This window comes from Theropithecus gelada, chromosome 5 (genome assembly GCF_003255815.1).
Source record: "Theropithecus gelada isolate Dixy chromosome 5, Tgel_1.0, whole genome shotgun sequence".
Lineage (NCBI taxonomy): Eukaryota > Metazoa > Chordata > Mammalia > Primates > Cercopithecidae > Theropithecus > Theropithecus gelada.
The window spans coordinates 58,566,268-58,638,356 of record NC_037672.1 but is presented as its reverse complement, the minus strand read 5'-3'; the positions used below and the strand labels follow the sequence as shown (position 1 = coordinate 58,638,356).

Below are 72,089 nucleotides of genomic sequence, written 5' to 3'. Positions count from 1 at the left end.
AGAATAATATCCCCTAATTAAGTAAATAGTAGGTTTAAAGAGAAGATTTATCCCACCTAGTATGGTGCGTGGCACTATCAATAACAGTAGATGCTGGGATCTGAACTTAGATCTATCTGACTCAAAAACCCATGTTCTTTCTGTTACCACTCTGCCTCCCCTACCAGCTACAGAAACAAGAATATACATAGGAACACTGATTTATTCCACAAGGGCATCGTCTCTGAGGACTGTAAACAAACACCTACAGGTTGACAGCTCTCAAATCTCCACCTGCAAGCCTGATCACTCTCCTAAGCTCCAGACTGCATACTGAACCGTCTGCTGGACTTCTCTGCCTGCAAGTTGCTCATGTACCTTAAACTCAATGTGTCTCAGATACCTTTTCTCAGAAACCCCTTTTCTCCTCCTATATTACCTATTTCCACTTATGTCCCCTCCTTAACTGATTAAGTGCCTCTCCTTTGTGGTCCCGTAGCGCTCCTGCCTGCCACGTTGTACTGCAATGACCTGTTGATCTGTCATCTCCATCTCCAGCTCCTTAAAGATGGTCAGTGTGTTTTAGTCATTTTTATTTTCCCAGTACCTGCTGCAATTCCTGGCACAAAGTAAATGTAGGGGTTCAATAAATGTTTGGAGTAAATATACCAGCTTCTTAATATTATCTTACAGATAGGAAATGCTTATATTGAGAATATAATTTCAAATTTAATAAAGAGAACATTCAATGAGAGGATCTTAGAAAAAGATAAATATTCTACCACAACTTCCCCGCAAATCAGGCTCACATCAGTTTCCTGAGTTGCTTTTAGTTCTTTCATTTACTGAAAAAAATGACTCAAAGAACTAGAGTCATTCTAGGAATATTCTAGGAATAGAAAAGTCTGGGAATAGACGTTTTTGCAACAGATTCTGATACTGGCTTACCTAACTATCTTCCTTTTTTTTCCACCAACAAGTATGTATTCAGTACCTTCACTGTGCCAAGTGCTATGCTAAATGCTGGGCCACAGTTTATTAACTGGAGACCACAGGAGGCTCTCAACATATTCTTGGTTGAATTAATGCTGTTGAAATGAGTAAGTGCCGGATTAGAATCCTACGGTAGCCCAGAAGAGACTGTCTAACTTCTTCCTGAGAGGCTTCACAGAACAGGAGCTGTCTAAGCTATCACATACACTTTAACCCTTGTTTTCCTGCCACAGAGTGCTTCCTACCCCATTCCCCAAATTCTTCAGGGCATCTAGATTAAACATTTTTTCATGACATACCGAGATTTTTAAAACAGCATTTCAGAAAGCAATGATGGCCAGGCGCGATGGTACACACCTGTAATCCCAGCACTTTGGGAAGCCAAGGCAGGCAGATCGCTTGAGTTCAGGCGTTTGAGACCAGCCTGGACAACATGGCGAAACCCTGTCTCAACAAAAAAAATACAAAAACTAGCCAGGCAGGGTTGTGAATGCCTGTAATCCTAGCTACTCAGGAGGCTGAGGTGGGAGGATCACTTGAGCTTGGGAGGTCAAGGTTGCAGTAGGCTGAGATCGTGCCACTGCACTCCAGCCTGGGCAACAGATCAAGACCCTGTCTCAGAGAAGAAGAGGGGAGAGGAGAGGAGAGGGGAGGGGAGGAGAGGGGAGGGGAGGGGAGGAGAGGGGGAGAGAGGAGAGGAAAAAATAATGATGATGATGATGATAACCCTAATAAACATGCAATATTTCTTAGCTAATAAAAATAGCCAACTGCTCTCCTTTAAAATGTGAAAATCTACTATTGGTTAGGAAAATCACATGACTGATTTGTCATTTCATCTTTACCTATCTATCTACCTATCTCTCCATAAAAATGTAGTTTGCAGGTATCAAAGGAAATACTTAGAGTTATTTTAAGCTCACCCAAGGCTAGTTGAGGCCAGTATGTAATTCTTTTCATTAGTGGGTAGGTGATGACGAGAAGTAAGGATCCTGCTCCCAGAGCTATACTAAAAAAGAGAAAAAACAATTAAAGTGATTATTACCACTACCTCTTAGAAACCACGAAATACTTTAAGACAACGACATAAGTAATACTAATTGGAAAATATATTTTATCTTAAATTATATTTTATGTAAGTTATCTTCCTAGACTTTGACTTTCCCTATTATAAAGGATGAGTAGAAAACTACTTTAAATGTTATAAAACAACCAAACAAAATAATAGCTAACACATACAGTACTTTCATGTATTAGGGACTATTCTAAGTGAATCACATTTGTTAATTCATTATAATCTTCACAATGACTCCAAAAGGCAGGTATTATAATATGAATGTTTATGCTCTTCCTTTTTGGCAGATGGGAAAACTGAAGCACAAAGAAACTAAGTAGTTTGCTAATTGTTAGATAGCTAGTCATGGCAGAGCCCAGATTCAAACCTAAGGTAGTCTGGCTCCAGAGTCCAACCTATCCACCACCAAATGTTAACTACCAAATGTTACTGCCTCTCTGAACTGTTTGCAAATATTAAGGCATCTAATAAACTGAGATGTCCTAACTAATAATTAGAGTCAAGATATCCCTCCTTATATGCATGATGCGGTGTTACTTTTCTAGAAAAAAGGAAACACCTGTGAAAATGTGATGAAATAAGATGTTCTTAGGACCTCAAAGTTTATCTAACACTACCCCTTCCAGAAATAACCTTCCAAAGGTATTTTCATGTAATTGATGCTATCAGGGCAAGGCATGCAAAACTAAGTCTAGTCTCTATATAAAGTAACTCTTTTTGTCTTTCTTCTCTGGCATTGAAGTACTTTGTAAATAGCAATCTGATATACAAAAGTTTCGTTTTGTCTCATTTAAGAGATATAGGAATGAGTCCTCCCACTTCTTTCTTCAGTCATTGATTAGTAACACCACCCTGGGAAAGACATAGTTCCTCTTTTTGCAAAATGAGTACAATCACTTCTGCTTTAAGTCTACTTTACAGATACTGTCAGCATAAATAAAATTATACACATATGTGTGGCTGTACACACACACATCCACGCACGCACTTAGAAAACCTATGAAATTGCTTTGTGTCACTTAGGGAAAGTAGTACAAATACTGAAGGTGGTTCAAAACAAATTAAATGTTCATTTCTTAACTCCTTTGGCTGAAAGCATTCTTGAAGCAGATTTAAAAATGTGTGGTGAGTTACTTACACTTGCTAACTTACAGTTGCTTGATAAGTAGCAAATGAACAACTTTGTGATAAAGATATTTCATTTTATTCCTACTTTCTCCATTTCAAAGGAGAGGTTTTATACATGATGTGGGAAACATGTTTAATATACCTGTAGTAATTCAGACACAGAAGAACACCCAGTGCCAAGGTTAGCTGTCCCCCAAGAAAAACAAAGGACTGAAAAGTTGAAATGTCTCCGGCGGCTATTGGACGACTGGCTGTTCTTGTAACCTTAAAACATAAAAACAGATACCTGAACTTCATGTAATGACTCAATCATTTACTTAACCATTTAGTGAAGAGACTGGCCCATGGTGGGCACAAATATGAATGAAGAGAGAAATCAACATTTTAAGTACTGGCAGGAATCAAAACTTCATATTTAAAACAGCTTCGAAAACAACTAAAAATTCCCACCACTAATTCTCTTTTCTCCCATCCCCATCTCTAAACAAACAAAGGAAATTCCTGGCTGGGTGCAGTGTGGCTCAAGCCTGTAATCCCAGCACTTTGGGAGGCTGAGGTGGGAGGATTGTTTGAGGCCATGAGTGCAAGACCAGCCTAGGCAACATAGGGAGGTGCTGTCTCTATAAAATAAAATAAAATAAAATAAAATAAAATAAAATAAAATAAAATAAAATAAAATAAAATAAAATAAAATAAATAAAATTAGCCAGGTATGGTGATGTATGCCTGTAGCCCCAGCTATTGGGGAGGCTGAGGCAGGAGGATTGCTTGAGCCTAGGAGGTTGAAACTGCAGTGAGTCATGATCGCACCAAGCTCTCCAGCATGGGTGACACAGCAAGACCCTGTGTCAAATAAATAAATAAATAAAAGACAAAGCAACTTCCTTATCAGCTATTTAGCTATAACATGTTCAATTTCCACAGAGAAAGCCTAAAATATTTACGAACTGGCACAATCTCAGCTCACTGCAACCTCTGCCTCCCAGGTTCAAGCGATTCTCCTGTCTCAGCCTCCCAAGTAGCTGGGATTACAGGCATCCACCACCATGCCCGGCTAATTTTTTGTATTTTTAGTAAAGACAAGGTTTCATCATATTGGCCAAGCTGGTTTCGAACTCCTGACCTCAAGTGATCCGCCTGCCTCGGCCTCCCAAAGTGGTAGGATTGTAAGCATGAGCCATGGCGTCCAGCCCTTTTAATCTTCTTAACAGGGTCCTTAACAGATAAAAATTTGTTGATGAAGTACAAATTCAATTTTTCCTCTTATGGTTGTGCTTTTCATATTTCTCACAGCTTTCAAGATTTTAAAATTTTCTCTAGTTTTCAGAAGTTTGATTATAATGTATTGAGGGGAGGATTCTGTGTGTTTATCGTGTCTGGAGGTTGCTCACCTTCTTAAATATGTAGGCTTAAGTCTTTTGCTAAATTTGGGGCTTTTACAGCTAATATTTCTTCAATCATTTTTCAGCCCCAACCCCTTTCTCCTGCTTTTCCAAGACTCATGAAATGAATATTAGATCATTTGTTATAGTCCAAAGGTCTTCAATTTTTCAGTCTATTTTCTGTTTTCCAGATGGTGTCATTTCTATTATTCTATCTCCAGTTCACTGATTCCTTCCTCTGTCCCCTCCATTCTGCTGTCGGGCCCATCCACTGAATTATTATTACAATTATTATTATCTTTCAGTTATAAAATTTCCATTTGGTTCTCCTTTATATTTTCTATTTCTTTGCTGAGAGGTGGTATTTTTCATTTGTTTCAAGCATGTTTGTAATTGCTCACTGAAGCATATTTATGACTGCTGCTTCAAAAATCTTTCTAAGAAATCCTAACATCTCTGCCATCTCAGTGTTGTTGATCTGCTGATTGTCTTTTTTTCACTCAAGTTGAGATTTTCCTAGTTCTTGGTATGACAAATGATTCTTAACTGAAATCTGGACATTTAAGTATTATGTCATGAGACTATGAATCTTATTTAAACCTTTCATTTCAGTTGACTTTTTTTGACACTGCTCTGGCAAAAGAAGGGGGTGGGAGATGCTGCCTAATTGCTACCAGCTGGGGTTACAAGTTCAAGTTCCCAACCTGGTTTCCACTGGTCCCTGCCCAGTAGGCTTTTTATTTTTATTTTTTTCCTGTCTGTGCCCAATGACATTTCCAGATTTCTGGCTTCTTCAGTTCCAAGTCTGGGATATATGAAGAAACACAAAATCTAGGAAATTCTTTGGGTACTGAGGTCCCTGGCCAGTCTGCCACCTTTTCTCCACAGTCCTCTTATGTTTTTTTTATGTATAATGTCCAGGGGTTTTAGTCATACTTAGTGGAAACAATAGGGAAAATACATCTATTCCATCTAGTCCATCTTCCTGGAAGCAGAAGTCAAAATCTATGTAATTAGTTTTAACTCTAGTCAAAAGTGTGGGATGTAAACGTTTAGGGGAGAGTCTGTCTACTAAATAAGATAAAGCAATTTAGAATTTTGCAGTTTGGCTTCAAATACTTAATCTCAAATGTTCACTTATCTAAACAGACCCATGCTTCATAAACTGTTAGTAATTTATGGCACTATTTTTCATTTTCTGGAAGGCTTATACTAAGCTAGAAATTTTTTTAAGTGATGAACTACTATTAACATGTTCAAGAGTTATCTTGAAGTGATATATGCCAGAAGCCTCATTCATAGAGTGTACAGAATAAAAACTGACCGGGATGTGTGGACCTCCAAATCAAGAAAGTGTGTATCTCATATGTTTGTTGGTTTCTTGTATGTCTTCTTTTGAAAAATGTCTGTTCATGTGCATTGTCTACTTTTTAATGGGGTTATTTTTTTCTTGTTGTTTGAGCTCCTTGTAGATTCTAGACATTAGCCCTTTGTTGGATGCATTGTTTGTAAATATTTTCTCCCATTCTGTAGGTGGTCTGTTTACTCTGCTGATTATTTCTTTTGCTATGCAGAAGCTTTTTAGTTTAATTAAGTCTCATTTGTCTATTTTTGTTTCTGTTGTGTTTCCTTTTGGGGACTTAGTCAGATATCACTAATCATCAGAGAAATACAAATTAAAACCACAATGAGATACCATCTTCTATGCCAGTCAGAATGGCTATTATTAGAAAGTCAAAAAACAGACGTTGGTGAGGATGTGGAGAAAGGGGAACACTTATAAATGGTTGGTGGGGCTGTAAATTAGTAAAATCTCTATGGAAAAAAGCATGAAGATTTCTCAAGAACTAAAAACAGAACAACTAATTCAACAATCCCACTAGTGGGCATCGACCCAAAGGAAAAGAAATCATTTTGCCAAAAAGACACCTGCACACGTACATTTATGAGAGCATTATTCACAATAGCAAAGTCGTGGAATCAACCGAAGTGTCCATCAATGGATAACTAGATTAAAAAATGTGGTATATATACACCGTGGAATACAAGGCCATAAAAAAGAATAAAATCATGTCATTTGTAAAAGCAACATGGATGGAACTGGAGGCTATTATTATTAGTGAAATGACTCAGAAACAAAGTCAAAACCACATGTTCTCACTTATAAGTGGGAGTTAAACAAGGGGTAGACAGAAACATACAGAGTGGAATAATAGACACTGGAGACTCCAAAAGGTGGGAGGGTGGGAGGGAAGCAGAGGATGAAATACTACCCATTAGGTCATACTACATATGGGTACACTAAAAGCCCAGACTTCACCACTACACACTATATCCATGTAACCCAACTGTAACTGTACCCCTAAATCCATCAAAACAAAAACATTTTTAAAGAAAAAGAAAAAAGGACAGTGTGCACTCCTAGCAAATTAAGGCATCCCAATTGTGTCAGAGAAATGCTTTACCATACAGCTCTTGCCACTCTTCTACTATACCCCATATCCTCCAGCCACACGCAGACCATGTAGTTGCTGTTATCAAACAAATACTCATCTCACAGCCATGCCTCTGGACCTGCTGTTCCCTCTGTCTAGAGAAACCTTCACCCTCTAGCCCACTCTTTTTTGCCATCCTATTCTTTTAGAGTTCAAAGGTCACCCCTGCCTAGAAAGTTATCTCTAATCCTCTCCCTTAGGTTGAGGTAAGTGGTCTCAAGCGAGTTCCCTGGTGAATACTATTCTCAAAAGACTTTTGCTGTATTATAATTACTAAACCCTGAATGTCAAGAATGTTGTATTTCATCAATGCAATCCTAGAACCTGCCACTGGGTCTTCCACATAGCAAGTACCCAATAAATGCTTTTGAATTAAAAAATATATTAATGGCCAGGCGCGGTGGCTCATACCTGTAATCTCAGCACTTTGGGAGGCCGAGGCAGATGGATCACTTGAGGTCGGGAGTTCAAGACCAGCCTGACCAACATGGAGAAACACCATCTCTACTAAAAATACAAAATTAGCCGGGCATGGTGGTGCATGCCTGAAATCCCAGCGAGTCAGGAGGCTGAGGCAGGAGAATCGCTTAAACCTGGGAGGCGGAGGTTGTGGTGAGCCGAGATCACATCACTGCACTCCAGGCCTGGGCAACAAGAGTGAAACTCCGTCTCAAATACACACACACACACACACACACACACATACATAACACTATTCTATTAACGAAAAATTATTATAGGTATGCCTTGCTTAAGGAAAAATCAGACTACATAAAAGGCAAACTAGGAGTGATTATTAACTTTATATAAGTTTATGTAAGATTATTCACTTTTTATAATTCAATGTGGGTTTCTTTTAAAATCAAATTTCAATTGATTATTTACTCAAGCATTTAATGATCTTGTACTAATTATGGCATACTTGCTAAGATAAAAAGGCAAATAAGATGGCCCCTTTCCTTGAGAAAATAACTATTGAAGAACAAGGAAATAATTATACACATGCATTAGAATAGGTACAAAAAAAATCCAGAGAAAAATAATGCACCAAACTCTTAACAGAAGTTTTCTCTAGGGGATAAGAGGAGGAGATAAGGACAACTTGCACTTTTCCTTGGTTGCAATTCTATATTGTCTACATTTTTCAGAACAAGCATGTATTATTTTTCTAAGGAGAAAAAATGGGTAAAGTTATGTTTTTAAAAGAAACAATTATAGGAAACGCTAACAAGGGCTGCCTTGATTCACTTGATTTATGTAAGAATAGTTAGGGCTCTAAAATACATCTCAAAGGAAGGGATGACAGATCTTTGGACACTTGAAGGTTCAGGATGGATTTTTCACTTTCACTCCTAACCTTTAACTCCCTCATCCTCAGTCTTCCAAATTCTCAATTCACTTTATAATAATAAAGTGCACACCTTGCCCCTGGGGCTACTCTTGTGTTGAGAAAGGAAGTATTGTACTCTGCACTTTGCAATACCAGCTATTCAACTGATCCTGGCACTTTCTATGCTGGATTTCTGTAGTCACTGAATGATCTTGTTGCTTTATATGGCATTCAAAAGCGATACCACTATGTTATTCTGCAGAATTGAGAAGAGCCTCTCTATTCCTTTTCAGGATGAAATTACCTTTTTATCATAGTCCTGGTCCCACATATCATTAATAGTACAGCCTGCTCCACGCATCAGAATAGCTCCAGTGCCAAAGAGGGAGAGCATGTACCAATCTGGAAAACAACCTGGTTCAGCTGCCAAACCAATGCTCCAGGTACATGGTAAATACAGCAGCCAGGTTCCTAAGCAAAAATAAAAAGACAAAAAAGGTATACATTTAAGTCAGTTAACTGTCTTCATTTGTTTAAACACCACATACCAAAGAAATAAAGACACTATAAGTAAAAAAAAAAAAGACAAAACTGAGAGAATAAATTTGCAACTCAAATCACAAAGGACTCCTTACTATGCAGAATGCGGAGAAGAAAGAGATCAACAGTTCAATTAAAAACTAGACAAAACACATAATAAAAATTCACATAAAAAATACAAATGGCTCTTATATGTATGAAAAGATACTCAACTTTGAGAACCACATGAAAACTACATTGAGATAAAAATGTTCACCTATCACTGGCAAAACCCAATGTCTGACAACGCACTCTAGGGAGTTGAACACTCTTATGTATTTCTAATGAGGTTACAAAATGGCCCTACCTTTGTGAAGGACAACTTAAAAATTGTTTATTGTGTGTTTATACATGTATATAAATATATATATGTACCTACATATAAAACATTCATACACGAATGTTAATATGCTCACAAACCATGTCAGGAAGAACACACCAGAAACAGATAATACTGGTTGCTTCTAGGGAGGGGAACTGTGTGGACAGGAGACAGGGGTAAGAGACTTGCCTTTCACTCTACACCCTAGCACCTTCTGAATATTGTATCATATACACACATGACCTACTCAAAAAAGGTAGCAAAAATTTCCTTTACTATTGTTAGTACAATACACTAAGATGGTCTAGTTTAATTTTTATCTTTTTTTTGAGACAGCATCTCACTCTGTCACCCAAGCCAGAGTGCAATGGCATAATTGTAGCTCACTGTGGCTTCAAACTCCTGGGCTCAAGTGATCCTCCTGCCTCTGCCTCCCAAGTAGCTAGAACTACAGGTGCAAGCCACCACGCCCAGGTAATTATGTTGCTCAGGCTAGTCCCAAACTCTTGGCCTCAAGTAATCTTCCCACCTTAGCCTCCCAAAGTGCTGGGATTATAAGTGTTAGATTTTTTGTTATTTTGAACTGAGTACTTTGCAGCTACAAGTACAAATGGGGTTAGTTCTTAGTACTTAACCAATAAACTAGATGAAATTAAGACAAAAACAAATAGATTATATAAAAGACTTCAAATATGAACTTTAATATTCTAATTCTAAAAGAAAGTCTTTCAACTGATGTTTGGATATGCTGCCTATTAGATACATTCTGAGCTTTCCTTCCCTATGGAGGGATACAAGAGAAAAGGGATTTGGGGCTAAAGAAAGTTCAGATCCCGAAGAAAAAATGGTCAAATGACCAAAGTCCCTGGAATCATGTTTAAGCTTCACTAGGTTTAAGCTTTATTCATTTATACATATTGATGAGGCATATACTCTGTGCCAGAACTGTGCTAAGAACTGGGAATACAATGGTGGCTAAGACAGAGGTGGCTTCTGCCTTCATGCAGCTCATAAATCAAAAGGAAGAAATGCAGTTAAATAAGCAATAACAATAAAAGATCAATCCAACAACAGGACAAGAACAGGGTCCTTCAAAGGCATAAAACAAAGCTGTCCAAGTTAGTTAGCTAGTTTTGGGAGGCGGTAGAGAGGAATCAGAGTGTCTTTTCCAAAGGGGACTTACATTTCCACAACAGAAAAAAAAGTTAAGGAGAAGCCTCAAGCTAACACCTTGAGAAATGGCCAGTCCAGACCTAAATTCAGGTTGTCCTGGACAGACTCATACTTGGTACACCCCACAGTAACAATGGTTAACATTTACGGAGTGTTAATGAAGCGTCAGGCAGTGTTCTAAATGCTTTATATGTCTAAACGTATTTAATCTTCAATGACATCTTTATATTAAACTTAATTATTTATATATTTATATTAGAGATAGGGTCTGGCTCTGGTGCTGAGGCTGGAGTGCAGTAACAAGATCATAGTTCACTACAGCTTCTGACTCCTAGGCTCAAGCAATACTTCCGCCTCAGCCTCTCAAGTAACAACCTTACATAGTAGGTATTGTTAATAACCCTATCTTACAGATGAGGAAACAGATAAACAGAGTGGTTTAAGTAAAACATAGTAGATGTAACTACTTTCTTTACCCTGGAGCTCTGAGTATAGTTCACAAGGGACAGAGGAATAGCTGATCCTATCCTCCTAGGCTAGAGAAGAAAGAATACCACTTCACAGCTATTATTTCCTGTACAATTAGAACTAAAGGTTCCACTAAAAAGAAAAAAATTCTAGACAGAAAGACGTGTAACCACCTATAGTGTTTTCTATCAGGAACAAAACTCGCTTGGCCAAAAATCTGTATTAAAAGTACCATATTCACTTACTGATAGGAATCTGCAGAGCTCCCCTACAGATGACATGGGTTCCTACAGTGAAGGGGAAAATAAGACTTCTCAGTTCTATGTCTGCCACTTGTAAGTTGAGTGACACTAGACAGTAAAGTATCTTAAGGCTTAAGTCTTCATTTCATCTGTAAATGAGGGAAGAGAACAGCTACCTCAAAGAGTCGTTATGAGATGACAATATTAATGATGATGTTATAACAATAATAACAGATACATGGCCCTTATTGTACCAGGTGGTTTCAAAGAACACTTTTGACTCTCACAACAAGCCTATGAGATAGGCACTATTTTTATTACAACCATTTTACAAATACAGAAACTGATGCGGAGAGGGAGTAATTGTGCCCAGGACCACACAGGTAAAAAGTGGCCAAGGTGGTATTCCAACCCAGATGGTCTGGCTGCAGTCTGTGTCCTAAGTCCAATGCTGTCACTCTGTACACCCTAAATCTCTCCATACACTTCAGTTTCACCTGTTCTTTTGTCCCTACTGATTCTTCGCAACATTTTTTTGTCTTCCATATGACACTTTCATTCCCCACACTTTTCTGTGAAGAAAGATGCAGAGGTAGCACAGACAAGAGACAAGTAGATTGCAAAAAGAAATGTTTCTTGTAGAAAAAGAAAAAACTCTATGGGAGATGAAATAAAATGAGCAAGTTCTGAGGGGTGATGAGCAGATCAAAGACAGATGATCTTTAAGACATCATCACCCATAAATGTGGTAAAACAAAAAATTACACTTCCAATTTGGTGGAAAGAGTGCCACCTGCTGAAACTTTCCGGAATAAGGTAGTTTGGCCCATTTGAAAGAAACCATTGCCTTCTCAAAAACTATGAAACCTGCTATTGATCAACGAAGGTAACAAGCTATAACTTCAATAAAGTAAAACAATGAACATACAATTACCCCACAAAATAAGAATTTAAATAAAGAATTATCAAACCTGGAATTCTACTCCTGTCAATTATTGTTCCTGGCATGTGTTAGGGGTTCAAATGAATTCTAACATTGTACTATGTAGTTTTCTGAAAAATCCTGTAATGATCACCTTATTTAGAACCAAACCATGCAGGCTAGTATCTTCCTAACATATACAATCTGTAAGTATAATATTCTCCATCCCCACTTCTAAGATAATAATGGCTGTTTCTTCAGCACATATTATGACAGGCACTGTTCTAAGCACTTAACATATATTAATGAATTTTCATGACCTCACAAAGTCCACATTATCATTAATAGTATCTTCATTTTACAGATGATAAATGGATGCCCAGAGAGGTGAAGTAATTTAACCAAGGTCCCTAGATAAGCAGGGTGGAGGTTCACATCCAAGAGGTCTGGCGCCAGAGTTTTGTTCATAACCCCTTTGTTGCCTCCTGTTACACGGCGGAAGGTCCAGCCACTAAGATAGAAGCCAGAGGTTTAACTGGGGAAATGGGAATAATGGCAGATGTTCATCTATAAGCCTACACTGCCACTCCATGCCACAGACTCCAAGAACAGAATTATAGTCAGGCTTCAGATTGGAACTGGGCTTGGAAATGTATGCCTCTCAACATGAATCTCCCCAAAATGCATGGGGGTCATACACAGCCTCCCAATGATGTCAGGGCTGTCCCTATCATTCAATGGGCTTTTATGTTTTAATGGCTGACTGTTATAACTTAGTGCTCTAATCCCAAATAGGTCGTGCATAAATCTAGAATACCAAAAGCAAGGCCTAATTTGGGTCTTGTATGGGCAAAAGTGGAGTGAATGTACCTAGGCCTTTGAATACATCCCCATACACTGCAATGGCAAATGTCATCATCTAGATTGGCTGGAGTTCATCCTCCACTTCTCCCTCCACGTTATCCAGCTTCTTCAGACCCGTTCTTGTCTAGTCTCGTTTCCCATTTTCCACACCCACTTGGTGTTCCAGGTCAGGCTTATAATCGTAGTGTTCTAACACCCCATCCTTGGTTCTTTGCAAAAATACTTCTCGCACTAAGATCTCTTCTCTCCTTTGCAAAATCAAAATCAACTTGTCCCTTGGAGTATAATTTCTTCTTGAAACTTTCCAGCAAGGGACCCACAGCAATTTCTCTTTTTCCCTGTAGCACTTGCTATCTGTACCACTCATATTTGATCTATATTTTTCTAGCTCACCAAATAGTCTTTTTCAACTAGACCAGAGTTCCTTGAAAGCAAGGAGTTTCCATAGCTCTTTCTATCTCTATGGCCGGACAATGTAGTAGGAACTTATTAATTCACTTAACACTACTTGAGAAGCCAATCAACCAATAAGAGCATAAGGTTAGTGGTGCTATTAAGAAAAATTGTGGATAAAGCGATAGAAAGTGAGGTTGGTAGGTGTTAATTAAAATAGGAAAGTCAGGGAAATCTTCCTGTCGGGGGCGATTGTGAGCTGACAGGCAGTCCGTAAGCGCTGTCTCTGCTGCGTTCAAATGAATTAAATCTTTGCCTTACGGGTGACACAGGCAAAAGAGCTCCGACTCAGTATCAAAATACAGAGTTCTTCTAGTCTGGCTCTGACGAGGAGCCTTAGTTTCCTCAGCGTCTTAACTGTCTTAATTATTGTCTTTGTGGGCCTTACAAGATTGCGGGGAGGATCAAACATTCTAATAAATGAATGAGGGCCACGAGAACGGAACCTTCCGCTTGAGTCACCATTTAAACAAGTATTTGTGGAAAGAGAATTTCTTGCCCGCTTCAGGTGCTCAGGATGCAGACAGACGTGAAACTGTCGAGTCCTTTAGGAGACTGTCCAGACTGCGTGTCCCGAAGCGACTCGCCCCTGCGCACGGCAGTCGGCAGCCAAGCCCAAGCTTTCATGCTCTCATTTCCATCACTTCCGGGCCGGCCGCCGCGGACAGCTCCGCGGAGCCGAGTTGGAGGCTGCTACTTGCAAATTCCCGGGCTGCCCGCCCGCCCGCACTCACCAATGGGTTTGTCCAACCGCATGAGGCGCAAGTACGGCTGCAGGGGGCGGGGCGCGGAGTTCACCACCGCAGCCGCGGACAGGCTGAGCTGGCGCCCGCGCGGCTCGGGACAGGCGGAGGGCTGCAAGTCACCACCGTGGGGCGCGCCGGTCGCACGCGCCAGGGCGAAGGAGCGGCCCCGCCAGCCCGGCAGCGACGCCAGTGCCACAGACCGCAGGCCCCGCGCGAACCCCGCGACTCGCGAGCCCAGCATGGCGCTGGGGAGGCCGGGAGAGCTCGGATTGACGTCATTCCCCAGCGGGCATGCGCAGTGGCATCCGCAGGATGCAATCCAAGTCGCCAGGCTGGGAAGCGGCGTGGACACAAGCTTTCCTCATCCTTACTTGAGAAAAAGGGGTCATCGTGGTCGCTTACTGTAAGGGAGGAATACTTAATGTTTTAAAAGGAATTCCTGTTGGCAAAAGGCAAAAAAATTACGACAAATGTAGTTGTAATTTTTTACAACTCGATCTCGATTGACTTTGTGATTCTGTTATCGGGCAACACTCAGAACAGGGGTCTCTGAGGAAACAAACAAAAAATAGAATCGGGCAACACCTTATTCCATAAAATAGAATAAGTGTTCCAAAGAGTCGAGCGGAGGAAGTTGGCTTTATAGACGGAAAAAGGGCTGAAGAAAGCAGAAGCGGAGAACAAAAAGCGTATTGGTCACTTCAAATTACTTTCACTGCGAGGAGGGGACAGGGAAACAACAGTAGAGAAACATCAGGTTACTCCAGGTTAAGGACTAAAACAGGAAACTTAATTGTCATGACGATTGCATTTTGAAACGGCCTGGTTGGAAAATTGGCTGTTGTCTCTCTTTCCTGACTTCTCAGAATGTCAGATACAACTTAGTTTTAGTTTAGTGACTTGGAACTTTAGCATGGGTGACTCTTGATTCTTAGTCTGATCTGTTGAGACCTAGTGCAGGAACTTAGTTCAAAACAATGGCCCCCTATAATTTAACAGTATTACCAGCTTTCTCCATAAAATGAAAAGGATAGTGTTTATACATGTGGAACAGTTGTACTAGGAAAAAACAAAAAAGCTTTGAAAAACGTACTGAATCCAAAAGAATTTGCATACACGTTTAGCCATTTTAAAACAAAAAGGGCACCAAGTGGCCACATACAAGACTGTTAATTAAAACCGCATTCAGGATTAAGGGATGCTCATTACACAAGTGAAAATTTTAAATTTGACAGCCCTTCAAAGGAGTTCGTGTAATCAGCAGACAACCAGTGTGTGTGATGCTAAGAACCTGGAGCTGAAAAGTCAGCACTCTTTTTTTTGAGACAGAGTCTTGCTCTGTCATCCAGGCTGGAGACCAGTGGAGGGATCATGGCTCACTGCAGCCTCCACCTCTTGGGCTTAATCAATCCTCCCATCTCAGCATTCTAAATAGTTGGAAACTACAGACACGAGCTACCATGGCTGGCTAATTTTTTACTTTTTCGTAGAGAGGAGGTCTCACTGTGTTGCCCAGGCTGGTCTGGAACACCTGGGCTAAAGCGATCCTCCTGCCTAAGATGATCAGCACTCTTTTTCATAAGCAACTCTGTATACCGCTGTGTGCCAGGCACTTTACATGTATCATCTCATTTAACCTCTCACTGAGTAACCCTAGGCAAGTCACTCGTCTGGATTTTAATGTCCCAGGAAGTTGACTTAGTCTTTAGGCTCCTTTCCATAAAACCTGTACAATGATTCTGTGACTTCTTGCACATCTTAAGTACAGCAAGTTGGATGCCTGGCCACTTTAGTGTAATGAGGCAGGGAGTACCTAGCCTTTCTCCTGCCTGCAAAGAATAAAGGCCAACAGGAAATTGAGTAACACTCCTAGTTATTTAGATGGGAGACGATTTAGATCTGACTCAAACCTGAAAAGGGTGTAATATTAGTCATGTATTGCATCCGTGACTTTCCAATTTAGGTCCAAACTCTTTGTTTAAAGAAATATATTAAGAATTTCAAGATGGCAACAGCAGGACATTAAACCAAGTACAAGGTCCTTCTTAGCGTAGGCCCTGGGTGACTGCACAGGTACCCATGATGCTGACCCTTCCCAGAAGTGATACAATCCTAAGATATTTGGTCCAGTTAAAGTGCACAGGAAACTGAGATGTCACTCTGCTAATTTGTAGAACAAGAGAACAGTCACATAGAGTAGAGCCCTAACTTTCAGGAGTCTCCTCTGGACTAATGTCAAGGCACAGTATGCCCTTGGGAAAGCCATTTAACTGCTGCAAACTCTTCAGAAAAGGCAGAGACTAGGCTTTCTCTAAAAGGGCCTGTAAGGCTCCAATTCCTCATTTTGGATTGGGCAGGAACTCATTTTGTTTTAAACCTATTACACACAGGAACTGAAATGGTTAATTTTACATGTTAATTTGGCTAGGCCATAGTGCCAAAATGTTTGGTCAAAAATTATTCTGGCCAGGTACTGTGGCTCACACCTATGATCCCAGCACTTTGAGAGGCCCAGGTGAGAGAATTGCTTGAGCCCAGGAACTCAGGACCAGCCTGGGCAACATAGTGAGACCTCATCTCTACTGAAAATTCAAAAATTAGCTGGGAATAGTGGCATATGCCTATGGTCCCAGCTACTTGGGAGACTGAAGTGGGAGGATTGCTTGAGCCCAGGAGGTTGAGGCTTCAGTGAGCCATGATCATGCCACTGCACTCCAGCCTGGGTGACAGAGTGAGACCCTGTCTCAAAAAAACAAACACAAAACCTCTTTCATCTTTTATATAGTGGCCAGAAGAATGAATTACAATGACTGACAAGGCTTTGGAAACAAGACAACCCCTCCACACATCACAAGGACTGGGAAAGGTAATCAAGTAGATTTTGCAGTATGTTCAGAAGTGGTAAGTGGTATGGAGAAAAGAAGAGTAAGGAGGAAGAGTAGAGACAGGTTGTATGTATACTTAAATACGGTAATTGGGGTGGTAGGGCAGTCCTGATGTCACTTTATCAAAGACTTGAAGGAGGTAAGGGAGTAACTATGAGAGATCTGAGGGAAGAATATCACTAGATACTCTTAGAGGGATGGCTAGTGCAAAGGCCCTAAGAGGGGAGCAAGCTTGAAATGTTTTCTTAATAAGAGCAAGGAGGCCAGTGTGGATAGAGTAGAGTAAGCAAAAGGGAGGGAGATCAGGGATGAGGGCAGAGAGGACTAGGGACCAGGTTGTGTGGGGCCTTACATACCAAGGTAAGGACTTAGGCTTTTCTCTAAGTGAAATGAGGGGAAGCCATTGGAGGATTGTGAACAGAACAGTGACATGACCTGACTTCTATTTTATTTTATTTTTCTCTCATAGTTCTTGTCTCATGCTGACTTATATTTTAAATTACTCTCACTACTGGGTTGAGAGTAAACTGTAGGCAAGTAGTGATAGAAGTAGGGATATTCGTTAAGAGGCTGATGAAGCTCAGGTTGGTGGCTCACACCTGTCATCCCAACACTTTGGGAAGCTGAGGCAGGGGGATCGCTTGAGCCCAGGAGTTCAAGACCAACCTAGGCAACATAGTGAGACCTCATCTCTACAAAAAATCTTTAAAAAAATTAACTGGGCATGGTAGTGCACTCCTTTAGTCCCACCTGCTTAGGAGGCTGAGGTAGGAGGATCACTTGAGCCCGAGAGGTCAAGGTTGCGGTGAACTATGATCATACCACTACACTCCAGCTTAGGTGACAGATCAAGACCCTGTCTCAAAAAAACTAGACAAGTAAACCATTATTCTGGTTGTTTCTATGAGGGTGTGATATGGTTGGGTTGTTGTTATGGGAAGTCAGGGACCCCGAACAGAGGGACCAGCTGGAACCGTGGCAGAGGAACATAAATTTTGAGGATTTCATCTTAATATGGACATTTATCAGTTCTCAAATAATACTTTTATAATTTCTTATGCCTGTCTTTAATCTCTTAATCCTGTTATCTTCATAAGCTGAGGATGTATGTCACCTCAGAACACTGTGATAATTGTGTTAACTGTACAAATTGATTGTAAAACGTGTATTTGAACAACATGAAATCAGTGCACCTTGAAAAACAACAGAATAATAGCGATTTTTATGGAACAAGGGAAGACAACCATAAGGTCTGACTGCCTGCGGGGTCAGGCAAAAAGAGCCATATTTTTCTTCTTGCAGAGAGCCTATAAACGGACATGCAAGTAGGAAACATATCGCTAAATTCTTTTCCTAGCAAGGAATATTAATAATAATACCCTGGGAAAAGAATGCATTCCTGGGGAGAGGTCTATAAACGACCACTCTGGGAATGTCTTCTTGTACAGTTGAGATAAGGACTGAGACAAGCCCTGGTCTCCTGCAGAACCCTCAGGCTTACTAGGGTTGGTAAAACTCAGCCCTGGTAAATTTGTGGTCAGACTGGTTCTCTCCTCTCGAACCCTGTTTTCTGTTGTTTAAGATGTTTACCAAGACAATACATCCACTGAACATAGACCCTTATCAGTGGTTCTGCTTTTGCCCTTGCCCTGTGATCTTTGTTGGACCCTTATCTGTGGTTCTGCTTTTGCCCTTTGCCCTGTTCCCCTCAGAAGCATGTGATCTTTGTTAGACCCTTATCAGTGGTTCTGTTTTTTGCTCTTTGAAACATATGGTCTTTGTGCCTACTCTCTGTTCTTATACCCCCTCCCCTTTTGAAACCCTTATTAAAAACTTGCTAGTCTGAGACTCAGGCAGGCATCATGATCCTACCGATATGTGATGTTACCCCTGGCAGCCCAGCTGTAAAATTTCTCTCTTTGTACTGTCTCTCTTTATTTCTCAGCCGGCTGACACTTACGAAAAACAGAAAGAACCTATGTGGAAATATTGGGGGCAGGTTCCCCCAATAAATTGTGTCCTCACCCAAATTTCGTCTTGACTTGTAGCTCCCATAATTCCCTCTTGTCATGGGAGGGATCCAGTGGGAGGTAATTGAATCATGGGGGCAGGTCTTTCCCATGCTGTTCTTAAGATAGTGAATAAGTCTCACAAGATCTGATGCTTTTATAAAGGGGAATTCCCCTACACAAGCTCTCTTGCCTGCCGCCATGTAAGATGTGCCTTTGCTCCTCCTTCAACTTCCCCCATGATTGTGAGGCCTTCCCAGCTATGTGGAACTGTGAGTCACTTAAATCTCTTTCCTTTATAAATTATTCAGTCTCAGGTATGTCTTTATTAGCAGCACCAGAACAGACTAATACAGTAAATTGGTGCTGATAGAGTGGGGCGCTGATGTAAAGATACCCGAAAATGTGAAAGGGACTTTGGAACTGGGTAACAGGCAGTTTGGAGGGCTCAGAAGGCAGAAAGATGGGAAAATTTGGAACTTCTTAGAGATTTGTTGAATGGCTTTGACCAAAATGCTGATAGTGATATGGACAGTAAAGTCCAGGCTGAGGTGGCCTCAGATGGAGATGAGGAACTTGGGAACTGGAGCAAAGAGGACTCTTGCTATATTTTAGCCAAAAGACTGGTGGCATTTTGCCCCTGCCCTAGAGATTTGTGAAACTTTCAACTTGAGAGAGATGATTTAGGGCATCTGGCAAAAGAAATTTCTAAGCAACAAGGCATTCCAGAGGTAAATTGGGTACTGTTAAAAGCATTTAGTTTTATGTATTTGCACAGATAGGGTTTGGAATTGGAACTTATGTTCAGAAGGGAAGCACATTAAAGTTCAGAAAATTTGCAGCCTGATGCAATAGAAAAGAAAACCCCATTTTCTGAGGAGAAATTCAAGGGGGCTGCAGAAATTTGCATAAGTAATGAGGAGCCAAATGTGAATCACCAAGACAATGGGGAAAATGTCTCAGGTCATGTCAGAGGTCTTTACAGCAGCCCCTCCCATCACAAGCCAGGAAGCCTAGGAAGAAAAAATGGTTTTGTGGGCTGGGCCCAGGGCCTTGTTGCTTTGTGCGGTCTTGGGACTTGGTGTCTTACATCCCAGCTGTGGCAAAAAGAGCCCAATGTATAGCTTAACTGTTGCATCAGAAGGAGCAAGCCCCAAGCCTTGGTGGCTTACATGTAGTGTTGTGTCTGAGGGTGCACAGAAGTCAAGACTTGATGTTTGTGTACCTCTGCCTAGATTTCAGAGGATGTATGGAAATACCTGGATGTCCAGGCAGAGGTCTGCTACAGGGGCAGAGCCCTCATAAGCGAACTTCTGCTAGGGCAGTGCAGAAGGGAAATGTGGGGTGTTAACACCCACAGAGAGTCCCCACTGGGCCACTGCCTAGTGGAGCTGAGAGAAGACAGCCACCATCCTCCAGACCCCAGAATGTTAGATCCACTGACAGCTTGTACTGCACACCTGGAAAAGCTGCAGTCACTTAATGGCAGCTCATGAACGCAGCCAGGAGGGGGTTGCACCCTGCAAAGCCACAGGCTGGAGCTGCCTGAGACCATGGGAACCCACCTTTTACATCAGTGTGACCTGGATGTGAGACATGGAGTCAAAGATCATTTTGGAGCTTTAAGATTTGACTGCCCTGCTGGATTTCAGACTTGCACAGGACCTGTAGCCCCTTCGTTTTGGCCAATTTCTTTCATTTGGAACAGGTGTGTTTATCCAATGCCTGTACCTCCATTATATCTAGGAAGTAACTAATTTGCTTTTGATTTTACAGGCTTATAGGGGGGAAGGGACTTACCTTGTCTCAGATGAGACTTTGGACTGTGGACTTTTGAGTTAATGCTGAAATGAGTTAATACTTTGGGGGACTGTGGGAAGGTATGATTGATTTTGAAATGTGAGGACATGAGATTTGGGAGGGGCCAGGGGTGGAATGATATGGTTTGGCTGTGTCGCCACCCAAATCTCATCTTGAACTGTAGCTCCCATAATTCCCATGTGTTGTGGGAGGGACCCAGTGGGAGGTAATTGAATAATGGGGGTGGGTCTTTCCTGTGTTGTTCTCATGATAGTGAATATGTCTTATGAGAACTGACAGTTTTATAAAGGGGGGTTCCCCAGCACAAGCTCTCTTGCCTGCCACCATGTAAGATGTGCCTTTGCTCCTCCTTCAACTTCCAGCATGATTGTGAGGCCTCCCAAACCATGTGGAATTGTGAGTTAATTAAACCTCCTTCCTTTATAAATTACCCAGTTTGCAGTATGTCCTTATTAGCAGCATGAGAACAGACTAATACAGGATGTTTTAGGATGAAATTAACATTTAAATAGGTGGATTTCAAGTAAATCAGATTGCCCTCCATAATATGGTGGATTTCATCCAATCTGTTGAAGGCCTGAATAGAACAAAAGACTGACCTACCTCAGGCAAGAAGGATTCTCCTAGCAAATGGCCTTTGGACTTGGACTTCAACTGCAACATTGGCTCTTTCCTGGGTCTCCAGCCTGCCAGCTAGCCCACCCTGCAGATTTTGGATTCTGCAGCCTCCATAATTGCTTGAACTAATTCCTTAAAATAAATTGGCCAGGCACGGTGACTCACGCCTGTAATCCCAGCAGTCTGGGAGGTGGAGGTGAGTGGATCACGAGGTCAGGAGATCGAGACTAACCTGGCTAACACGGTGAAACCCCGTCTCTATTAAAAATACAAAAAATTAGCCGGGCATGGGGGTGGGTGCCTGTAGCTCCAGCTACTCAGGAGGCTGAGGCAGGAGAATGGCATGAACCTGGGAGGCGGAGCTTGCAGTGAGCCGAGATCTCGCCACTGCACTCCAGCCTGGGTGACAGAGTGAGACTCTCAAAAAAAAAAAAAAAAAATCTCTCTTTATATCTATATCTATATCTATATCTATATCTATATATTTATCCTATTGGTACTGTTTCTCTTCTCTAGAGAACCCTAATGCAGAAACGTTGCACCAAGTGGATGGAGAATAAATTCATTCATCCCACAAATATTTGTTTAAATGGTGCATCAACCAGAATATTCCACTTTACATATACCCTTCATTTTAAGAGATTTACATGTTTGAAGCACTTCTACATTCATATTTTTCATCTCTACTGTATTTCATCTGATTTTTGTGGTGGGCCCTAGAGAAGGTGTTTTAGGTTTAAAAAATATTTTATTGGCCAGGTGTGGTGGCTTATGCCTGTAATCCCACTACTATGGGAGGCTGAGTCAGGCAGATTGCTTGAGCCTCGGAGTTCAAGACCAGCCTGGGCAACATGGCAAAACATTGTCTTTACAAAAAATACAAAAATACATGGTGGCACACACTTGTAGTCCCAGCTACTAGGGAGGCTGAGGTGGGTTGAGCCCAGGAGGCCTAGGCTGCAGTGAGCCATGAGCATGCCATGCCACTGCACTCCAGACTGGGTGACAGAGTGAGACCCTGTCTCAAAAAAAGAGAAAAAAGAAAAGAAAAAAAAATTATCGTTTGACTCCCAAATGAGATGTAAAAGTGACTTTCAAGTTTAACAGATACAATCATTAACTATAATTGCTTCAGGCCTTAAAACAATTTTATGTGGAACTGGTGTTCTTTATAGAAATTGTAATTGACAATAATGTGACTATAAAATGATAGCTGATGAGAAATAAGAGAATAGTAAAAGACATTTTGGGAGGCATCCCCTGCGCTTCTCAGTAGTGCTGGTGGAACTGAACGCTCATTGCCTACGGCAACAAACTCAACAGCAAAAATTAATACTGGCTCTTTGTTCTCCTCCATCTCATGCTCCCTGATCTCTCATTCCTTATTCCCAAATAACCCACCTGACCCCAAGTCCTTGTCTCAGACTGTGCATCGGAAAACCCTCACTTCTGATACCTAATAGTATAACAAGGGGTGAAACCCAACACACTAGTGGTTCTATATCCTGTTTTCAGGTATAAACAAAGCAGTGAAGGAAAACAAGGCTTCCAAATGTAGGAATCTGTAGGCTTTAGCTTTACTAAAAGAATACTCATACAATATCAAAGTTATAAAAATTACTTTATTTCAAATGTGAAAATATAAAAACCACTTACATATAAACTTTAAGAGTATTGAAAGATCTAACATTTAATTTTCAGCTTTAGCTCCTTACAAATGTACTTAAATTGAATGGAATTAACCTAAGTGTCCATCAACTGATGAGTGGATAAAGAAAATGTGGTATATATATATATACCATGGACTATTACTCAGCCATAAAGAAGAATAAAATAATGTATTTTGCAGCAAGTTGGATGGAACTGGGGGCTGTTATCCTAAGGAAAGTAACTCAGGAATGGAAAACCAAATACTGCATGTTCTCACTTATAAGTGGAAGCTCAGCTATAGGTACACAAGGACATACACAGTGGTATAATGGACATTGGAGACTCAGAAGGGAGGAGGATGGAGGGGGCTAATGGATGAAAAATTACCTATTGAGTACAATGTACATCACTCAGGTGACAGGTACACTAAAAGCCAAGTCTTCACCACTATACAATTCAACCCTGTAACCAAAAAGTGTGTACCCCTAAAGCTATTAAAATAAAAAATTTAAAAGATACTATATTCATAACAGGCATAAATATAAAGAATATTAATCCTTAAGAGGGGAAAATATTACATTTTGTCACTGCTAAAAAGTGCAGAACTGCAGTGTTCAGTTTGTAGACTGACCAACACCCTCTCCATTCCAAAGGATTACTCAGAGACAATTATAGGAACCTCATTGTTGTTGGCAGTGACTGGTGAAATGGCCACATTACCCATTTCTAAACAATAAGACATGAGGAGACATGAGGAGAGGTTTGCTGTGAGAAACTTTGAAAAAGAGTTATTCAAGTCTATGAAGGAGACTAAAAAAATGACTCATTTTCTTCCTCTGGTTGCTATGAGGTCTGAAGGGGCCCTTGGAACAGGTACAGCCATCATGCTACCAGAGTCTGAGAATGAAGCCAACACTAAAGATGGCAGAGCAGAGAGCTGGGAAGAACTAGATCCCTGGTGACATACTGAAGTGCTGGAGCCTGGCCTGTTTGAACATCTAGTTATGTGGGAATGTACATTTCCTTATTGTTTAAGCCATTTGCATCAGGAGTTTCTGTTACTTGCAGCCAAAAGCTTCCCAACTGAAACAAGGATTAAAGGTAGAGAAAAAGTAAATATTAACAGATGGTTATAAGGTATTGGGTGTTTTCTAAAATTTATCCTCTTGATGAATCAATTTCATTTATAGTAATTTTAAGTTTATAGAATGTCTTCCCCTCTGAATTGTCATTAATCATTTTTTATACTATCACATCTAACAATCTGTCCTCTCACATATTATTGCTGACAAAGACAAACCAAAAGAAGAAAATCAGCAAAATCTAGCTCTCTTTTAAGGTGCAAATAGTTTCTCTTTTACAACCAGTTTCACGGTAATGGCAGTACACTTTTTCTGATGGGAGCCTGTAGAGATGGCACATGAAGGAAAGAATTCTAGAATCTTCTAATTCATTTTGAAAGATAAATATACAGCTAAGCACCTTCTTAAAACTCATAATATATCCTTCACTTCCTTGCTTCCTGGCCATATTAGGAGCATTCACATACATTTTTAATAACTTTCGTTTTTTTGAGATGGAGTCTTGCTCTGTCACCCAGGCTGGAGTGCAGTGGCACAATCTCGGCTCACTGCAACCTCTGCCTCCTGGGTTCAAGCGATTCTACTGCCCCAGCCTCCCAAGTAGCTGGGACTACAGGTGTGCACCACCACACCCGGCTAATTTTTGTATTTTTTAGTAGAGATGGGGTTTCACCATGTTGGCCAGGTGGTCTCAAATTCCTGACATCAGGTGATTCGTCTGCCTCCGCCTCCCAAAGTGCTAGGATTACAGGTGTGAGCCACTGTGCCCAGCCATTTTTAATAACTTTAAATAAAGACTGGGTGCGGTGGCTAATCGCTGTCCCCACAGGTATTAAAGTCTTTCACTGACTAGCAACACTGCATAGAGGTAACATCAAATGATCTCCTGCTGTACCATGTTGTACTCCCAAAGAAATCCCAGCACCTGGAAGGCCAAGGTGGGAGGATCAGTTGAGTCCAGGAGTTCAGGACCAGCTTGGGTAACATAGCAAGACCCCATCTCTACAAAAAAATTTTAAAAAATAGCTAAGTGTGACGGCATGTGTCTGTGGTCCTAGCCACTTGCGAGGCTAAGCAGGCGCATGACTTGTGCCCAGGAGTTAAAAGGCTGCAGTGAACTAAGATTGCACCACTGCACTCCAGCCTGGGCAACAGAGTGAGGGCCTGTCTCAAAAATAAAACACTGCTGGGTGTGGTGGCTCATACCTGCAATCCCAGCACTTTGAGAGGCTGAGGTGGGTGGATCACTTAAGAACAGGAGTTGGAGACCAGCTTGGCCAATATGGCAAAACTCCATCTCTACAAAAAATACAGAAAGTAACTGGGTGTGATGGCACATTCCTATTATCCCGGCTACTCAGGAGGCTGAAGCAGGAGAATTGCTTGAAGTTGCAGTGAGCCAAGATTGCACCACAGCACTCTAGCCTGGGTGACAGAGAGAGACTCTGTCTCAAAATAAATAAATAAATAAAAAATAAAACAAAACTTTACATAAAAGTAAAACATGCAAAATGCTAAGCAGTATTTGGAACAAGGTATTATTAGCTATTATTATTAGCAGTGTTCTACCTAGAGAGATCAAAATACTGTGCTAAATCTAGCACTGAGAGTGTCCCAGTGTCTCTCAAGCACCCACTAGTTGCTTTGTAAGGTATCTGCTTCCTTTCCTGTAACTTGAGTTGCTTTACTCTTAGTACACTTGAAAAATTCAGTGTCAGGACTAGTATATTTTATTTTCAGATGCAAGCAGCAACTTTGGCATTTCTTATCACAAAAAAACTATATGAGAAAGCTGGCAAGCCCAGTGAACTTCCTGGCCGGAGAGGTTTTTCCATTAAAGGTGGTAAGGTTTGATCATCCACCATCTTTAGAGTTTGACCATTGAGTTGGACAGCTCTGCAAAGGGGAAAGATACACCGAGTTAACCAAGTGGTGCAAGCCCCACCTATCCCCTACAAAAGTCATGAAATCTTTATTAGACCAAATAAACTTTTGTGTGTGTGTGTGGCAGCCTATATTATATAACTTGTATTTCAACACTGTATCAGTTAGGCATTTGACTAGATAATCTTTTGAGTAGTTATGATAGAGACCATATGGACCCCAAAGCCAGAAATACTTACTGTCTGGCCCATTACAGAAAATGGAACGCACACAATCTATACTAGGCAATATGATGGCAGTATTAAAAGGATAAACATGACACACCTTCTGGAATATTTTATTTAATGGCCAATAATTGAAACTATTTCCATATAAAGCAAATAGATATGTAGAATAGAATGCAGTTTCCATGAATTTAGCATAAATGGTAGCCAATGAAATTTCTCACTTGTAACTACGCCCATAAACTGTCTAACTCCCCTCTCCCCGCCAGAGGAAATGCATTCATTTTCTTACTATTATTAAGAAATTTTGGTAGAATGCTGTGGTGAACCAAAAACAATTTGGCTAAACTACGGAACATTTTATATTTCCTATGTATTTCACTATTGGAATTCAAATTAAAAACTGTTGAATGTTTTTAAAAATTAAGGAAAAATGTTATTTCTTATACACACTTATTATTATTTAAATCAAATTAATGCATATTCACAGAAGCAAAAAAATATGGACAAGAGCTTATGAAGAAAAGTTTTAGTCAGCTGTAGATCTATTGATATTTTCATAATTCTAAATAAGATGCTTATATCCCTTTTCCTCAAATATGTTTTATATTGTGAACCAAGTTAGCACTCTTTAAATATTGAAAACTTGTAAGATTAGGCTGAGCACGGTGGCTCGCACCTGTAATCCCAGCACTTTGGGAGGCTGAGGCAGGCAGATCGCTTGAGGCCAGGAATTCAAGATCAGCCAGGCCAACATGGCAAAACTCCATCTCTACCCAAAACTACAAAAATTAGCTGGGCATGGTGGTGGGTGGTGTGCACCTGTAGTCCCAGCTACTCAGGAGGCTGAGACATGAGAATCGTTTGAACCCGGGAGGCGGAGGTTGCAGTGAGCTGAGATTGCACCACTGCGCTCCAGCCTGGGCGGTAGAGTGAGATTCTGCCTCAAAAAAAAAAAAAAGAACCAAAAAAACAATGGAGAATGTATAAGATTAGTTACTGTCAGAGTTATATTTATATCATTTATGTAATACATGTAATGTATGTAGAACACTGACAACAGTGTCCTTTATATAGTAAACACTATAAAAGTATTATCTATCATCATTATTATTACTCAGATAAATATACAAAAAGTAACCTAAGTCACCATAACCATTTTAAACATTTTGATGTATATCCATTCTTTCATCTATTTTTTAATGTACATGTATACAGTCATATGCCACATAAGGATGTTTTGGTCCACTACGGACCGCATATATGAGCGTGCTCCCATCAAATTATAAAATTATAATTCCTATTGCCTAGCAATATCATAGCCATTGTAATATTGTAGCACAACACATTAGTTTTCTATGTTTAGATATGTTTAGATACACAACTACTTAACCCAATGGTAACTTGTATATTCACTACAGTAGCATGCTTTACAGGTTTGTAGCCTAGGAGCCACAGGCTAGTCATATAGCCTGGATGCATAGTAGGCTAGACCGTCTAGGTTTGTGTAAGTTCACTCTATGATGTTCACACAAGGATGAAATCACCTATCGACACATTTCTCAGAAGGTATCCCCATCATTAAGCAACACATCACTGTACACACCTTTTTTTTTTTTTAACTTAAGTATGGGTATACTGTATTTTCTTAAAACTTGATTCTTCCCCCTGCCCCAGCACATCCTTTTTCTCACACTATTAAACATTCATCCACTACCTAATTTTAATGTCTGCACAGGATTCCATGGTGTGAGTATATGATTTACTTAATTCTCTAATGTTAGATATTTTTCCATGTAGCATTATTATATATATTTTTTCACTTAAAAAAATCTCTCACACCCTGTCCTCATTAAGCATCAGTGAGCAGAAAAACTGGTTTCCATTTTGACCTAAAGAGATGCTCAGTCCTGGGTTCTGTAACTTAAGACATACCAGTAGCATGTGCATGATTGTGGCAGAGGCTAACATGCCTGCATTGCAGTTGTACTCAGTCTACATAAGTTGGTTTTGTTGGCCGGGCGCGGTGGCTCACGCCTGTAATCCCTGCACTTTGGGAGGCCGAGGTGGGCGGATCACGAGGTCAGGAGATCGAGACCATCCTGGCTAACAAGGTGAAACCCCGTCTCTACTAAAATACAAAAAATTAGCCGGGCGTGGTGGCGGCGCCTGTAGTCCCAGCTACTCGGGAGGCTGAGGCAGGAGAATGGCGCGAACCCGGGAGGCGGAGCTTGCAGTGAGCCGAGATGGTGCCACTGCACTCCAGCCTGGGGGACAGAGTGAAGACTCCGCCTCAAAAAAAAAAAAAAAAGTTGGTTTTGTTTAAAAGCCTGTATCACCTCAATTTTTAGATGGGGAGAAGGAGGAAATGCCATGACCATCATCAGGAAACCACAAACAAAAACAGGTCTTGAAAATATCTCCAACTGACAGTGTTAAGAGCCTGTTCTGCATGAAATTAAGAACTTTGCAAGAGTACACACAAAAGTTTTAGATACGCTCTTGGAGAGGATATTTTGCTACAAAGTTTAAAGGTAAATCTGGTCATTGCGAATTAATCCTGCTGTGGATAAGACGAGGTAGATGGGCAAGATATTATACCATTAGGCTATATTGTTTAATCAGCTGTACATTTATCTAAAAGATGTTACACATCTATCAAGGGTAAGCTTAATGTATGCTGATTATTTTCACATCAGGCTGGGCAATGAGGATGGGGTTTAATTTGGGTATAGTGTCTTATTTTATATTCTGAAGTCAATAACATGATGACAAAGAAATAGAAGATGTTTGTCAAATTTCAGATGAAATGAAGCTAGAAGTGATTAGCAAGCAACAGATTCAGCAGAAGTGGGGATGCTGGGCAAAATTTATGAGATAAATATAAAATACTGCCTTTATGTTAAAAGTATGTTCATTCAGTCCAGATAAGGTGGGTCATGCCTGTAATCCCAGCACTTTGGGAGGCAAGGCAGCAGGATTGCATGAGTCCAGGAGTTCAAGACTAGCTTGGGCAATATAGTGAGACCTCGTTTCTATTTTTTTTAAAAAAAGTTCATTTAAATATTTATTAAATACTTACTATGCAGGACTCTAATAATTTTTAGGGCTGGGTGCAGTTATTCATGCCTGTAATCCCAGCACTTTGGGAGGCCGAGAAAGATCACTTAAGCTTAGGAGTTTGAGACCAGCCTGGGCAACATCATGAGACCTTGTCTCTACAAAAAATTAAAAAATTAGCCAGGTATGGTAGCATAAGCCTGTGGTCTCAGATACTCGGAAGGCTGAGGAGGAAGGACCACTTGAGCCCAGGCAGTGGTGGCTGCAGTGAGCTGTGATGGCACCATTACACTCCAGCCTGGGAGACAGAATGATACCCCTGCCTCAAAAATAATAATAATGATAGTAATGATTTTTAAAGGTGACTGCTGTTTAACTCTCTGAGGTTGTTAATACGAGCATGCATACAGACTGTGCACTCATAAACTTATCTAGGATACTTTTTTGCAAAATTTTAAAGACAAGAAGAGTATAAGTAATATATACTCATCAAAGAGAATTTAGGAGAATAAAACATTGTCTATAATTTCACCAGTTTTCCAATTATAAAACATGAAATGTGTGATCAGAATGTAATAGGGGCAGGGCACGGTGGCTCACGGAGGTAATCCCCGCACTTTGGGAGGCCGAGGTGGGTGGATCACTTGAGTTCAGGAGTTCGAGACCAGCCTGGCCAACATAGTGAAACCCCATCTCTTTGAAAAATACAAAAATTAGCCAGGTGTGGTGGTGGGTGCCTGTAATCCCAGCTACTCGGCAGGCTGAGGCAGGAGAATCTCTTGAACTAGGAGGCAGATGTTGCAGTGAGCCATGATCTCTCCACTGCACTCCAGCCTGGGCAACAGAGCGAGACTCCACCTCAAAAAAAAAAAAAAAAAAAAAGTAATAGGGTCTACTAAATACAGCAAAAAGAAGAGTCATTGGAGAAATTGGTCATAGTTAGCCTAAAGTGAAGACAATCCAATTTTCCTTCAAACACTTGGGAATTATTCCAGAGAAAATGAGGTATTCAGCATTGCTCCAAATTAGGGGTGGCAAACTCAAATGACACAAAGGCCAAGAAAGTGATAGGTGCAAGAACAGTAGGACAGATGTAAGATAATAGGGTCAGGAAGAGACTGCAGAGAGCTGCAAAGCTGAATGACCTGTCTAAAGTATACAATCCCCATTCAACTCCAGCTAGTTGGGAAAGCAAGCCCAGAGTTGCCATAGTATCCATTTTTAAAGAAAAGCTGGAGATTCAGATATTTTAATAGCTGTCAATTTTTCGATGCTGACAATTAACTAAAAGCAAAACACAAAGTGCATGCCAACCTCCCCTACCAGAAAAAGGGGAGGGGGAATCCTCCAAACTAACTTGTCCACAAAAATGAGGTATAGTTTCCAACCTCTCCTCTAGAGAACAGAACTAAGAGCAGCAAGCGAAGGCACCAAGAGGCTCATTTTATCCTTGCCAGACAGAATAGTCACCCTGAAGGGCTTTCCATGGGTAGTTGGACTAAAATGATCTCTTATGATGCTTCCAACTCTACAACTGTTATTCAATTACTTCAGAAAATTATTTATCAGCAGCAAACACAAATATGCTAAAAAAACAAAACAAAACAAAACAAAAAAAAACATTTCAAAAAGGGTCAGAACCTAAATTGAAAAAAGTATCTGTTACCCAAAAATGCATTATTTACAACAAGGGGAAGAAAATATTTAAACAGTAGGAAAATGGTTAACTAAACCATGGTAGTATTTTATAAAACATACGGCCCATTAAAAATGTCTACAAAGGGGCCAGGAAATGGTGGCTCATGCCTGTAATCCCAGCACTTTGGGAGGCCAAGGCAGGTGGATCACCTGAGGTCAGGAGTTCAAGACCAGCCTGGCCCATATGGTGAAACCTCATCTCTACTAAAAATACAAAAATTAGCCAGGCGTGGTGATGCGCGCCTGTAATCCCAAGTACTAAGGATCCTGGCTGAGGTGAGAGAATCGCTTGAACCTGGGAGGCAGAGGTTGCAGTGAGCCTAGATCACACCATTGCATTCTAGCCTGGGCGACAGTGAGACTCTGTCTCAAAAAAAAGAAAAAAAGGAAAAAGTATCTACAGAGGCTATGTTGGAAAGGCTCTTGGGAAGACTTCCGGATCTCTCCCCCAACCCTGCCTTTTTCCTATTACATGTTATATATAGTAAATATAAAGCATATAGTTTTACTATATATATAGTATATATATATAGTATATAACTATATACTATATAGTTATAGTAAAATAAAGCATAGAAGAGAAAAAAATAAAAGAGCAGTACCCAGTGTTAATAATGTTTGTCTGTGGGGGATAGGACTTTGAAGAAAGCATGCTTACTGTACTGCCTCAAGTTCTGAGGCTAATAGTCCTGGAAAACATCACTTATGTGGCATTTGCAAAGATGGGAGGAGATGGTGAGAATTTTGTAAACTCTTAATATTTATTTATTTATTTTTGAGACAGGGTCTCACTCTGTCACCCAGCCTGGGTGACAGAGGCACCATCATAGCTCACTGCAGCCATGACCCCCTGGACTCAAGCAATCCTCCCACCTCAGCTTCCCAAGTAGCTGGGACTACAGGCACGCACCACCATGCCTGGCTAATTTTGGTATTTTTTTGTAGAGAGAGTTTCACCATATTGCCCAGGCTGGTCTCGAACTCCTGGGCTGAAGTGATCCGCCCGCCTCAGCTTCCCAAAGTGTTGGGATTACAGGCGTGAGCCACTGCTCCAAGCCTGTAAACTCTTTTTATGTTCCAATATGAGAGTAGTCATGAGAAAGGAACTCCTTCCAACATACATTGAACAGAAACCTCAAAATATTTATATGTCTAAATCTTCAAGACTCATTGTCATTTTTGGCACTCCATTGAATACAGGCTTTTATAAGATGTAGTCAATAATTGGTTTTTGAAACCAAAATATATGAGAATCTACTTAAGAAGTACATTGTAGCTATTCTTTTTCTTACTCTAACCAATAAAAATTAATGCTATAAAAGAATCACACTGATCTCACATGGTATGATGTTTTATACCAACCCATATACCTTTAACAGCAATTATATACAGGTATATTTTGCTTTAGTGAATGTGTTACCGAGAATTATGTCTTTTTAGAGTAAATAATTTAAATGCGTTGAGTGGATCTTGATATGTCAAGTTATTTTGAAATGCACTTATTCTCTAAGATAACTGCTAGTTTGTGTTCACATCCTTTTGCTTTAGACTCTTAGGGTGAGTTATACTCATATTAGTAAGTATTCATACATAAATTTCCTGAATAAGAAGAATTATTAGAACTTGAAATAGCTAACTTTGTCTTTTGCTCCCTGTCCAAACTCTCTGTTCTGATAAACACCAATAAATTTATTGAAAGTTTGGAATGAACAAGGAAAATTACTTACTTGGAAAGTAATCCATGAGGTCCCAAAGGTCTTAGAAGGTATTTATCCACTTGCTTGTCAAAAAAAGGATAGGGTAACCGCAAGTACTTGGTGACATTATAGAGGTTTATGGCATACAGAGTTAAATCTCCTTCTTTATACATTGGACTAAAAGCAAAGAGGTTAACTTAATAAAAATATTTATTAATTTAAGCAATTAAAACTCAATTACAAATGGAATCCTAAGTATTAGTATCCATAATGACAATCCATAATGCATCCTAAGTATTAGGATCCATGACGACAGTGGGCGCTCTTAGTATCCTTCTTTTATGATCATATTAGACCACTAGTGTGGTCCTATTTTGAAAACATGATTAAAAACATTGCCCTTCATGCTTCCAATGTCTGGGCTAGAGCACGCTGAGATCCTCACAGCTCTGCCAGCTGGGTTGCTAGGAAGCCAGCCAGACTATCCATTTACAGACATAGGAAGGTAAAAGGCAAATTGTATGGGTTCATATGAATTCACATTATAAACAATAAAACAGGGGCTTTTCCTAACCTTATAAAAAGACTGAAACAAATAACATTAAATCTACTGACGTTTCTTATGAATTTATCCATTCAAACCATTCCCCTTGCTACTTCCCACTGGGGTCCTCACTATCCACAGAGTTCCCAGTCACCAATAATCGGAAATAGTAGATGGTCTTTTTTGGTTAGAATTAGTATTTCAGTATCGTCTTATCAGGAACGATAGATTGAAACCTATCTAGAGAATATTCCTGAGATTTAGGAACATTTTTTGCTACCTAAAGCAAGAGTATGAGGCTACAAAAATCTCTATGTCTTCTCAACTCCAGAAACTGCGGTCACAACTTTTGAAAATAATATTGTTGTTATTATTGTTCTCCTCTTCAAGAATCACTTGAACCTGGGAGGCAGAAGTTGCAGTGAGCTGACATTGCACTACTGCACTCCAGCCTGGGTGACAAAAAACAACAACAATAAAAGTATCATTTTTGTTTTAAAAATAAAATAAAATAAAATCATTGTATAAAACTTTACTAAATTGCAACCGCCTACACTTATGCAATGTATAGATACATGCAACAGGGTGTTTGAGTCAAGTTACGTGCTTACCCACTAAAACTTGATGATTGGTAAAGGGTGTGTCTCATACTTACTTGTCAATGTTTGTGCAGTGAAGGTATACTCGAAGGTTCCTTCTCTTTGGGCCTTTCACACTTGCCATTAACACCTTGGTGCCCACCAATTTCTTGAACAGAAGAGAGAGCCAATAATCCTAGTTGTGGTGGTTGGAGACAAAAATAGATCTTTACTTACTTCCTTATTTAAGAAAACCAGTGGCAAGCAAATAGTTATCCTACAAATAGTATCACTGTTATCCTGGGAGCATTTAAATAGGATTCATCTTTTTTTTCCTCACATGTGACCACCATGAATCTGACAGCAGTATCTTGCTTGCTGCTGTTTAGCCCTGGAGGACACAATTCAAAAGGCCATATCCTCTAGGGCATATCTGTCAAGAATGATCAGAGTTTAAGTATCCTTGGTTATCGTTCATCTGAGAATTCAAAGCAAAGCTCAAAGCCAAACTTTTAGAAACACACACACACACGTACACAGTCACAAAGACAAATTTTTAAAGTAAAACTTTTGTCTAAGAGACAAATAATTTCATTTAGGCCAGACACAGTGGCCAAAGTGTAATCTCAGAATTTTGGGAGGCTGAAGTGGGTAGATTGCTTGAACCCAGGAATTCAAGATCAGTCTGGGAAACATGATGAAACCCCTTGTCTACAAAAAATACAAAAAATTAGCCAGGTATGGTGGTGTGCACCTGTAGTTCCAGGTACTCAGGAGGCTGAGGTGGGAAGATCACCTGAGCCCAGGGGGTCGAGGCTGCAGTAAGCCATAATTGCGCCACTGCACTCCAGTCTGGGAAACTAAATGAGACACTGTATCAAAATAAAAGAAAAAAAATTTCATTTAAAACCTTATTCCCCCACCCCAATGAAGTAATGGATTAGGCAATGGTCATCACTAGCTATCAAGATCAAAACCAGACACAACCAGACATTATGTGCTTCCAAAAGCACATAATAAAGCATTCTTGCAACAAACAAACAAACGAAAAAACAAAAAAACAACCTGAATAAACTCAAGCTTCTAGGTATAACTACTAGTTTACAGGAAACATAGGGGACAGAGGAACATGCTAAATGATATCACACGAATAAATTTAGCAAACTCCAGAATATAGGAAATACTATAGAACAAATTACCTGTTTTTTCACATTAATAAATTACAAGAGATGAAAGAAAGGGAGGAAGAACTTAAAGATGAACAAATTTAAGAGACAAATCAACCAAATGCAATATAGGAACCTTGTTTGGATTCTGATTTGAATAAACTATCAACAGTATTTTAGATAATAAGGAAAATATAAGACACTGACAAAATATTTGGTGATACTAAGGAATTATTGTTAATATTTAAAGTATGATAAAAGTAGTGTGTTTTTACAAAAATGATACATACTAAAAAAAAAATATATATATTTGAGACAAGGTCTCACTCCGTCACCCAGGCTGGAGTGCAGTGGTGTGAACGCAGCTCACTGCAGCCTCAACCTCCTGGGCTCAAGCGATCCTCCTGCCTCAGCCTCTCATGTAGCTGGCACCACAGGCATGTGCCACCATGCCCAGATAACTTTTTGATTTTTCATAGAGACGAGGGGGTCTCACTTTGTTGCCAAAGCTGCTCTTGAATTCCTGGGCTCAAGTGATCCTCCTGCCTCAGCTTCCCAAAATGATGGGATTACAGGTGTGAACCACCACACCTAGCACACACTGAAATATATATAAAGTAATATATCTGAAATTTGCTTCAAAGTAATCTAATAGGTAGGAGGTGAAAAGTGGGAAGGATTATGGATCAAACAAGATCAAAGTATGCAGAAGGAAAATATAATTTTCCTTCTACTGTTAGTTCTTAGTTGGGATGGATCTCTGTAACAAGACAGAAAACAGGAGAAAAACAAACATAAGTGTATTAACATGTGTATTTTATATATACATGTATATATAGAGAAATATATGTATATATATTTTATATATACGTGTGTGTGTATATATATACAGAAAATATATTTTATATATTCATATATATTTATATATATTTATTTTTCTATATATATATACACACACACACAGAACAAGTAATTTTCAAAAAGGTGGCTTAGAACTCCAGCTTATATAGCATCTTTAAGAAAGAACAATACATTTTTGGACAAGAGACATGACAAAGGAAAAGGATTTTGAGTCTCTAGGGGTGGCAAGTTGTGGGAAGGAAAATAAATGAGTATGTAATATAGTTTCTTCTAGTGCCATCTTTAGACTGATAAGGGTCTGAAGTTATCTTCAGTGATTAACTCTTGTTTTTCCTGGTAGAAACGGAAGGAGGGGGACTTTTAAATTTTATGTCCTGCTTTTAAGCAAATGGAAGAGGACACAGAACTTTTCTTCTATGTGTTTCTTCCCAGTTGTCTTCAGCTCAAAATAATCCTTATGCCAAAGTGGCATATTTTGGGGTGGCATATTCTAGTCTCCTAAAATGGGTTCATATACTTTCCTCTGTATTTTGTATATGATTAAAATTTTCTATAGTAAAAGTTTTTCTTAAAAAACCATGGATCGGTGGCAGGCACAATGGTTCATGCCTGTAATCCCAACACTGGGAGGCTGAGGTGGGAGGATCACTTGAGCCCAGGAGTTCAAGACCAGCCTGTGCAATACAGTGAGACCTTGTCACAATTTTAAAAATAATAAATAAATAAATTCATAAATCATCATTCAACATATACCCCAACTTTCCTTCTTGAAAGTAAAGGAAAAGTAGACTTAACAAGACAAATGGCTTTCATTTCTCTGCTTAAATTCCACTTTTTCACTGGAGACAAGAGTGGAATCAATGTTTTCAAAGGAGACATATGGATGGGTCAATGACTGGTAGGGTAGAAAGTGTGCGGGCCTCAGAGGCAAGATTTGAATGGGAGTTTTAAGAGTAACGTAGGACTACAGTGTGGCTTCCTGTAAATCATGTAACCTCTTCTTAATTTGAACTTCCTTATCTAAAAAATGGATCCAAGATACCTGCCTTGCCACCCCACAGGACTCTCATGCAAATAAAATAAATTCACAGACATGTAGAGTGAGTTTAAGCCGAATCCCCTTGGATCTACAAGTGTCAAGGGTACCATTTACTCTTGCACCTTTTTCTAGCTGATTGAGAACCTTGAAGGAGAAGCATATTTAGTGTATATACAAAGAGTTTGTAAGGCAAAGGTTTATGTCTGGGCCCTGGGAAATTTTGGATGAGATAAAAAGGTGAGGAGTAGATTTTGAATGTTTGTCTAGTGAAATTACTATGCTTAGTTTAACTCTATAGATGACAGAATATACTTGGGGAAAGAGAAATTCCATTTTTGCAAGGTCACTTTTCTAAGAATTTTCTAAAAAAGGATGAGTAACATGTTCCACAAGCTTGGGCCACTATAGATAAAAAGCAATTTTGTTGGGAAGTCTATCCACAAACCACAAAAGCCTAGCTTATATTTTCACATAGGCTCTTTGCAAAATTTCTTAGCTTTCCTACAACATTCAAATATTTCTTTTAGGAATTATTCTTAGAAAATAGATATCTGCAAATGACATTTTAGACTATAAAAATCAAGGTCATGCTTCTCAGGGCTACATCTGTATTATCCCTGACATATATTTAGACATACAGATCTTCCACAAGGCTTTTTGGGAAGAAACATTTCCTGATTTAGCACCAGATGAGGTTGGAGGAAGGATTAGACATGAGACTTTATTCATAAATATCTTGAAGATTATTAACAAAATAGTAAATTCTTAGCATGAGATTTTTAAGCAAATACATGGTACTGGCTCATTTTAAGGTTAAATAAATCACAATTTCATAACAAAAAATGTTTTGAAACTTTGCATTACTGTAGGCAATTATAACTTTGATTTACTTTGTAAAATATTTAAAAATCCAACTTGTTTTATCTTATATAATGAGTCATAAAATTTCAAATTATCCCCTTTTAAACAAAATCCACACTATACCACAAATGGCTTACATTTAAAAAGTTATTCCTAGCTCTTGATTTCTTCTCTTCAAACACACACAAAAAATATTAGATTGGTTGATATCTAAGGCTCCTTCTAATTCATCATCTCATGATTTGGCTAGTTACTGAGAGGATTGACTATTCATAGGAGGTTAACACCAGGGGTCCTGAGTTGACTTTAATCTGCTCTACTAGAATTAGGAAAATAATGGTCACTTACAGGTAAAGGATCGAAGTTTTCATCCACTAAATGGTAGTTTCCGGCTCCAAAGAATACTTGCCTCATCACCACTTCTATTCCCATTCGGGCTGACAGGCCCAATTTATCCAGCCACCTGGGACAGAGCGAGACCAAGCTTTCTTCAGGTTTGGAAACAAAATTGCTCAATTCTAATTGCACACCATCTTGATTTTATTTATTTATTTATTTATTTATTTATTTATTTATTTATTTATTTAGAGACAGGGTCTCACTCTGTTGCCAGGCTGGAGTGCAGTGGCGTGATCATAGCTCTCTGCAACCTCAAACTCCTGGGCTCCAGTGATCCTCCTGTCTCAGCCTCCCAAGTAGCTGAGACTGAAACCGCCTTTGCAGAAATTATAACTGAGGAAATTCTGACAGTGAAAGAGATCAGACCTAATTGACTCCATCTTGCTTCTGACCTTTCAGCTGTCCTTGTTCATTCCTGGGTGTAGGCTGAACTAACTTTGGGAAGAAATTCAGTTCATGGTTTGACTCTGAAACAAAATTGATAATAGCCCTTTTCTGAAAAGACCCCCTTCTTGCCTGGGGACCAGTCTACCTTTGCAGGACTAACAAATTAGCTACAACATTAGAGATTATGGTTTAGGGGTAATGCAGCCTCTGGCTCCAAGAGTGTGAACCTCCCCAAATTGTTCCTGGGGATAACATCACTGTTGTAAAACCTAAGATCAGCACTTGAAATATCTCGCAGACCCTGAACTGGATGGATCAGTTGAGACCACCCAGACCGGTAATCTGGCCCAACCAGTTCTGCCATCCCATCCAGGAACAGAAGACAGCAAGAAAACCTCACTTCCACTCCCTATGATTCTATCGTCAACCTGACCAATCAGCACTCTCCACTTCCTAAGCCCCTACCTGCCAAATTATCCTTAAAAACTCTGATCCTCAAATGTTCGGGGAGACTGATTTGAGTAATAGTAAAACTCTGGTCTCCTGCACAGCTGGCTCTGCATAAATTACTCTTTCTCCATGGCAATTCCTGTCTTGATAATTGGCTCTATTTAGACAGCAGGCAAGGTGAATCCGTTGGGCGGTTACAGGACCACAGGTGTGTGCCATCATGTCTGGTTCTGATTTATTCATCTTTGAGGGAGGAATTATCAGGAAGCCAGAAAAGTGTCATCAATTATAAATAAGTCATTTAAATGAAATGGCGACTGCATGCAGCAGCAGCAGCAGCAGCAGAATCCCTCCCTTTACATCTTTCCACACGATAACAAATCCGAGAAGACTATTACCATGCTAGAGGTATCCCTTTCAGGGTGAGACAACTTCCACAAAGCAAAGTAGACAAATTCCCAGCCCTATAGACAACTCCTGGTCCTATGAGGTCCCTGCACAAACAATGTGTGAGGGCTGAAGAAAAAGTTGCCGTCAGCAAGGGTAAAATGTAAAATAAGCAGGATTGCACCTAAGCTATTATGGCCACCTCTTTCCACTTCTCCTTCTCTATCCCCCTCTCCCCGACACCCCAGATCTTTAGTTAATGGCAAAACAAACATCTCCATTCTTTATTCCTCATGCTTCCATGGGCATAAAGGATTTGCGGTTTATTCTAGGCTTATAAGAATGAGGATGAGAGAAAGAAGAATGAAGATGGAAGAGAAAACAGAAACAAATCTCGCTTTTTTTGGGGGGGGGAGGGGACGGAGTCTCGCTCTGTCTCTCAGGCTGGAGTGCAGTGGCACAATCTCGGCTCACCGGGTTCACACCATTCTCCTGCCTCAGCCTTCTGAGTAGCTGGGACTACAGGTGCACGCCGCCACGCCTGGCTAATTTTTTGTATTTTTAGTAGAGATGGGGTTTCACCATGTTAGCCAGGATGGTCTCGAGCTCCTGACCTTGTGATCCGCCCGCCTCGACCTCCCAAAGTGCTGGGATTACAGACATGAGCCACCTCGCCCAGCCGAGAAACAAATCTCAATGTGAGGATATAGCACTACAGACTAAAAGCACTAACAGAGTTACTAAATGTAACTAAACCAGTATTTTAAAGCAATCAAGTTTGTCGTGTTGGATAATGAGATGATTTAATAAATCTTTAAATTCAATGATAGCCCCTCTGGTGGGACCTCATATTTTAGGCTCTAAACTTCTTGGGAATCTATGAATTATAGCTACATACACTAAGTATCCTCCTGAGAGACAAAGCTGTAATATGCTCTAACTTGCATTTTTTTTTAAGAGACAGGGTGTGGCCAGGCGTGGTGGCTCATGTCTGTAATCCCAGCACTTTGGAAGGCTGAGGTGGGCAGATCACTTGAGCTCAGGGGTTTCAGACCAGCCTGGGCAACATGGCAAAATCCCGTTTCTACTAAAAATATAAAAATTAGCCCAATGCGGTGATAATTCTGTAGTCCCAGCTACTCAGGATGCTGAGGCAGGAGAATCGCTTGAACCCGAGAGGCAGAGGTTGCAGTGAGGTGAGATCGTGACACTGCCCTCCAACCTGGGTGACAGCGGGAAAAAAAAAAAAGACAGGGTCTCACTCTGTTGCCCAGGCTAGAATGCAGTGGCACCATCATAACTCACTGCAGCCTCAAACTCCTGGGCTCAAGCAGTCCTCCCACCTTGGCCTCCCAAAGTGTTGGGATTACAGGAAAATACCATATCCGGCTATATGCATTATTTTACAATATACTTCTTTAGAGGAAGGACTACTTGACATATTTATGGGCCATAATTAAAGGACAAAATTTCTTTTTTTTTTTTTTTTTTTTTTTTGAGAGGGAGTCTTGCTCTGTCGCCCAGGCTGGAGTGCAGTGGCCGGATCTCAGCTCACTGCAAGCTCCGCCTCCCGGGTTCACGCCATTCTCCTGCCTCAGCCTCCCAAGTAGCTGGGACTACAGGTGCCCGCCACTTCGCCCGGCTAGTTTTTTGTATTTTTTAGTGGAGACGGGGTTTCACCGTGTTAGCCAGGATGGTCTCGATCTCCTGACCTCGTGATCCACCCGTCTCGGCCTCCCAAAGTGCTGGGATTACAGGCTTGAGCCACCGCGCCCGGCCCAAAATTTCTAAAACAATTTATCCTTATAGTGATTGATTTAGGACACTTGTCAAAGATGTCCATCAAGCTTTAGTAAATCATTTTCTTGCAAAATCTGGCATGAATTTTGGGGCTCAGTCACTGAAACGGTCTTTGATCTGCTTTTTGGCTGGGGAGCTATTTCAGCGGAATAGAAGGATGGAGAAGAGCTACACTCTGACCCCTAAGGCCAGCGCTGCTTCACTCACATAAAGCCAGCTGCAAAGGTGTCGGACAGAAAGGGCGCTCCGCCTCCATATGCAGAGCTTGTTTCTCCTAACCAGACCTTCTTGCCAGGCCTGGTGCTCTCAACCACCTATAGAACAGAAAAGTATTCATGGTAATTGCAAAAAAGCTGACCTGTGGCTTCAACTGTGGTGTTGAAGATTAACAACATTCAAAACTTTGTATTCCTAGACCTACCCATCCTATATGGTTATAAAATATGTCCACAGTCATTTAATGGGAAATTTTCTTTTACTGAAATAGTAGGCTGTGGAAGGAATATGAAGTGAACCAACCTATTCTTATCATCTATGAGAGTTAATTCTACTAAAGGCTATTGGAAATATTTCAAGTTTCTAATCACACACGTGGGGTAAGACCCAATGCTAAGGGGGAAACTAACAGTGGATAAGTCATAATACTTGTTCTCTAAAATTAGAAAAACATGTAAATATACATACCTATAGAATTTAGAACTAGCTAGCCTATAAAATAAGGATTCTGGTTTTACATTAAAAATGTTAAAAAGACTATTACCTGGAAAACTTTTTGCACAGATGAAATAAAAATGTCCAATACATCAGGATTTAGAAAATCTTCTTCAGTAGCAGTTCGTCCATTCAAATAGTAGCTAAATTATACAGAAAATATTCAGAAAAAAATAACAAACTTTATTTTCTGCTTTTAAGCTAATTGCTGACCTTATTCTTCTTCTTACCTCTCCCACTCACCTGTTACTAAAAAAGGTAGAAGTTCTACTAGGGAAAGACGAAGATGGAAGGGGGTTATGAGGAGGAATCCATTCTATGCAAGTAACTAGAAATCAGTTACTCTGTCTTGAAAAAACACAGTGGCAAGTACATGTACTCCTGGATTACTGGTTCTTTGGCAAGCAATTGGTGTTAGCTACTTATATGTTCCATGGGTTAATTGGCACTGTTCTTCTGTATAAAGTGATCTTTATAGAAATTACTACATTATTTAAAATAACTTTAAATTTTCGTTTTAATAATATTAAAATTGGAGTACAGTGCTACTTGAGACACTATTTGTTTCCTATTTGAACTGCAGTCAATTGGCAGTTAAATGGAACTAACTTTTTGAATACTAGATAATAAATAAAGCTAGCCTTACTTTCCTAGTATTAAGAATAGGAGACATACTTACTGATGCCATGTAACTGAATCAATCACTTCTCCACCAGCCTTCAGGAAGCTAGAAAAAAAAATTTTAGTATCACTCAGTCATCATATGATAATACATATATATGCACAATATATGCATGAGAGTTTTATTCCCTAGAAATGGGCTGGTTACTGCTTTAGGATGAGGTAAACACAAACTTCCTAATTTTGATAGCAAATTTTATCATAGGTGCCATTTGCCTCAGATCCCTTGATATTCTGAACCTGTCAAAATTTCCTCTTTTGGTAAATCATGTATGCAGGCAGCAAATTGTTTAATAACATGTGGACTATTGAGGATTGTCTATCAGATTTTTTTTTTTTTTTAAGAAAAGTGGTGGCTGGGTGTGGTGGCTCATGCCTGTAATCCTGGCACTCTGGGAGGCTGAGGTGGGTGGATAGCTTGAGCACAGGAATTCAAGAGACCAGCCTGGGCAACATAGGGAGACCCCATCTCTACAAAAAAATTTTTCTAAAGTAGCCAGGTGTGGTGGTGTGCACCTGTAATCCCAGCTATTTGTGGGGCTGAGATGGGAGGATTGCTTGAGCCTGGGAGGTCAAGGTTGCAGTGAGCCATGATTGTACCACTGCACTCCAGTCTGGGTGACAGAGCAAGACTCTGTCTCAAAAGAAAAAAGAAGAAAAGTAAAGTGATTCTGCATCCTCTAGTTCCTACCTCTTCAGCATCTCAGCAGTCTTTCTTCGAGGCTGACCAACGTCAGGACCATAGAGTTTTGCATTTTTGAAGGTTGACTTTCTTAGAAGTTTATGCAATTGAATAAAATCTTCTCCTAACTGCGACCCATTGATGAAAATATCAGCCTTCTTAAGGAAACTGTTAGGTTCTGAAAGATAGCAATTCTCAAAATATATATATCGAGAAATGTATTAAAAAGCAAACATACAGCAGTATATAAAAGCAACAAAACATTTTCCACATTACAAAAACTTGTAATTCAAAGTCAAGAAAAGTAAAACCAGGTCTGGCGTTACAGTTCATGCCCGTAATCGCAGCATTTTGGGAGGCTGAGATGGGAGGATCCCCTGAGGTCAGGAGTTTGAGACCAGTCTGGGTAACACAGTAAAAAATCCTGTTCTATGGAAAATCCTGTTCTATGTTTTGAATACATGTGGCGAATCATGAAGACTTATAGTTAAAATTTACAAGTTCTTTACAAAAAAAGAGTGAAGACAATCAGGAGCTTGACCCATGTAGGATTCTATACGGGCAGGTTGTAGACCACTGGGTCCAGAAACGAAGGTTGCAATGGGGTTACTGAGATTAGCTGACACGTTTGAGAAACTGAGGAAAGAAGGGATGGATAAAACAAACTGCTGACTTCCCAGTTTTGCTGAGTCCAGTCTGCCAAGCAAAATAGGGTTAAGTGATTCTGAAAATCTCAAGGGAATTTAGGAGCTGGGAAGGTTGCTGACTCCAGCTGGTTCTCACCTCAAATGTAACATAAACTGGGATTGGCAATACTAAGTTCTGGAATAGATACAGTAGGAGTTTTCTGCCATATGCACTTCCAAAAGTTGCATTGTTGAGCACTTGTAAGAATGTGCCCAGGCAGAAGTCTATTTGCTAATATTAAAAAGAATGTCATAAGAAATAATGCTAGTGGGGAATCTCCTTATTAATGAATTGTTCCCTGGGGTACTTACCATTGCCTAGTTCCCAAGACATGTTATACCTCTTGGAAGAGCAGTAGTCCAGGAGCAACTGAGCATTAGAACTGTTCCACTGCAAATCTGCTGTTCTTAATAATGCATTTAGGCCAAAGATCAAGTCCAGTCCTGAGCAATTTGCAAAAGTATACAGCATATCTACAGAGCTTCCTAAAAGAAAAATGTCACAATTTAATGGTTAGATTGGCACCACGATGAGGAAGGCCTCCAGATGTGCTTTTCGTAATGAATACCTATTTCTGTTGTTAAACTGAAGAAATTCTAACAAATGATTATAATTATGTTTATGAGACAACAAAATTGGACAAATTAAAAAAAATCAATCTCACTTCATTTGCTCCAGCTGTTGAATGAAGTCCCATAGAAGAGACCAGAAGCTCTGGTCTGACACTTAGGTTTTGTTCAAGTGATATCAGGAGAATTGGGGAAGCCATAATTTATAGCTCAGTGCTCCACATGCATGACCAGACTGTCATTAGTTAGCATAAACCCCACTCTTTGTAATCTAAATATCTCTAGTCACAAGTTTTAAAATATTTTAATAATTTTCATTGTATTTAAAACAATTTTAAATCCCTGTATATGATTTATTAATTTAAAGTGAATCAAATTTTACATTAAAAAATTGGCCTAGAGTTATAGGACTGTGGTTTCCAAACTCTGTGCAAGGCAAGTTGGGGAGCACCAGTGAATGCATGGGTACAGTGGCAGGATTTAGCAACTAAAAGTGCAGGGCATCTAAACTTGAACTTCAGATAAGCAATACATAATTTTTAGTGTATGTCCTATGTAACCGTTAGGAAATACTTAACACAGGGGCCAGGTGCAGTGGCTCATGCCTGTCATCCTAGCACTTTGGGAGGTCGAGGCGGGTGGATCATTGAGCCCAGGAGTTCAAGACCAGCCTGGGCAACATGGCAAAACCACATCTCTACAAAAAGTACAAAAATTAGCTGAGCATGATGGTAAGCACCTGTAGTCCCAGCTAGCTACTTGGGAGGCTGAGGTGGGAGGATCACCTGAGCCCAGGGAGGTCAAGGCTGCAGTGAGCCATGATCATGCCATTGCACTCCAGCCTGGGCAACAGAATGAGACCTTGTCTCAAAATTTAAAAAAAAAAGAAAGAAAAGAAAAATAATTAAAATGAAAAGAATTATTTATCTGAAATTCAACTCTAACCAGGCAATACTATTCACAGAGGCACTATAGGCTCTTTTAAGTTTGCAAGGGAAAAACATCAACATCTACTGGACAACATAAGACCTATTACTATTAGGTGTAGTATTAAGACCTACTACTGTAAGGTGTAGACCTTACAATTTAATAATCAAAACACAGGTATTTTTTGTGGCCTAGGTGTGCTGTAAAAAAATTTTCTGTGATATTAAGGTACCATAAGTTTGGGAACGTCTGTACTCTGCTTTTTAAACCATTAGCTGTTCTATTATCACATTTTGAGAGTGGCAATAATATAATTTTAAGTGTTGTCTTTAAATTGATTATCATATGCATAATACGTCCTTCCAATTTTCATGTATATCTACAGTCGTTTGTTAAAGAGTAATTCATTCCTGAACTTTTGTAGTTTAAAAAAAAAAGATCTCTATCTATCTGGCAAACTTACACCCTTTCTCCTTAAAAGTGGCTTTGTTTTTGTTTTGTTTTTAAGTCTTTGGCCTGAATAACATAGTATAATATTAAATATTAGCTATTTAGACTGGCCACGACGGCTCACGCCTGTAATCCCAGCACTTTGGGAGGCTGAGGCAGGTGGATCACCTGAGGTCAAGAGTTCGAGACCAGCCTGCCCAATATGGTGAAACCCCATCTCTACTAAAAATACAAAAATTATCTGGGTGTGGTGGCATGCACCTGTAGTCCCAGCTACTTGGGAGGCTGAGACAGAATTGCTCGAACTCAGGAGGCAGAGGTTGCAGTGAGCTGAGATCACACCACTGCATTGTAGCCTGGGTGATGAAGCAAGACTCCATCTCAAAAAAAAAAAAATTAACTATTTAATATTAGCTGTAAAGACCACTAGGCAGAAACAACTCTTGCAAGCTGCTTTAGGTGTTTTGGTGTTTGCTGTGTCACCCACTTCCATAAACTGCTGCCTACCATCAAGGAATGACAGACATTTGGGTTTGAAAAGCTCCCTAGAGTCCTGTGACCCAGAATTCTACTGGATCTTAGAGCCACAGTTTTGGGCAGTATGGAAGCTTTGGGATCACCAGCCCATGCTTAACCTCCACCCTCATTTTTCTAGGAGGAAACTGAAATCCAAACAAGGTAAGTCTTTGCCCAATATCACACAGCCATTTGGCGGTAGTACCACTACTAGAACCTGTTACAAGGAGTGAGTGACCTGCTTTTATATTTCATTATAATAGCCTTACATATTGTAGGCTTTTATATTTCAAAATCATGTTGTAGAAAGTGCCCTGGATCAGGAATCATAAGACTTGAGCTCCAGGCATAGCTCTCCCACTTACAGACTATAATATGATCGCAGGTAATATCTTTACCCGACAGGAACCTCAGCTATGGATCTACAGTCCTGGGACAAGCACCATCACATGCCTACCTGTAAAACCAAGGTTGAAATGAGACATGTGAAAACTGGCTGTAAATCACAAAAAACCCTTACAGTTAAATAGCACTTTGTACTAGCCCTGTACAAAGATTATAACATTTTCAAAAAACCTGGAATGCTTGCACCCATACTTTACCCTTCCTCCATTTCTTCATTCTTCCAAATGTGCTTGGAATTTACATAGCTTGAAATTCTATTATACAACCCCTATAACATAATAAACTGTAACATCTCCTGGAATAGAGGCTATTGACGACTGCGTTCAAATCCATTCTTTTTTTCTTTCCTTTTATTTTCTTTTTTCTTTTTTTTTTTTTCCGTGACAGAGTCTCGTTCTGTCACCCAGGCTGGAGTGCAATGGCGCGATCTCGGCTCACTGCAACCTCTGCCTCCCGATTCTCCTTGCCTCCACCTCTGGAGTAGCTGGGACTACAGGTGGATGCCACCAAGCCTGGCTGGTTTTTGTATTTTCAGTAGAGACGGGGTTTCACTGTGTTGGCCAGGCTGGTCTTGAACTCCTGACCTCAAGTGATCCACCTGCCTCGGCCTCCCAAAGTGCTGGGATTACAGGCATGAGTCACCATGTCTGGCCACATCTACTCGGAAGAAAAAAAAAAGCCACCTAGCCTACTCCTTCCCCAAAATAGGAAGAACAATTTAAAAACTTACAATTCTTTATCTTATTCCCAACACTTTTCCAAACTCTCATCTCTTACTGTATAAAGAGTGGAGAGATCCTTGGAATGAAGATAAGCAAGATGAGACATTGAAAAAAATGGCAGACTCTTTCCCTTGGACTGTACCGTGTAAGTCTATGTCAGCATCCAGTGTAGGCCTGGGTGTAGGCAACAGAAGAATGGGGTGATGAGGGGAACAGGTGGAGAAGAAGAACTACAAAGAGTTAGCTCACTCAGGATGATTACATTAATAAGGGAGTCATCCTTTCTGCAGTCACACCCAGCATTACATCTGTAACATTGCTTCCTTTTCCTGCTCAAACAGGTTTAAAATGTGAGTCTATATTCTCATGACAAATGTTTTTGTCATCTTCTACTTAAGTGGAACACACCATTCAAGAGGACCTGTGTTAGAAAACGTACTATATATTCTGGGACACTTGTTTTTTTGTTTTGTTTTTTGCTTTTTTGTTTTGTATTGTTTTTGTTTGTTTTTTGTTTTTGTTTTTTTGAGACAGAGTCTCACTCTGTCGCCCAGGCTGGAGTGCAGTGGCACAATCTCAGCTCACTGCAACCTCTGCCTCCTGAATTCAAGTGATTCTCCTGCCTCAGCCTCCTGAGTAGCTGGGATTATGGGCACCCAACACCATGCCTGGCTAATTTTTGTATATTTAGTAGAGCCGAGGTTTCACCATGTTGGCCAGGCTGCTCTCGAACTCCTGACCTCAGGTGATCCACCCGCCTCAGCTTCCCAAAGTGTTGGGATTACAGGCATGAGCCACTGCACCCAGTCTGGGACACCTGTTTTAAGGGTGCAGGCCACTAGCTAAGCAATGAGCATGTCCTTATCTCTGCAGCCTTTTGCTACCTCTTCCTTTGTGGTATGTCCCCATGTCACTCAGCCATTACCAACCTCAGCCACAGGTTCACAACAATGTGTGGAATCTCCTATTGGCTTCTAAAATATTTGTCACTGCAATGAGTAGATGCCCAAACTAAACACCGATTTCTGTTTCCATGATGTGCCCATGAAAACTGAAAATTTCAAGCCGGAAATCAAATGTTTACAAATACAAATAAAATTCTGTATTTGTTGTATATTTTAGCATTGCCAACAGGGTAGTCAGACTTACATTAACTAACCCAGTTGCATAGTTAGCAAAGGAAGGCATTTCCCCTGGTGTAGGAACTATGAAAGCCAAGTCTTGGAGTTTGAAACTTACCATTTTGGTAACAGAAAGATCGTGTGAAGTAGCAAAACTGTCTTAGAAATTTAAGATAAATTGGTGTAATGTTTAATATGACCCCCCAAGACTTACCTATATCTTCTGGGACATGTGTTTTAAGAGCAAATCCACTAATTACCTAATACAACCGGGTCTTCTCCTAGCAGAGCTATAATGATTTATTACAAATGTGACCTTACTTCTGTGGTTCTGTGGTACATGTCATTCCTTTAATGGGATCTGAAATGGCCCTGCCTTATGCCAAACTCCATTGAATAATTAATTATACTTATTAAAGTGTCACAGTAGATCCCCCTCTTAAAAATGCAAAAAAAAAAAAAAAAAGGTTTTTTAGAGGACAACATTAGCTATTAGCATATGAGCTATTTTCTGATTTCTTATGGATCACCTTTTTTTCTGTACCATATACATAAAAAATGTATATAAATTTGAAATCCATCTGATACATTGAACTCCAGGTAGTACATAGCAAAATCTTACAAGGATAATTTATTATCTTTGTAAGTATATAAATATACTAAAGTATAATTATTATTATACTTGAATAATGTTAACTAACCAAAACAAGTACAGTAACTTCAAGAAAATTTATTTTCAAAAGTCAAAAGAACAGTTTAAAGTATCTGAGCAGGTTATTTCTTTAACTGAGATATGGGACAACATCATTCCTTAGTTGGGTATAAACATGAACCTTCAGATAAAAATATATTTCATAGTTAAAAAAGGATTGTGGCCAGGTGCGGTGGCTAATGCCTGTAATCCCAGCACTTTGGGCGGCCAAGGTGGGTGGATCACCTGAGGTCAAGAGTTCAAGACCAGCCTGGAGTCTGGTCAACATGGTGAAACCCTGTCTCTACTAAAAAATAGAAAAAATTAGCCTGTCGTGGTGGCAGGCACCTGTAATCTCAGCTACTCAATAATCAATAATATGATCGGGGGTAATATCTTTACCCTACAGGAACTGAATAATCAAATATTCTTCATAATGAATAGGAGGCTAAGGCAGGAGAATCTCTTGAACCCGGGAGTCAGAGGTTGCAGTAAGCCAAGATTGCGCCATTGCACTCCAGGCTGGGCAACAAGAGCGAGATTCTGTCTCCAAAAAAAAAAAAAAAAAAAAAAAAATAAGGATTGCTTGTTTCACTTGCTTTAAAGCCCCATGTGACAATGTCATCCTAATTTGAAGACTGGAAGACTGTTTTAGTGACTGAAAATACACTAATGGGTAGCTGAGCTAGCTCTGTGTTTGCAGAAGCCACAGAGGAAACAAAAAGAGAATGTTGCTTGGTGGCCAAGGCTGTCTGGAGTGACTCAGGGTCCTCCTGCCTAATGCTCTAAACCAATGCATAGTGGGGGTTATTTCTGGGAGGGGGACGGACAGCAAGGTATGAATGATGTTCACATTTTGCCCTTTATATGTCTGTATTTGAATTTTACATAAGGAATATATTCATGTTTTCCTTGACTGCCTAGTTTTTTAGAGCAGTGAAGGTCATTGTTAGATCATGAATGATTGATTTATCTTTCACTCTGTGGCTACTAGGCAATGTCAGATGAAGAAAAAAAACAAAATAAGTTTTGAGTTCAGGATTTCCTGTTTGGGAAATGCTTCAGTATTTTCAGCTTTATACAACTTCTGTAGGACTTGCTAGATCGGTGCCCGAGTCCAATCTATTCAAATATCTTTGGGGCTGGAACACCTCTAGGGTGCCTTTCATTTCTTACTCGAGTAGGTGCTGTTCTTGAACTTTTTCTGGTAGTGTTCTCGGAGTAGCACTTGCTCCTGGTAGGGCCATTCCGACCGTAACTTCTCCTCCACATCAGGAGGGATGGATCCAGATTTGCAAATATCTGCAAGTGGGAGAGATCATTTAGAGGATCTGTTTTCACAGTGAGCAGGCTGAAATCCCATGTGTTTATTTAGTTTGCTATTTATGTGACTAAAGCAGGATAATTAAGTTCTGGTTATGAGGTAGGAGAGCAGAGAAAAGATATATTCTGTAACACGTGTCAAATTTGCCGGCTCATGAATCACCACAAAGAAAACAACCAAGGGCAGGTTTCCTAAGAAATATTGAACACACACTGAACATGGATATGTTGGACATAGCTCCAAGTTATTTAACAATTCAGAGGGTTCCTCAGAAGCTTAAAATTACTGGCCTGGCGCAGTGGCTCACACCTATAATCCCAGCACTTTGGGAGGCTGAGATGGGTGAATCACTTGAGGTCATGATTTCGAGACCAGCCGGCCAAATGGTGAAACCTCGTCTCTACTAAAATACAGCTACTTGGGAGGCTGAGGCAGGGGAATCGCTTGAACCCAGGAGGCAGAGATTGCAGTGAGCCAAGATCGCGTCACTGCACTCCAGCCTGGGTGACACTGGACGACAAAGCGAGACTCTGTCTAAAAAAATTTTAAAAGCTTGACATTACCAGAGAACTCTAATGAAGACAACACAGTGCAGTTCTCTTCAGGTTCACTTTCAAAATCCATAGCAATTTGTTTTACATGGACTGTATCTGCAGTGTGGTGATTTCCTCTTGCCATCATGGGAGGTAGGATGGGTGGGAACCGTTGACGTTTTTTCCCTTTGAATTTGGTACCATCAAAACTTCCGGGACCACAACATGTGCACTTGAAAAAAATCCACCCTGGCCAGGTACAGTGGCTCACACCTGTAATTCCAGCACTTTGGGAGGCCGAGGTGGATGGATAGCTTGAGCTCAGGAGTTCGAGACTAGCCTGGAAAACATAGTAAAACCCTGTCTCTACTAAAAATACAAAAAATTAGCTGGGTGTGGTGATGTGTGCCTGTGGTCCCAGCTACTCGGGAGACTGAGGTGGGAGGATGGCGTGAGCCTGGGAGGCAGAGACTGCAGTGAGCCAAGATCCCACCATTGCACTCCAGCCTGGGCGACAGAGCCAGACCCTGTCTCAAAAAAAGAAAGAAAAAAGAAAAATTCACCCCATCCTGTCCGGCAGATAATTTCTTTATCACAAGACAGCAGGGTCACTGGGTGCTGGCTGCCAGGGCCGGCTGACTGACCGATGACTTCCTTTCTGGAAAGCTGCACACTGACTTGCTGGTGGCTGATGCCTCATCCATCCTGGGCTCACAGAGGATGTTTCAGAGGAACTTGGATAACCCCAGTTTCCCCCACCAACCATCCTCCTAGACACAGGATGAAGACAACTGATGAGCAAAGAACAGTTTCCTGTCTAAACGTATGAGATCTTGTGGACACACATGGCTGGTGGGAAAGGGTCAAGTCTAAACAGAAACTAGGTTAGGTATGGTGGCTATGCCTATAATCCCAACACTTTGGGAGGCCAAGGCAGGAGGATCACTTGAGTGCAGGAGTTTGAGATCAGCCTGGATCACATAGAAAGACTGTCTCTACAAAAAATTTAAAAATTAGTCGGGTGTGGTGGCATGCACCTGTGGTCCCAGCTACTCAGGAGGCTGAGGTGGGAAGACTGCTTCAGCCCAAGAGGTCAAGGCTGCAGTAAGCCATGATTGTGCCACTATACTCCAGCCCGGGGAACAGAGTGGGACTCTGTTGAAAAAAACCACCCCCAAAACAAAACACAAGCTCATAAACATTCCAACCTGGTATTCAAGGAGAACCCATCTGTCATTTTTCTATTCTCTCTAATTACTATTCTGTCAATTTAGCCCCAAATACTGATGAATTGCTCTAAATACTTCGTAACTGGAGAAAATAAACAGAAGGAAAAGATATAATATATGAAATACTCAAATATTCCTCATAATGAATATATACATTATATACATGTTATTATAATTCAATGGTATATACAATATTTTCAGTATTTTTTTCTTTTTAAATTATTGAAAAATAGAGACAGGGTCTCTCTATGTTTCCTAGGCTGGTCTTGAACTCCTGGGCTCAAGTGATCCTCCTGCCTCAGCCTCCCAAAGTGTTTGGATTACAGGTGTGAGCCACTGCGCCCATCCTAGTAATTGTTAAGATATGATTTAACTACCATTTGATGTCTGATAGCACTTCTGAAAGACAGGACAAATTTTCATGGCTCCCTAGGGCAGGTTTCTCAGGTGAAGGCCACAGACTTTCAATATCAGAATCCCCTGACAAACTTGCTCAAATCAGAATCTAACGTTGGAGCCCAGAAGTCCAAATATTTAAACTCACCCAGGTGATCATGGATCTCTTTCACTCACATTCTATTTTTAGAATAAATATCCTTCAATCTATCATTGTATCTTCAGCTAGAAATACTCTCTTTAGTTTGATGCGATTCTACCCACTTGCTCTCTCCAAGCAGCTCTGTCCTTCAGCAACAATCACTGTTCTATTAATATTTACAGTACGATGAGCTCTCAGTTATATCCAGGACATCTTTTTTTTTTTTTTTTTTTGTGAGGTCTCACACTGAACATGACAAACATCATGCTGAGGAAACCTGCCCACTGCCTCCTCCTTTTGTTCAGGTTCCTCCAAAGGTCAGATGAGGGGAGAGGAAGTTAATCTCTTATTAATTGTTAGGTGTGAGAAATAACAGTTTTCTCAAAGCATTCTCATGACAGACTGACGTTAATTAAAATATAGAGTTAATCCTTAAAAATTTTCACCCTGGTTGACTTGAGATTGCCAGTAACTTCTCTCTTCAAAGGTTGATTCCTTCTTGGGATCGAAAATTAGGAAGTCTGTCTTGGTGCCACCAAACCTCAGGTACGCAGGGGACAAGCCTCTGGCCAAGGTACGAAGCTTTGGAGAACTGTTAGGAAGACAAGCAAGAAAGTATAACTATTTTTTCCAAGACTATCTAGTCAAACATTCTTACTTCCTTCTTTCCTGGTGGACCTATTTCTTAACATTTGTCTGTGGAAGACTTAGAGGAGGAAATCATATTGTTTCGTTTTCGAGACAGAATCTTGCTCTGTTGTCCAGGCTGGAGTGCAGTGGTGCGATCTCAGCTCACTGCAACCTCTGCTTGCTGGGTTCAAGCAATTCTTGTGCTTCTGCCTCCTGGGTAGCTGAGATTACAGACAGTATTGTTTAATTTTTTTTTTTTTCTTATTGGGCATGATAGAAAGGGAATCATTGTCTAAAACAGGAAGCATCTCAATCTGAATCTAATTGAAAGACTGATGGTCTAGGCACCTGAGGGCAACTTTCAGCTGTAATTCTGCCAAGAGCTTTTGTGTGTGTGTGTGTGTGTGTGTGTGTGTGTGTTTGTGTGTGTGTGTGTGTAGGGATGGGGTCATGCTATGTTGCCCAGGCTGGTCTCGAACTCCTGGCTTCAAGTGATGCTTCTGTCACAGCCTCCCAAAATGCTGAGATTACTGGCATGAGCCACTGTACCCAGCCAGGAGCTTACGTTTTAACTTGACAAGTAGGATAGTGTTCAACACTTTAAAAAACTCATAGCCTTTTATGATTGATGGGGAAAAAGAAATGACAGAATGGAAACTAAGGGAAAGACAGCTCTGTGTCTGTCTGAAAAACAGATTGTCTGAAACTATGGAACAATAAAAAGATCAGCGGTTACCACGAAATGGGGGTGGAAATGCAGAGAGGGAGGGATGAATAAGTGGAGAACAGGGGATTTGTAGGGCACTGAAAATACTCTGTATGTTACTATAATGGTGGATACATGTCATTATACATTGCTGAAACCCATAGAAAGTACACCAACAGTGAACCCTGCTGTGGACTATGGACTTTGGGTAATAATGATGTGTCAGTGTAGGTTCATCAACTAGAACAAACACCTCTCTGGTGGCGATTTTGATAATGAGGGAGGCTATGCATGTGTGTGGGCAGGGGGTTTATGGGAAATCTCTGTCCTTCCATTCAATTTTGCTGTGAACCTAAAACTGCTCTAAAAAACAAAGTCTATTTAAAACACACACACAACTTGGTGCAAGACTTTTTAAAAAGTCTTCAAACACCTGTGTTTCTAGAGAAGTTTATAAATGACTTAGGATCTCTTCTCCTCTCCTTAACTCCCACCTCCCTTCACCATTCCCCACCAAGGAAAATCATTATTATGTATTTAAGTCAAATGACTTAAAATTATATAGGATTCTAATTTCCATCATTGACACCTCTAATTTGAACAATTCTAAATGCATATTCTGTCAAACCAAAAATGCTCCGAATAGGTGCCTATTATGTGCTTAGAATGGTACCAAATGCTAGAAAATGGAATTAGAATGATCTATAATCCCCTCCCTCAAAAAGATGAGGATGTTCATAAATATTTATATGAGCAAAACTGAGAGAACAGAAGACCTGGGTAAGAGAAACACCTGTCATACATTTCTGAAGTATCAAACATGCAAGGCTGGCCACACTGCTTCCTGGAATGTTCTGAAAACATATTAAACCAATGCTAGTAACTCTTGGAATGGCCTAATTAGTTTGTCTACATGTAGGTTTATTTCAAGTCAGGAAATTATTCTTGGAGCACTAATTGCCAATTCTTCTTTCTTCTTCTTCTTCTTCTTTCTTCTTCTTCTTCCTTCTTCCTTCTTCCTTCTTCCTTCTTCCTTCTTCCTTCTTCCTTCTCCTTCTCCTTCTGCTGCTTCTTCTTCTTCTTCTTCTTCTTCTTCTTCTTCTTCTTCTTCTTCTTCTTCTTCTTCTTCTTTTTTTTTTTTTTTTGAGACAAGGTTTCATTCCCATTGCCCAGGCTGGAGTACAATGGCATGATCTCAGCCCATTGCAACCTCCACCTCCTGGGCTCTAGCAATTTGCTCACCTCACCCTCCCAAAGTGTTGGGATTATAGGCATAAGCCACCACGCCTGGCCAAATTGCCAGCACCTCTTAATATCTTAGGAATTAAAGATCTGATCTAAAATTTAAAATTTTAAGATGTGCTCATGCTTAATTAAATATGCTATGTAAGAATTTCAAAGTATTTCTTTATGCTTAGGAAATAAACCAAAAGATAGAAATTGAACAAAATATAAGTCTCTTGTGTTAAAACTTTAGTGATTCCTCCTTACCATATTTTGTTTGTAACTTGTGAGTCCCTAAAAATACAGTGGGCTCTGGCACTAGGAACCTCAGAATAAAGTGAGATTTTAAAATGTTGTCAATCCGAATTCACCCTGACCGAAACACCTGACAGCCCCAAAGAGCTCTAGGAAGGATGGCATCTGCCATAGGATCCTCAAAACCGCGGCTAAATAAATGGAAATGCTGATCTAAGGTAAGGAAGAAGTAGCTATTTTCAGTTTGGTATGAACCCAAATAAAAATAAATTGTAGAGAGGGGAAAACAGAGGATGCACCACTGTTTAATGACTACAGAGTTTCAGTCTGGGAAGATGAAAAAGTTCTGAGATAGATACTGGTGGTATTGGCACAACAATGTGAGTGTGGTGAATGCACCACACCGCACACCTTAAAATGGTTAAAATGGCAAGTTTTTATGTTTTGTGTATTTTGTCACAATAAAATAAATAGTACTTGTAGTGTAATTTTAACAATAAAAGAATATATATTTATATACGAGAGAAGTATGCCTGGATGATAGCAATGATCATTATGTGGTGAGCTAGATAGTAGACTTTTTCATTGCTTTCCTGTATTTTACAAGTGTTCCATAACAAGCATGTGATATTTTAAATTATACAAGTTGGTGTGTGTGTGTGTGTTGGTTTTTTTTTTTTTTTTTTAGACAGGGTCTTACTCTGTTGCCCCAGGCTGGAGTGCAATGGCATGATCTCGGCTCACTGCCACCTCTGCCTCCTGGGTTCAAGTGATTCTCTTGCCTCAGCCTCCCTAGTAGCTGGGACTACAGGCACCCACCACCATGCCCAGCTAATTTCTGTATTTTTAGTAGAGATGAGGTTTCACCATGTTGGCCAGGCTGGTCTTGAACTCTTGACTTCAGATGATTCGCCCGCCTTGGCCTCCCAAAGTGCTGGGATTACAGGCATGGGCCACCACACCTGGCCTTTGTGTCTGTTTTAATAGGTGGAAAAAACAAGATTTTAAGGAGGTAAAGCCATCTGTTAATTTATTCAACAAATATTTGTTGTGGGCGGACTCCGCCAGGCATTATGCTAGTTGCTGGAGATGAATGGTGAACCAGGCAGAAATAGCAGCTGTTCTCATACAATGTATAGTTTAGTGATAGATACGAACAAGTAAATAGGCAATTCTTAAAAAATACTATGGAAACCGTTAGAGGGGCTCCTAATCTAGACTTTGGGCTGAGGGTAGGAGGTTGGTTAGCGAAGGTTTTTCAGGGGAAATGGTTTCACTGCTAGACATTCAAAAAGAATAAACCTTATCTAGATTAAAGAGAGTGGGGTAGGATTGAAGAAAGCAATCCAGGTGAAGGGAAAAGTCTGTGCAAAGACCAGAGATAGAAGAGAAGCTGGCACCACTGATGAGCAGAAGGGTGTGGCTGGTGCCTGGAGATGGGGGGCAGAGAGGCTGGGAGAGAACAGAATGGAGAGGCAAATAGGGCCACATCATGGAGGGCCCCGTAAGCCACAAGTCCAGGAGTGCCAACTTCATATGAGGGCAACGGGGAGCCATGGAAGGATCTGAAGCAGTTGGAGAGACCTCACCAGACCTATTTTAGAAAGGAATCACAGGCTGCAGTACAAATAACTGAAAAGAAGGAACAAGACTCTGGTCATGTTAATGTAGACAAAACTGATGGACTGAGGTAAGGTGACAGCTCAGAGATGGGGAGAGATGGATCAATTCAAGACACACTGAGAAGTAGAAATAATAGATTTGGGTTTTTTAAATAATTTTTTTTAAATGAGACAAATTTCACCTTGTTGGCCAGGCTAGTCTTGAACTCCTGGCCTCAAATGATCCACCTGCTTTGGCCTCCCAAAGTGCTGGGATTACAGGCATGAGCTACTGTACCCGCCTAGATTTGATTATTAATTGGATGTTGAGGAGGAGTCAAGGATTACTTCTGGGAAGCACCTTGGAAGATGGTAATATCATTTGCTGGATGAGGAATAGGTGATAGATTGAAGATGGGGAGGAACAGGGAGGAGAAGGGGCGCTAAGTTTTGTAGAATTTGAGATACCAATGGAACACCAAAAAACATATTTCCATCCATCAGGTGCTTGACCCTGTGTGCCTGGAACTCAGGAGACACATATAGGCTGGGAATATAGACAGGCAAGTCCTGTAGAAATACCAGGGACTGGAAACCCCTAGCTCACAGGTTGCAAGGCATGGCCCTAAAACCAAGATGAGGAATTCCTCAGAGAGAACCACTCCAGGCTGGCCCCGTTCCACTGCCTTCCACCAGGCACCGATTCTGTTCCTTGGCATTTTGATTAGGTTTGATGATAGAGGAACCTCATTTAGATTCCTCTAGCTGTATTTGTAAGCAGTCGTGGCTGGGCAAGAGATGGGGAAGTGGGAGGAAACGAGCACCTGGAAAAGGAGCTGTGGCATCACATGACGGGCATCTGTGCGTGACCTGGGTCACGGCCTGGTCCTCAGAGGTACAAACTGTACCACCTTGGTTCACTCTCCATCACACTGCCCTGCCTTCATTTTCTTCATAGCATTCGTTGCTCTCTGAAATCAGCTTCCTTGTTCATTTCCTTGGCTTACTCTCTACTGCAGCCCTCATCTCTGCCGCAAGTTCCCTGAGAGCAGGGACCTGACTGACTTATCAGAATCCACCCAATACCTAGATAAGTACTTGGCACACCACTGGTGTTGAATAAATACTTTAGTGAATGAATGAGCAAGGCCCGCCTGATGTAGGGGTAAGTAGGGGCCAAAGACTGTTTCCTGAACAAAATGAAAACTCAATGCTATCTGGGTTTACCACTTGGACACTGCCAAGTAAAAGAAATCATGTTTCAAAGTTTTGGTATTAAGGACCTTTCTGTTTATCTCTTTTGCAATGAAATATTTTCTTGTTTTGAGAAAATAATATTGATGCCCTCTGACAAAAACTAGATTTAATATGGCTGCAAAATATGCCACAAAACTAAAATTGATCAAAGGTACAGTATCTCAATCATATACAAGAAAAATAAAGGAAAAATGATCCCACCACCAGAGTGACGTGGAAATAACAGAGGAACACATGAAAGAAGCTGCAGCTGTTCTATTTCTAGAGCAGTTTGTTAAGGAAAAAAAAAAGGGGGGGGCCTGCAGGTGTTTTTATTTTACCTTTTGTACAAAAATAAGTTACTTCTCTCTGACACGAAAGCAGAGGTGTGCTGGAGTCGGCTGTACCACGTTGTCGGCCTGTGAAAGCCAAATGTTAAATCTGGAGAAATTTTGTGAGCCTGTTGTTAAACTGTTGGCAGTTTGGAACCGGCCGTGGAGGGAGTATTTACACTACAGAAATCAGCAAAACCCATTAACCAGTCTCCCCCTTCTCCCAGACAGCCAGTTGTTAAATAGTTTCCAGCATAGCCCTGCATGACCAGTAATTTAAGTAATTTCCGGAAGTGGGTGAGACCACCCGGGGAATACGTGAAGTGAAAAAAAGGCCTAGGTCAGAAGTCTGAGGAACACTAATGTTGAAGACAAGCTAGAGAGACAGATGGAGAGGAATTGTTAGAGAACACCCCCCCCCCAGAAAGGCGACAGACCTAAAGAGGTAAGAAAGTGCTTTCATTGTCAACCTTGCCAAATGCCTCCAAGAGACTGTACTAGTTTGTTAGGGCCGCAGTGGCAGAGTTACTGTAAACTAATTGGTTCGAACGACAGAAATGTATTGTCTTACAGTTCTGAAAAGCCAAAAAGTCGAAATGAAGGCAGTGGCAGGGCCATACTCCCTTTGAAGGCACAAGAAAGGATTTGTTCCAGGTCTTTCTCCTAAGTTCCCATAGCTTTTTGACTCCAATTCCGTAACTCCTGTCATCACACGGTATTCTCCCTATATGTGTGTCTGTCTCCAAATTTCTCTTTGTTATAAGGACATCAGTCATATTAGAAGAGGAGCCCATCACATTCCAGTATGACCTCATCCTAACTAATAACATCTGCAATGACCCTATTCCCAAATAAAGTCACATTCTGAGGTACTGGGGGTTAGGACTTCTAATATGGATTTTGGGTGACCTCATTCAACCCATACCAAAGACCAAATAAGATAAAGTATTTATTAGGTTTCCCAACACAGGAAGGCCATTGATGATGTTGGAGAGATTGATTTTAGTGACATAACGACGGTGGCATCATGCGGGCGGAACAGCAAGAACTGGCTGCCCAGGGGAGGGCAGAAATGGGGTGGTTTCTGCAGAGACAGTGCGCGAGGAGGTGATTGAGATGGGAAAGGCTTGGGGATGCTTCTATGCTGCGAGGAAGACGCCAGTAAAAAGGGAGGGTTTGAAGATACAGGAGAGGGAAGAGGTGACTGACAGAGCAAAGTCCTTGGGGGTTGGGGAGGGAACGGGATTCAGAGCAGAACTGGAAGAAGCGGACTGAGATCAGAGAAAGGAGGAAAGCTGGACTTAGGCATGACATGTCTGCAGATTTGATGACAGGAGGAAAAGGAAAAGGAAGTAATTGCTCATTTTCTTTGGGAAGCAGAAGTATGGTGATGTGCTAAGAATGATAAGGTGAAGGTGGAGTCAGAGATTTTTAAAAAGTAGACAATGCGAAAGGCAGAGAAATGGAGAGTTAAGGGTAACACTAAGGGCCAGGGAAGTCTGGAAGCTAAAAAAATGTTTGGTGCAACATCAGTCTATGTGGCTGGGAAACTGTCCACTCCCCCAGAGCTCACTAGCCCAGCTATACGGGTTGGCCACTGAGCCTGGAAATGAGGCATTAAAATGGCTTATTAATATGCGTTAAAATTAATAAGTAATATACTTCAATTTCCACATTTTTGGGCCACCCTGTAGATTCCAAAGAGAGAAAATATGGTTGGACTAAATCAGGTTTAGGATTTTAGGATTTTAGCTGGAAGAACAATGGAACAGGGATTTGGGGTTATTATCACAAAAGTGGTTCACGTGATAAATTAAGAAGCTCAAATCAGATACGGAAGAAGTAGAGAGAGGAGGAAGCTGTTCAGTGGAGGTATTTAAAAATTGTTATGATGGGTGCTACGGAGTAGAGGAGCTGTGGTCTGGCTCTCAGAAAAAAAGGTGCCCTGCTTTTTAGTATTTGCCAGTTTCCATGGTAAATATTCTCACCAGTGCAAATCACTGTCTGATTTGCAGATACCCACAGGATGTCACTGAATACAGAGTTGAGAGGAAACGCATACATTTCATGAGCTGGACAAGCTGGTTCGGTTACAACTTGAGTGTAACATTATCTGTTACAACATATAAAAAAATGTGAGAGTGAAGAAACTGAGACAGTTTATCTAGGTGACTTGAAGTCATCTAGGATGATGGTGAGACTTGGAAGTGGAGAGGAAACTGTGAGATCAGTGCCAGTCTTCAGTTAATAAGGGGGAGTAAATACGAGGAGGACAGAGTGCCGTGAGCAGGAGCACTGGATGAGAGCCGGATGTGGAGATGAGGAACCACACACTGCGTCATGGCATCATCCGTAATGCTCATCAGCCTAGTCCAAACTGAGTGTGTAGGGAACTGACCTGCCTTCTTTCACTTAATTTCAAAACAACCCAATGAAGCAAGTGGCATTATTATCGTCATTTTACAAACAAGGAATCTGAACAAAAGGAGGTAATTTGCCCAAGGTAACAAATCAAAAGAGATTTGAACTACAGCAGTGTGGAGTTCAAACTAGTGGGCTGTCATCCAGAAGCTGGACTGGAGAACGGGAAAAGAACTGGACTATGAGAGAATGTGCAGCCGCTACTTAAAAGGGCTACAGGGAAGACGGTGTCTTCAGAGAAGAACCAAGCTGTAGCTTGGACAAGGAGGTACAGGAGATATTCTGTGAGGAGGACAGAGCAGGGTTACCCCGCAAAGGGCTCCAGGGCACAGTGGATAGGGTTAGTGGGGAAGGGATGATAAGAGCTCAATCAGAGGGACAGCACTTCCCAGGAGTTAGGAGACACGAGGTGTGTGATTGCCCCCAGCCCTTTGTTTCCCTTTGGCCGTGGATATTTCTGCCATCAGTAGGCACATGGGGGGTCTGCGCCTCTTTCCAACACTGGTTATCAAAACATGTGTTTACATTGATAAGTAATTTTCCAAATGGGAAAAGCAACTCTGTCTACGAAGATGCAAGAATCTAATACTGAAAGTTTTTATCAGTAAATATTTATTGAATTGGCAAAAAGAGATAAACTTTGCTGAAGGAAAATAAGCAAATTGCAATGAAAAGCAAACATGGTTGGTTGCATTATCACTGAGATTGCTGTTCGTACCACTTTTGCTCTGCAGTAGTTAGGATTTCTACCACTAACTCAGCACTATACTTTTTTTTTTTTTACCGTGCATTAGTGAACTATGCTTGCATATGTGTCTTAACTGAAATGCAGATCTGTACTGTCCACTACCACATGTGTCCACTACCATGTGACTACTGAGTGCTTGAAATGTAGTTAATCTGAGGCCGGGTGCAGTGGCTCATGCCTGTAATCCCAACACTTTGGGAGGCCAAGGTGGGCAGATCACCTGAGGTCAGGAGTTTGAGACTAGCCTGGCCAACATGGTGAACCCTTGTCTCTACTAAAAATACACAATTAATCAGGCGTGGTGGCACACACCTCTAGTCCCAGCTACTTGGGAGACTGAGGCAGGAGAATAACTTGAACCTGGGAGGCAGAGGTTGCAGTGAGCCGAGGTAACGCCATTGCATTCCAGCTTGGGTGACAAGAGCAAAACTGTCTTGGAAAAAAAAAAAAGAAATATAGTCTGAGAAGTGCTATAAGTAATACATGCCAGATTATAGAGAATTGGTTTGAGGAAAGGAATAATAAATATCTCATTAATATTTTTATATTGATTATATGCTGAGAAAACATTTTGGATATATTGAACTAAATAAAATTATTAAATTAATTTCACTTGTTTCCTTTTACCTTTTTAATATGGCTACTAGAAAATTTAAAATTACATATGACCTTGCATATGAGGCCCACATTATATTATATTTCCACTGGACAGTGTTGATTCAGGGCCAGGCTCTCTCTGGAGTTCTGCACACAGTTGGGCTTAGGAAGTATTTTGATTGGTTTCTTGATTAAGTCCCTCTGGGAAGATGACAAATCGAAAGTTCTATTTTTTTAATTTTAGATTGCTCTGTCATTGGTATTTAAGTTTTGTGTGCAGTTGGGCTGTACACCATGTATTTGCCTTCATGGAGGCTAGAACCACACCATATGACTAAGTTTGCTTAGGCCTCTTTGAAGTACCTTAGATGAAGGTTTGGGCCCTGAAACTGTTACTCTCATGTGAATGCTTCTTTTCATTATATCAATCTCTCAATTCCTTTCCAAACAATCTTTTTCTACCATAATATCTACTCTCTTTCCTTTAAAAAATATAATCTGCTTTCCCTTTTTATGGGCACTATTATCTCATGTGATCAGAGTCTAGTTTCAAACAGCGGCCAAGTTCGTTAATCTCCCTGAGCCTCAATTTCTTCATTTTTAAAATGGGGATGATAAAAGTAGTCACCTCATAGTGTTGTAGCCAAGACCAAACGGATTACTACCTAGAAGGTGCTTAGAATAGGGCCAGGCAAATGATAAGAACTGAGGAAGTGTCAGCTGTTTGTGTCCTCCTCTCTTTCCTTATTCCTTCAGCTTTCGTCTGCTCAGCTCTTGCCATCCCGCCCACACATCTTCACTTTTGAGGAACTGTAATAAATTAAACAACAGGCGTCTTACTCTCCTCTACAAAGCTTAGTGTTGTCTTCTGAGATGGCTGGGCTGATTGGGCCCTGTGCCCCTCCTGGGGAGATGGACCCTCACACTCCGATTTAGAAGCTAGGTCTTAGATGAGGAGAGGGGGTTCCTGCCTCTTTTAGACAGCAGCCAGCCTTGGAGAGAAGCACTTTTGGACACGAATAAACTGTTTTGTAAACCAGAAAGAAAGTTTTATGTATCACACGTTATGCTCTCTTAGTATTTCATTATACTCCAGTCTTTAACAAAAAGGTGCAGAGGAGGGGGGGAAAGGGTGCTCTGGGAAATGAAGAGATGTATTTAAGAAGAATAAAGGTATCATCCTCACTAAGTTGCAGATTGGAAGTTCTACGTGTTAGAGGGGTGTCAGTCGATTGCGGGGAGCTTGACTGCTGGGTGATCAGGCCCAGACCCTGGAAGTCATACTGTATGTTTTTGCTTTTGGACCTGTTACTCCAGAGGTGAACCCACGTCTGCCCTTTCTTGGGGAGAGGTTGGGGAATATGCTGGCTACAGCAGTAGAAGAGGCCTTGGGTCCTCATATTTCAGTAAATGGACATCTACTTCACACCCATTTTCAGTAACCCCCCCTGCCCCCCCCGCCACTGCCACCCCACACTCCAGCAAGCTAAGACTGGGGTCCTGAGATCTGGAGCCCTGTGGTTCAGTATTTCTCTGGAGTAATCTTCCTATCCCCCAACTAGTTGCTGCCTAGTATCAGCTTCCTATCCTTAAAAGGAAGGGCAAAAAGTGAGGATTCTTCCCCACCAGAAAATTCTAGTGCCACAAGGGAAAGGAGAGGTTAACTATGATTCAAAGAAAACAGAAAACTGGTGAATGGCTACCAAATGCTCACCATGTCCTAGGAAGAAACAATTCGTTTGAATGTCAAACACTTACTATGGGCCAAACACTGTGAAGCTCTTACCATATCATCAAATCTTCGGGCAATAATCCTTGAGGCAAGCTTGAGAAATTCCATTTTATGGTGGAAGAAATCAAGGTTGGTGTGGCCAAGAGACATGGAAAAACCAAGCCACTCATCTTTGCCAGAGCTGAGAGTCAAGCCAGGACGGTCTGTCCATCTCTTAACCAGTACACTACCCATTAAATTAGCACTGGCAACTATCGTGTGGGCTCAGGGAGGACAGCACCTAGGTATTTAACACAGAGGTGAGATAGTGGTGATCTTTCCCTCCATCTGGGCTGGTCAAGATGTGGTCAACTCTGGAGGCTCCCAGGGCCTAAATAAGAGACCAGAAGACCTGGGATTGTCCCTGTAGCTCCCCATCTTGGAGTCATGGATCTTAGTCTCCCAGTCATATGAAATTATAAAATATGAAGAAAAAGGCAAAAATATAGAAGATATCAGGATTATGCAGAAATGAGGAGGGTTGTAGTCCAAGGAATGTTTGGAGGGAAAATGGACTATGATGACCTTTGACCACATCCTCAAGGAATGGATGATTTTTGTGAGACACAGTCTCACTCTCAGCTCACTGCAGCTTTGACCGGCTGGGCTCAAGCGATTCTCCTGTGTCAGCCTCTTGAGTAGCTAGGACTTCAGGCACACACCACCACATCTGGCTGATTTTTAAATTTTTTGTAGAGATGGGGCTTCGCCACGTTGCCTAGGCTGGTCTTGATCTCCTGGACTCAAGCAATCCTCTTGTCTCAGCCTCCCAAAGTGCTGGCATTACAGGCACCGCACCTAGCTAAGGATTGGATTCTAAATTGAGTTCTAAACTTACCCATATTCCCTAACAGCTATAGGGCAGAAGGCTTGAACCTGCATCAGGTTCCTTCTTTCTCAGGCAAGAACAAAACTTGGAGTTGATAAGGCAGCACCACATTTCGCAGCCCCATTTTGGAGAGACATCTTTTTATTAGGACTTTGTAAGTCACTGAAGTAGTCTCCTAGGTCTCATTTATTGAATATTTAGATTTTTATTCTTGTTCTAGATGCCCTTTGCAGCTGCAAAAAAAAAAAAAAAAAAAAAGAAAAGAAAAGAAAAAGAAATCTCCTAAAAGAGTTTAAAAGACAGAAGCCTATGCACAATCTTACTTGTCCTACACTGCACAGCAATTCAAGCATTCACAGGCCTCCAGGTGCACCTGCCCGGTTTCCCTCCTCCTGGCAAGGGAAGTACTGGGGCAAGTGGGCAGTTTCTTTTTTCAAATTTCCACTTATACCTGACCTTAGGTGGTGCTTACTCAATACTTACAGAATGAATGAAACAAAAAGGCTCATTTAGAGTGGGCGCGAAAAATGTGTACACACGGACTTAGTGGAATAGTAGACACTGGAGACTCCAAAAGGTGGGGAGGGTGGGAGAGGGATGAGGGATGAGAAATTGCCTATTAGATACAACGTACACCATTCAGGTGACAGTTACACTAACAGCCCAGATGTCACCACAATGCAATATACCCATGGAACAGAACTGCACTTGTAACCCCTAAATCTATTTTTTAAATGATACCCCCCAAAAAGAGGTTTGGGGTCAGAGAGTAAGGGAGGGAGAGGGAGAATGAGAGGCGGGAAGTGGGGTGGGGAGAGGCACGCGGGGAGGTTCCGGTGTGAAGTTGTTTCCGCGCAAAAAAGAGAGTGGCTGGCGGGGCAGACATAGGTGTCAGGAGGACAGGAGAGGGTACAGGACCAGGAGGCTGGCGCTTACCCCAGGAAGATGAGGAACCGCGGGTCCGTGGCCAGGTTGGCGTCGATGGTGACCGACAGGAACGAGGGGCTCACCAGGTGCAGCGGCTGCTGGGTGAAGAAGTCCAGGTCCACGACGTCCTGTGCTTGCGCAGGTCCGGCCAGGACGCCCGGGGAGAGGGGAGCCAGCGGCCCCAAGAGCAGCAGCAGCAGCAGCGGCGGCGGCGGCGGCAGCGCAGGCTTCGAGCGCAGCAGCATCTTAGGCTCACCTGGCAGCTCCCCTCCGCCAGCGGCCGCGCAGCGGAGAGTCGAGCACTGGAGCACTTCCTCCCGCGGCGCCCCAGCGCCCTTTTCTCCTTTCCTCCGCCCCGTTACGCCTACTCACCCCTCCCACTGCGCCCTCCATCCCTCCCACTCCTCTTCTGCATCCCTCCCACTGTTCCCAATCCAACCCCGCCCCGCCTGCCCGGCTGTCTCCTACTTCCTTGCTCGTTTTCCCCTCGGTGGCGGTCACGTTCACTTACGAAATCACCCACACCCACTTGAAGGGTGAGGAGATGGCCGCGATCCAAAAGCCCAGGAGGCCTGGGGAGGAGCGCCCGGGGAGCAGCGCTGGGCATTCCCGAGCAGGCTTCCTGACGCACGTGTTCTGCGCGCTCTCGTGGGAACCCAGCGTTTCCCACTTCCAGGTCCCATTCTGGTGGCGCCGGGTCTCCCTCTGACCCTCGAGTAAAACCTCCCATGGAGTATTCATCCCTTCCTCTCCCATCTAGCTTATAAACGCTTGTCACCTGAGCCAGCCAAAATCTGATTGTCCTCTGGCCAGGCAGTTTCTTAGGTATTTTACTTTTGCTTGAAAAAATCTGGCCTCAGCATACGCTAAACTGCTGCTAGAAAGAGATCAACCACCCAAAATTCCTTATCAACTTCTCATGAAGACAATATTTAGCAATTTTAAACTGTTAATTGCTCCAATGTCTGGAACTCAGGACCTGAAGCCCCCAAACAAAATGTGGAATACGGACTGCCCCTGAATTTGAAACCTTTGACAAATTTCTCCTCTGCGCATTTATCTTTCGCTGTTGGTCAGACTTTTCTTCAACTTTCTCTTGACGCTTACAATGATGTATAATCATAGCAAGCATTGCACACTTAATGCCTACTGTATGCCTGATACAGGTGCTTTACTTGTGTTCTCTCCCCTTCTCACAACCCTGCCAAGGTTCATACTGTCCTTGTTTTACACCTGCGGACCCAAGCTCTGAGACAATAACTGGGTGAAGTGTCAGAATCGGGATGTGAATGCAGTTACAAAACCCAAAACCTAGAGCAGACGGCAGTGTGTCTCAGCTGAAATGTACCTTCCCTCAAGGAAGCTTTCTCTCAATCTCCAGGTGGCTGAGGTCCCCATGGCACACTGTCATAGCATCCTCAATTTGTTACACTCAATTTGTTAGACACTCTCATAGCATCCTCAATTTGTTAGTATTGTGATGTTGCTCAACATAGGCTTCATCTACTAGATTATACGCTCCACGAAAACAGAGATTAAGTTTGTCTTATACACTGTGCTAGCCACAGCTCAGGCATGTGACCATGCTTGGTGCTTAGTAAGAGTCTAATAAATATTGGTTGAGTAAGCAAATAACACCAAAATCCTTAGATTTTTCCACTGGAGATTGTACCACCAATAAAGCAACAAATAAAAATTGATTATTTTGAAAATTTGCATAGATCAGGCCAGGCATGGCATGTGATGCCAGTGATGCCATCATGCCTGTGATGCCAGCATTTTGGGAGGCCAAGGTGGGAGGATTGCTTGAGCCCAGGAATTCAAGACCAGCCTGGGCAACATGATGAAACCCCATCTCTACAAAAAATACAAAAAATTAGCCGGACATGGTGGGCCGTGCCTGTATTCCCAGCTACTTGGGAGGCTGAGGTGGGAGGTTTATTTGAGCCTGGGAGGTGGAGGTTGCAGTGATCCTTAATCACACCACTGCACTCCAGCCTGGGTGACAAAATGAGCCACTCTCTTCAGATAATAATAATTATCATTATTTGCATAGATCCAACTATTCTTAAGCAACTTAAAAGCTAAGCTCATAGTGAAGTTTGCAACTGGAATCAGGTTTATATCCTACAATTACCGTATATATAAGAAAAAAAATTCACACATAAACACCACACTACCAGAAGAGTGTAATAATATGGTAGCAGAGATGGAGTTGGAAAAACAGAAGTTTCTTTTCCACATTTGTCACGACATTAATCTTACACCCCACCCCATGCCCCTGCCTCCTGTTGTGAGTCAACAGTCATACCAATTTCTTTAACATATTTGAGTGATTTGAAAAGTGGACCATTGCGAGTTTTCTAAATGGTGCATCCTTGTGGTCTACATGGGAGTTACTAATATGGAAACTGGGGGCCGGGTGTGATGGCTCACACCTGTAATCCCAGCACTTTGGGAGGCCAAGGTGGGCAGATCACTAGAGCCCAGGAGGTCAAGACCAGCCTGGGCAACATGGCATAGCCAGGAGTGGTGTGTAGACCTATAATCCAAGCTACTTAGGAGACTGAGACATAAGAATCACATGGCAGGCAGAGATTGCAGTGAGCCAAGATCACGCTGCTGCACACTGGGAGACAGAGCAAGACCCTGTCAAAAAAAAAAAAAAGAAAGGAAGGAAGGAAGGAAGGAAGGAAGGAAGGAAGGAAGGAAGGAAGAAAGGAANNNAAGGAAGGAAGGAAGGAAGGAAGGAAGGAAGGAAGGAAGGAAGGAAGGAAGGAAGGAAGGAAGGGAGAAAGAAGAAAAAGAAAAGAAACTGGGAAAACAAAAACAAGGGGGCAGAGAAGCAATTTGCACACATGATGGTCTGATGGCTGAGATTAGGCTCCTCCCTGCCTCTAATTTGGTTTGATTTACAATATCTGATAAGGATGATAAGGATGTCTGATATGGATACATAGGAAGGAGGAACATATAGGAATATTAATAGGAACTGTCATTTCAGAGATATTTTGTAATAAGACATCTTAATTTTTATAGCAAGTTACAGCTACATATATCCTAGCTAGAGCCCTTTTTCATGCATCTTAGCCCTGCAGCTTGATGGGATGTACAATCTTGGGCCAGATTGTCAATCACCAAGAGCCTCAATTTCTTCATCTGTATAGTAGGGTAATAATACATATTTCATAAGTTTTTGTTGTTGTTGTTGTTTTTTGAGGCAGTCTCACTCTGTCACCCAGGTTGGAATACAGTGGTGTGATCTTGGCTCACTGAAACCTCCACCTCCCACACTCAAGCAATCCTCCCACCTCAGCCTCCCAAGTAGCTGGGACCACAGGTGTGCCCCACTATACCCTGTTAATTTTTTGCATTTTTGGTAGAGATGGGGTTTCTCCATGTTGCCCAGGCTGGTCTCAAACTCCTGAGCTCAGAAACCCACTTCGGCCTCCCAAAGTGCTGGGATTACAGGTATGAGCCACCATGCCTGGCCCATAGTCTTTTTTTAAAGAATTAATTGATAATAATGTGACAGAGTTAGCTCCATCTACAATGTGAGGTATGTGTTTAACAGATGAGAGATTATTTTTAACAAAATTATTACCCCCACTTAATCTTTGCAATAACCTTGTAAAGTAGGTTTACAGCTTTCTGATTTCAAGCCCAGAGTTTTTCTACTATCTCACCCAGATTTACGGACTCACAAATTATGTGATGACAGTGATTTAGAGATAAAAAACTTTAAAGGAACTAGAAAGTTTATGTCAACCCTTTATTAATTATAGGGCCAGGTGCAGTGGCTCATACCTGTAATCCCGGTGCTTTGGGAGGCTGAGGAGGGAGAATTGCTTGGGCCCAGGAGTTTGAAACCAGCCAGGGCAACATAGCAAGACCCCATCTCTAAAAAAAAAAAAGTGTTTTTTAATTAGCTGGATGTGGTGGCATGCACTTGTCATACCAGCTACTTCACAGGCTAAGGTGGGAAGTTTGCTTGAGCCCGGGAGATAGAGATTGGAGTGAGCCATGATCATGCCACTGCACTCCAGCCTGGGCAACAAAGTGAGACTCTATCTCAAAGAATATTAATAAATAAAAAATAAATGCATAAAAATACAAAAAATAATTACAATGTGATATCATTTCCATGTGGCCTGTGGATTGATTTTCAGTACTGGCAGTGGGTTTTTAGGGATTCACACAAGGTTTATCTGGTCAACAATTACAAACACCTGTAAAACAACAGACTGATTTCAGGATATTTTCAGAAAATGATAATCTTATCACTTGTCTGTTTAGAAAATTAAGACTTTTCTAATGTAGAACTCTCTGAATGGAGGCAAACTTTTAGGCATTTGTAGTTATCTCCAGGCAAATAAATAGTTACAAATGTGTTGTTTTGAGTTATTGGGTTATGACTTTCTAAAGTTAAGTTTTGCTTTTAATTATTTGCCAATCAAACTATATTTCAAAGCAAGGAGAAATTAAGCAAAAATTTTTGCTGAATGGTGAAAAGAAGGAAGTTAATATCTATTGCATGTGTGGTGTTCTACAAGGTGCTTTCACATATTCATTTATTCATCTATTCATTCAAATAGTTATTGGGTGCCTACCATGTACCAAGCACTGAGCTAGGCAACTGTAAGCAGCAAGGAGGGATGGTTCCTGTGCTCTGAAGTTTTACTGAGGAAGTAGAAGGTATTTTAAAAATCACAGGCTGGTGGTGGCTCACACCTGTAATCTCACTGCTGAGGCAGGTGGATCACTTGACTCTAAGAGTTGAAGACCAGCATTAGCAACGTAGTGAAACCCCATCTCTGCCCAAAATACAAAAAATTAGCTGATGTGGTGGCATGTGCCTATGGTACCAGCTACTCAGGAGGCTGAGTCAGGAGTATTGCTTGAGCCCGAGAGGCAGAGGTTCCAGTGATCCAAGATTGCGCCATTGCACTCCAGCCTAGGCAACAGAGACAGACTCTGTTTCAAAATAATAATAATAATAATTAATTTTAAAATATCATGCAAAAGTGAAATTGCAAGTTCGGTAGGTGCTTCAAAGGTGATCATGGTGCTTTACATGTGTATGAGGGAGAATTTCTATTTGGGGAATGGGGCCATTGAGGATGTGACACTTAAGATCTGAAAGGTGAGTAGACAACTAGGTAGAGGGGGATCATTCAAGGCTAATGGAATGGCCTGTGGAAAGGTTCTGAGGTGTGTGAGAGCATGGAGAGTGAGGGGACTGAGAGAAGGCTGGGGTGTCTGGATCAGAGAGAACAAGGGGGCAGCTGGGGATATAGGAACAAACATTGCTGAGCCTTGCAGTACTTTTAGAGCAATGAGAAGCCATTGAAAGGGCTTCAAGAGGTGCTGTGATAGGACCAGATTAATGTTTAAATTAAATTACATTAAATTAAATTATTTATTTATTTATTTGAGACAGGCTCTTACTTTGTCACCCACGCTGGAATACAGTGGCATGATCTCAGCTCACTGCAACCTCCACCTCTCGAGATGAAATGATCCTCTTGCCACAGCCTCCAGAGTAGCTGTGACCACAGGCGTATGCCACCACATCTGGCTAATTTTTGTGTTTTTTTGTAGAGACACGGTCTTGCCATGTTGCCCAGGCTGGTCTTGAACTCCTGGACTCAAGCAATCTGCCTGCCTTGGCCTCCCAAAGTACTGGGATTACAGGTGTGAGCCATCATGCTCGGCCTCAGATTCGTATTTTTAAAGGGCAAGCTATAAATGTTCTGTTTCCTCTGCTATATAGAT

The 72,089-nt window shown here is 41.1% G+C and overlaps 2 protein-coding genes across 4 annotated transcripts in view; both read right to left on the bottom strand.

The window, feature by feature from the left end:
- COQ2 (coenzyme Q2, polyprenyltransferase) overlaps positions 1-14,540 on the bottom strand; it is a 20,925-nt gene extending 6,385 nt beyond the window's left edge. The window contains 6 exon segments of the mRNA XM_025385508.1: positions 1,896-1,981; positions 3,318-3,439; positions 8,687-8,853; positions 14,140-14,412; positions 14,415-14,477; positions 14,480-14,540. Of these exon segments, the coding sequence (XP_025241293.1) occupies positions 1,896-1,981; positions 3,318-3,439; positions 8,687-8,853; positions 14,140-14,412; positions 14,415-14,477; positions 14,480-14,540 (772 nt within the window).
- Positions 14,541-23,086: 8,546 nt separating this feature from the next.
- On the bottom strand, positions 23,087-66,653 carry HPSE (heparanase). Of its 3 annotated transcripts, XM_025385439.1 has the most exons (12): positions 66,324-66,653; positions 53,484-53,629; positions 50,590-50,715; positions 44,324-44,497; positions 43,335-43,503; positions 42,642-42,689; positions 42,012-42,105; positions 41,459-41,565; positions 38,177-38,291; positions 33,979-34,097; positions 32,810-32,956; positions 23,087-26,112 (listed from the first exon to the last, which is right to left on the bottom strand). In XM_025385439.1, exons 1-12 carry the CDS (start codon positions 66,557-66,559, stop codon positions 25,953-25,955), a joined length of 1,641 nt encoding a protein of 546 aa, XP_025241224.1. In that variant the 5' UTR covers positions 66,560-66,653; the 3' UTR covers positions 23,087-25,952. The 3 variants fall into 3 exon arrangements, with proteins under 3 accessions (XP_025241224.1, XP_025241225.1, XP_025241226.1); XM_025385440.1 differs by lacking the exon at positions 44,324-44,497 and having other exon boundaries at positions 66,324-66,650; XM_025385441.1 differs by lacking the exons at positions 38,177-38,291; positions 41,459-41,565 and having other exon boundaries at positions 25,924-26,112; positions 66,324-66,650.
- Between the last annotated feature and the right edge of the window lie 5,436 nt (positions 66,654-72,089).

Coding starts and splice junctions, on each gene's coding strand:
- HPSE (XM_025385439.1), bottom strand. CDS start 66,559: ATGCTGCTGCGCTCGAAGCCTGCGCTGCCGCCGCCGCCGCCGCTGCTG. Junction 50,716..53,483: donor GCAATCTCAAGTCAACCAGG/GTGAAAATTTTT, acceptor TCCCACTTGCAG/ATATTTGCAAATCTGGATCC. Junction 38,292..41,458: donor ACCTTTGCAGCTGGCTTTAT/GTGAGTGAAGCA, acceptor GCTCTGTCCCAG/GTGGCTGGATAAATTGGGCC.